Below are 71,148 nucleotides of genomic sequence, written 5' to 3'. Positions count from 1 at the left end.
AAAAATCCCTAATTTATATTATTATCTCTCTCGAGACTAACAACGTCTAACCCTAGGTTGATTAATTGAAATCTCTTTCTAATTAACTCCCTAGTGTTGCATTAACTCGATCTATGGATTCCCTTATTAGGTTTCACCCTAATTTGGCAAAATCTTGTCACCCTATCTCTAGGCGTGTAATCAACTCCGCTTAATTATGTTAGATCTACTCTTAGACAGGGATTTTTGCTCCTCTAAATAGGCACATCAATACTTGAATCAATATCCTGGAATATTAAAGCAAGAATTAAGAACTCATAATTAAGAACAAGTTAAATATTTATCATCCAATTCGGATAATAATAACAAGATCCGTCTTAGGTTTCATTCCCCTTAGGTATTTAGGGGTTTTATTTCATATTTATGAAAGAAAACATCTCAAAAGAATAATGATAACAAAACATAAAGAAAATTCAAGAACTCTTGAAGGGAATTGAAGGGAGATCTTCAGTCTTGAAGGTGAATCCGGCTTTTGAGATGGATCAATCAGCTTTCTTCGAGTATTTCCTTCCCTCTTACTCCGTGTGTTCATTTTTGGTACCTCCTAGGATGTTTACATAGGCTTTAGAATGCTTTTAAACCCTCAAGAGTGGCCTTTTCCGAATAGGACTAGACTTGGGCTCGACAGGGACATGCCCGTGTGATACGCCAGTGTGTGATTGCTTCAAACTGTGTTCGAGTCTGTTAAATAAACACGGGCGTGTGGTCTACCCGTGTAAGTCGTGCTTGATTCTACTAAAAAGACATGGCCATGTGGTTTGCCTGTGTACGAAAGTCCAGCCCGTGTTGATTTCACATGTTGGTCCATTTTCTCTGTTTTCAGCCCGTTTCTCGCTCTTTTTACTCTTCTATGCTCTCCAAAGTATAAAACATGAAATTAAATGATTAGGAGCATCGAATTCACCAATTCTAAGGATAATTTATCCAAAATTATGCTAGGCATGGGATAAAAATATGTATAAATTACGGTTTATCAAATACCCCCACACTTAAGCGTTTGCTTATCCTCAAGCAAAATCCTTAACTCACAATTAAAATAAATTATTCTCAACTTATAATTCTCATCAATAGTATTTCAAAATAATCCATAAGTACTCATACATTGAAAATTCAATTCGAAGAACATCAAAGTTTCAAACATTCCAAGTTGAGCATTTTAACACGAAAACCTAGGTGTCTCCCCTCATTTAAGTAATCACCTTTGATTCAAAATATCACAAAGTCTCACATTCTCACTAAAGATTCACTCAAATCACTCGAGGTGTTTAAAGATAAGAAATTTAGCACTCAACAATCAAAATGAAAAGTTATTACCATAGGCTTGCGTGGAAATCAAATCTTCACCACTATATATTGAGATGATACATCAATCAAAAGGTCTTTAGAGGGTTGTGACGTGGTTTTGGTTAGGGGGTGTGGTTACAAGTTGAAAAAGAAGGTTAGAATCGAGATTGAATTGAAAAATTACCTAACTATAAAAATACTACAACTTGATAAATTACATTTCTAATTAGAAAATCCTAGAATTAAACTTTTCTTCATGGGACAAGGAATTTAAATACTTAAGCTTAAAAACAAAGAATTACTACTAATATGTATGTATGTTGTTGTGTTTTTTTTAGAACAAGTCAAATAACATAGAACTTTGCTAATTATTACAATGAAAAATAAAACATAGCTAAGCAATTAATCCAAATCAAATCTCGACAAAAAATAGGGATCAAATTAGGGGATTTCAACAATAATGGGTTATGGGTTAATATTGAGGGTAAATCAATGAATGTCTTGTTAGGCTCAAAGGGGTTCACTAAGGGTTATGAGGGTAGGCTTTTATGGAGTAAGTGGGTTAAACCTAAATGCCTTTATCATTTCGACATATCAAATCAATGGTGTGGTCTTGACATGCATAATCAAGCAAGTTCTAGAATAACGATTCGATATTGACGCACTCAAAGCAACAATAAAAATGAGCATGAAAGAAATAATATATGCTCTAAGGGCTCAAGATCTCACAAAAATTATTGTTTTTTAATGTTTAACCTATGAATTTCAACTCAAGATAATACCTAAACTTGGGGAATCAACCTAAAAATTTTTAATTTTCAAGAATCAACTTTTCATGTTTGATTCCTTAATCCCTTTAAAGTTTAAACAGTCAATGCATAAATGCCTATGTTTTAATTCAAGACATATCAATAAAAATCATAAATTAATAAAGATTCATTCTAATAGTAATATGAGTGATTCACATGAGAATAAGACAACATTCAGGGATTTTTCTGATAATGATATAAATAACCCCCCACACTTAAGATGTACATTGTACTCAATGTACAAAGATATATAATAGTGATATAAAGATAGTACCAGAAGAGAGAAGGAGAGAAGTGAAACTTCCTGAATGTTGAATGGAATCCTTGAATGGGAGGTATAGAGAATAATCGGCCAAGACAATGATAAGATTGGAGGAGGATACTCCAGTGGTGATAGAGGTTGGGTTCCACAACCACAAATGTCCAGCGAAGAGGTTATCGTGGTGGTCGGGTAGGACATGGCAGTCATGGAGAACCTTTTCCAGTGGAGTTTCAAGTTCTTAAGTGATGATGAGCTTTGGAGCTTTTTATAACTGTGATAAAATTAAGAATTCTTTAGGAAATATAGAGAAGCATAATTACTCGTAATGAAATAGCTGAAACTATAAATTGTTCAATAAAAATTATAAAACCTAAAAATGAAATACTATTAAAGGAAAATAAAATAAAAAGTACTTAAAGAAGATAAATAAAGATAACATTGAAAATAAAAATAAAAAATAAAAAGTCTTTAAACATAGTCATCGCCGGATGGTTCGCGAGGTGGTGGTGGCGATGAGATGTGAAGGTGCTGACAAATCTGATGTAGAGTAGCATCAATGTGATCAAAGCACTGAAAGCACTACTGCTCAAATCGAGTAAGGCTTTCAGAGATGTCAGAGTATGAAGCCGCCGTATGAACTGGATGAAGGATGGGTGGTGGCTGAGATGGTAGGTCCTCATGACGTGGAAGGACATCATCAGTAATATCCTCTGGGTCCTCCTCCTCAGTGGACTGGACCAGGCAGTACTGGGGTGGATCAACTCTACGTCGACGCTCGATCATCCTCATATGTAGCATACTCGAGATGCCCTGTAGGGACATCTGACCAATGAGGGTGAGGGAAGATGCTTGCGCCGCCGTGTTGAGGAGGCCGAAATACCGTGCCAGGCGAGTCACACAAGGCCAAGTGGATATGACCCCCTTCCTATGCCACTCCGTCTGATGGTGAATGGCAAGGGTAATGAAATAAGCAAGGTCGAAGACGTGTCCATTCGCCATACTCCATAAAAGTAGGTGTCGTGAGTGTTGACGACACCGGTGCTCTCTCGTCGCCCTGTCAGAGTGTGGGCCAAGATGGCGTGTAAGTACCTCAGGGATGGGGTGAGGGCCGATGCCTTAGAGCGGCTAGGGTCATAGGTGGCCAAAGCAGGAACGAGGTCCCTCCAGCAGTTGGAGGGAGACAAGTGGATGTGGCGATGGAGGGTGTCAAAATCATCGTCGTCCATGAACTCCTTCGTATAGAGCCCCAAAGCGACGTCGAACTCAGGTAAGCTCAACTGGCGGACTAAACCACCGAGACATAACTGGACCATTTCGCAATCATCGAACTCTTTCATAACTACTTGAAGATGGAAGGTCGAGCAGAGTTCGAGTGTGAGCTCGAGGTACGTCGGCTTGATGATATCGAAAAAGAGCCCCCATGGGTCAGTCGTCAGAAGGGCTCAAATCGCATCAGCCAGTTGGATTTGTTCAAGTGCTGTCCAATCAATGCAGCGGCCCACACTTAAAGGTCAGGCCCATAATATCTGAAAAAGTTCCTCCTGTGGTCCCGGTAGAAATTGGAAGAATGGGTGTCTGATCTCGGTAGTGTGACTCGAGGAGAATGTTGCTCCTTTTCATTTCTTTGAGGCGAGGACGGCAGTCTCTTTGACTTTTGGGCTCGTCATTGTATCTGCAATGAACAGACAAAGTTATGAAAATAATCCCCAAGAATAGCATGAAAAAGGTATACAAGCACATTAGAACTAGATGGACATACTTCATAGGGGTTACTGACTAAATAGAAATATCAAATCATTATTATCATTAGGAATACTAGAATAGTGTCAACTAAATACCTAGTGAATGCATATGAGAATATGGAATATGGCATGAAATTTATGGAAACACAAGAAAGAATGAAGGTATCACAATGGATTGACTAAAATGGAAAAGAATAACAAGCATAAGCATGACTATAGTGAGAACTATGAATATTAATCAAAAATCAGCCAAATAAATAAAGAAATAGCATAAAATTAGTGAAAGAAATGAAGGTAATAGGGAGAAAAGAATAGACAAACACAATAGTTCTTGGTGGATGGAGGACTTAGTCGTCTAAGGAGAGCTGTCGGTCGACCACGGGCGTGGGAGTGAGGGCATGTGAAGAGGTTGCGGCAGCTAGGGTAGGGTTTTTGGGGAAGGGGATGATGAATAGTAAGGGGTTTATATAGAAATTGGGGCACACGGCCGTGGGACATGCCCGTGTACCCTAATTTTAGCCTGTGTATATCGTGATTTTCAAATTTGGGCGCATCTGAAATTCAGCCCACGCCTGTGTTCTTTGGACGTGTTGATGCACATAGCTGTGTCACACGGCCGTGTTCTACTTCGTTCGCTTCTCCCACTCCCGTGTATGGATGTCCACGCCTGTGTTATTTTGTCAGTCTTGACCACGGGTAGTGAGCACGAGCATGTCGCACGCCCGTGTTGTTTTCTCAGTTTCAACCATGGCTTCTAGACACGGGCGTGTCACACGCCTGTGTTGTTTTGACAGATTCGGCCACAGCCATGTCGCACGGCCGTGGCAATTTATCGACTCCCGTGTTAGGGAAAAATTTTGCCCTGTTTTCACACGGCCTAAGGCACGCTCGTGGGCCTGGCCGTGTGGTTCTGGAAAACCTGTGTTTAGTGTCTCAGTTAGTGAATTAAATGTTAAAAACTAAAATTTAAAGAAGTTAACATCGTTAGTGCTAGGGTTGCCTCCGAAGAAGCGCTTATTTATAGTCTAAGCTCGACTTACCTCTCTGTTACATGGTCATGGTGGTGCGAGGAGTTTACACTCCTCATCCCTGCTATTAATTTTATCAAAATAAGGTTTTAAACGAGTACTATTTACCTTGAACGTACCGAATTTGGGATGAATTACCTCGACTGTGCCGTATGGGAAATTGCTAAGTACCGTAAGAGGGATTTCTCCACTAGGTTCAGAGGTGGCAATCCGAGGGTCTGCTGCATCTAATAGTACTTTGTCTCCAACCTTAAGTTGATTTGGTGAAATTTTGAGCTCGTAATGGCATGGTTTCGGTTTATCGTGTGATCTCAGTTTCTGTGTCCACCACTCATCTAGTTCCTCAACTTGTAGCCTTCGTTCTTCATAGATGGGTTCTTTGTTGTTATTTGAACAAGACTCATGTATGCTTTTCGAAAGTATTTCTTGCAAGGAAGGTTGCACCACATGATCAGCATTAGTAGAATTTCGAGTTTTAAGAGTGATTGTTTCCTCACCCACACGAAGTGTGAGTTCACCTGTACCAACATCAATTATAGTTCTAATAGTTGCTAAAAAGGGCATTCCTAAAATTAAAGGCGCGTCACTATCCTTTTCTATGTCTAGAACAACAAAATCAACTAGGAATATAAATTTGTCAATTTTAACGAGTACATCTTCAATAATACCTATAGGAAATCTGATTGTTTTGCCTGCTAACTGAATGCTCATCCTAGTTTGTTTGGGTTTCCCAAGACCTAGTTGTTTAAAAATTTTATAAGGCATGACATTGATACTAGCCCCAAAATCAGCTAAAGCATTATTAACATCTAAACTACCAATTACACAAGGAATCGTAAAACTCCCTAGATCTTTTAATATGTTGGCCAGCTTATTCTGCAGTATGGCTGAGCAAACTGCATTTAACTCCACATGCGACGCCTCATCCAACTTTCTCTTATTTGTTAAAAGCTCCTTTAAGAATTTGGCTGCGTTTGGCATCTGCAAAAGAGCTTCAATAAACAGTAAGTTGATATGTAATTTTTTTAATAATTTAAGGAATTTACCGAATTGTTCATCTATGCTGTCTTTCCTCGTTGCATTAGGGTATGGCACACGAGGTTTGTACTCTTTACTTACCAGTGTTTGTTCACTATGGTCTACCTCACCTTTTCCTTTACTTACCACAAATCCTTGCCTCGGTTTTGGTTCAAGTTCGACTAACCTTTCCTCATCTTGAATGGTAATTGCATTGAGTTGTTCCCTTGGGTTAGATTCAATGTTACTCGGCAGGGTACCTTATGGTCGTTCAGAAATCAATTTGGCGAGTTGGCCTATCTGAGTTTCGAGCCCTTGGATCGATGCTTGTTGATTCTTAAGTGCTGTTTTGGTATTTTGAAAGCGAGTTTCTGACACCGAGATAAACTTTGCTAGTATCTCCTCAAGGTTTGGCTTCTTTTCCTGTTGGTAAGGTGGTTCTTAAAAACCCGGAGGATGTTGTGGCCTTTGATTCCCTTGACCTCCCCATGAGAAATTTGGGTGGTTTCTCCAACCTACATTATAAGAGTTACTATATGGGTTACTTTGAGGTTTAGAATTATTGTTACCCATATATTGGACTTGTTCCTCCTCGATGCTAGGGTTGAAGGGTTGATATTTTGTGTATGCTCCTCTTCCATTTGAATCATACCTCATCACTGGATGTACCTAACTAGAACCACCCAAATCATCAATCTTTTTATTTAAGAGTTCTACCTGGTTAGATAGCATAGTAACTGCATCGAGGTTGAAAACACCGCTGCTTTCGTCGGCTTGGTTCTCATGACTTTCCACTGATAGTTGTTCAATGAAATCTCCTCTATAAATTTATAAGCCTCCTCAGGTGTCTTATTATTGATAGTCCCACCAGCAGCTACGTCAACCATCAATCTAGTCGAAGGATTCAGGCCATTGTGAAATGTTTGAACCTGCAACCATAAGGGCAGCCCATGGTGAGGACACCTTCTCAAGAGGTCCTTGTATCTCTCCCATGCATCATAGAGTGTTTCTCGATCCATCTGTACAAAAGAAGAGATATCATTCCTTAATTTGGCCATTTTAGCCGGTAGAAAATATTTAAGAAAAAACTATTCGGTTATTTGTTCCCAAGTAGTGATTGACCCTCGTGGTAACGAGTTCAACCACTGTTTAGCTTTGTTTCTCAACAAAAAGGGAAACAACCGAAGGTGAATGGCATCATCAAAAATGCCATTGATCTTAAAAGTGTCGCAAAACTCTAAGAAATTCGCCAAATAAGCATTTGGGTCCTCGTCCTGCAAACCATCAAACTGAACAAACTGTTGGATCATTTGAATTGTGTTAGGTTTCAGTTCAAAATTATTTGCAGCAACAGCAGGCCTAACTATACGTGACTCAGTTCCTATTAAAGTAGGTTTAGCATAATCATACATAGTGTATGGAGCAGGATTCTGATTTATTGGATCAGCAGCAATCGTAGGAGGTAGCGGATTTCCCTGATTTTCAGCCATCTCCTCGGTTGTGGTGTGAATGTTGTCCTCTTGCTCTTCCTCTGTGTATCTTAGGCTTCGCCTTATTTCTTTTCGATTTCTACGTGCTGTGTGATCGATCTCACTATCAACAAGTAATGGTCCCAACGGGTTTCTTCTAGTCATGCACTATTACAACCTGCCAGAAGCGAATAAACGAAAAATTAGAAAAGAAAATAAAATTTATAAAAATAAAATGGCTAAAGTAATAAAAATCGAGTATTCCTAATATCTTAGTTCCCCGGGAACGGCGCCAAAAACTTGATCGTGTGATGTGATTCGTGCAATAAGTTTTATAATTTATGAATGTCCATTCTTGAAAACTAACTATTATCATGACAAAGGCAAACGCACCTTATCGAATAGTAGTATAGCTTATGACAAGACCGGGATGTCGAACCCAAAGGAACTAAAAGTACTAGTATTAAATTTCTTTTTATTATCTAGCCTGAAAATAAAGGGGATTGTTTTATCTAAACTAATTACTAAACTAAGAATGCATAGGAAGTAAATTGGGGAAATAACTTTTGGGAAAACTGAATGATTTGGACAATACCTAAGGGAAAAAATCCACTTAAACTTCACTTGTTATTGACTCTGAATCAGACGATTTATTCACTTGACTTGATCTGTAGAAATCCCTAATTTATATTATTATCTCTCTCGAGACTAACAACGTCTAACCCTAGGTTGATTAATTGAAATCTTTTTCTAATTAACTCCCTAGTGTTGCATTAACTTGATCTATGGATTCCCTTATTAGGTTTCACCCTAATCCGGCAAAATCTTGTCACCTTATCTCTAGGCGTGCAATCAAATCCGCTTAATTATGTTAGATCTACTCTTAGACAGGGACTTTTACTCCTCTGAATAAGCACATCAATACTTGAATCAATATCCTGGAATATTAAAGCAAGAATTAAGAACGCATAATTAAAAACAAGTTAAATATTTATCATACAATTCAGATAATAATAATAAGATTCATCTTAGGTTTCATTCCCCTTAGGTATTTAGGGGGTTTAGTTCATATTTATGAAAGAAAACATCTCAAAAGAATAATGATAACAAAACATAAATAAAACCCAAGAACACTTGAAGGGAATTGAAGGGAGATCTTCAGTTTTGAAGGTGAATCCAGCTTCTGAGATGGATCAATCAGCTTTCTTCGAGTAATTCCTTGCCTCCTACTCCATGTGTCCATTTTTGATACCTTCTGGGGTGTTTATATAGGCTTTAGAATGCTTCTAAACCTCCAAGACTGGCCTTTTTCGAATACGACTAGACTTGGTCTCGACAGGGACACGCTCGTGTGACACGCCCGTGTGCGATTGCTTTAAACCGTGTTTGACTTTGTTAAATAGACCCGGGCGTGTGGTCAACCCATGTAAATCGTGCTCGATTCTACTAAAAGGACACGGCCGTGTGGTCTGCCCGTGTACAAAAGTCTAGGCCGTGTTGATTTCACATGTTGGTCCATTTTCTTCGTTTTTGACCCGTTTCTCACTCTTTATACTCTCCTATGCTCTCCTAAGTATAAATCATGAAATTAAAGGATTAGAAGCATCGAATTCACCAATTCTAAGGATAATTCATCCAAAATTATGCTAGGCATAGGAGAAAAATATGTATAAATTACGGTTTATCAATGCCCCTAACTTAAAATATTCTATTTCACCTATTTCATGTCCATTTTTGTCCAAAAAATCAACCAATGGTCTAATTACCATTTAAGGATTTCCAATTTAAAATTTCATAACAATTGAACAACTCTAGCATATAGAACTCAAGTTTTGCACTTTTTACAATTTAGTTCTTTTGACTAAATTAAGTGTCCGAACGTAGAAATTTTCGAACGAAGTTTTCACAAAATCATTCCATGCAATTGTAGACCATAAAAATATAATAAAAATAATTTTTTTTCTCATCAGATTTGTGGTCATGGATTCACTATTTCGACTAGGCCCAAAATCGGGCTGTTAGAAAAACTAATGTGAGAAATGGTGAGTAATTGAATTGATGCCTTTGAATGATGAGGCCTCCTTTTATAGCCATTTGAACCTATGCCAAAAATAGCAAATTAAATCTCCCCTTAATGCCCATAATCATGTCATTCCTTACATGGTGGAGGAAGGAGTCTTCCTTGCTAAATTTAGCAAGAAAATTACATTGATTCCCTCTCCTGTGGTTGTCGTCCCTTGGTGTGAGGAAGAATGAGTCTTCCTTGTCATTTTTAGCAAGGAAGTTAGCTTTGTTCTCTCCTTGTGTGGCTAGACAACATGTGGTTAAATTGTACTGATTTTTTACTGCTATTTTTAATAGCTGATAGACGGTTGAATGTCTTTTCAAGGAAGATATTATGCTAATTTTCTTTTGGAAAATATTGGGTCAAATCTGCTATTTGTTAAAGTTTGAATGAATGGTTAAAGACTGCTAATTTTAGCAGTGAATTATGTCAACTTTTTTTTCTGGTAAATTTGAGTAAATGGATTTGGTTTTGGGCCTCCATAAAATTTATTCTAAATTATCATCAATTGAAGTCCATGCGGTTGCATTATAAATCTTTCAACTTGTAACTGTCTAAGACTCAAATACAAAAAAAAAAATCTTTCATCCTATCCCTTAGTCCAATTAATCTCAAAAAATAACAAAATAACATGCACTGAACATAAAATTCATAAACTTAGCACATTCTCATGGAAATAATAAAATATCATGAATTTGAGCGTAAAACCACAAAAAGTGTTAGAATTAGCATAATTTACAAATAAAAAGTGCTGAAATATATATTTTAAAGTTTACAAATGTATATAACTTGTAATGGAGTTAAAGGTAGTTTGAAATGGTATGAAATATTGCAAGTATATATATATGAACTTGGACAAATAAGTATGTAAATCTTTTATATGGCTTGCATTATATAAATAGCTTGTACGTGTTAGAGTATTGGCCTAATGTTAGAAAAGGCATTGGTTTGCATAATTTGATATTAATATGTTGCCAATATGAGATTATTATAATGGTTATATGTTTCGGAATTGGTTTGGAAAGTTGCAGGTTAAATAAAGAGAAATGGCCTAGGTTGGTTTGGAAAGTTGTGTTCAAGTTCGGGATTCACTGTTCAAGATTCATATTCTGAGTAAAAAAAATTACCAAAATTGTGTATCAATGAGATGGAAAAAATTATTGAAATGTCATAAAATAATTGGAAAGGGGCCATAGATGATGTGTTGGGAAGAGTTCATAAAACAATTTCTCATATATTTGAAATATGATATGGTTTGTAATATCCCGAAATAGGGCCTAGTTGGAACAGTGGTTTTGGGACCACAAATTCGACATCAAAATATTTATTTTATGATTATTATGAGGTTTAAAATGTGAGTATACATATGTGTTAAAGTTTCATGAAGAAGTTTTATGAATAAGTGTCCAATTGGAAATTTGGGACTAAATCGAATAAATTGCAAAACTTGGGTTCTAGAAGCAATTTGTATGAAATTACTTTAGATGATAATTTAGAAGGTCTTGAGGAGCAATTTGCCCAATTTCTAAGTTTTGGGACAAAAATGGGTTTGTATGGATGAAACTTTAAAGAAAGGGCTTAAGGGCATTTTCGTTATTTGGCATTTTAATGAAATAAAATGGGAAAAAAAGGTAAAAATCAGCCATTTTCTTCTCCATGACTGCTGAAAATTGAAGGGACACCATAGCTAGGGTTTTCAACATTTTCAAGCCCAATACTAAGTGTTCCCAAGCCCCGTTTTTAATGTTATTCGTATTTTTAAAATCTCTGTAGCTTATTCTCTCTATTTTTACCCATATTTCATGCTAGGATTCATGTTTAAAAATTTACCCATGCATGAGTTGTATTTTGATGGTTTATGGAGGAATATGAAAGTTGGGAGAGTGTTAAACATCTTTTTCTAGGTGTTTTTCATGAAAAAACCCTAAAAGGACCAATTTGCAAAAGGTGTAAAATATGTGGTAGAAATGAGAAATAATGGAAAATGTGGGCTGCCATAAGAGGGAAAAACATTCTGCTAGGCTTGGGTAAGGTAGCAATTGCATGTATTTCATTATACGAGCCTAGAGACTAAATCGTAACAATGTTAAAGGCTAGGGCCAAAATGGTCATTTGGACCGGGGGTGAAATTTAGACTTGAAAAGTATAATGTGAGGTGTTAATGATCTATTTTTATTGTTATAGACCTCGAGGAACAAATTTCGGAGGTCGATCGAGGAAAACAAAAGGTTTCAGAATAACCGGAACACGATACAGAACGAGTACCAGGTAAGTTCGAATAACTAAAAGTAAACTCATAATATACTTAATTGTATAAGTTATGAATGTATGAATATTATATTTGATGGTGGAACCAAAAGCCTATGAAATGTATTTTTGGTAATGACATGTGACAAATGTCCCAGTTGAGGTTCAAAAGGAAGTTCGATGGATGAATCATGTTTCATGTGATTTTGAGATCCTGTATTTGTTTCAAAAAGGATTTAGCCTGGACGAGTAATCCGTTGATCTCAATAATAGAAAGGATATTGCCCGGACGGGTGTTCCTTGAGTGATCGAGCCTCCTAAGAAATATATGTGTATAAAGGATTTAGCTCAGACGGGTAATCCGATTAGGGTCTGAATTTAGCCTGGACTGGTAATTCAGATCTGAGCTCATTAAGGATGTTTGTCACTATAAGAGATTTAGCCTGGACTGGTAATCCTAACATCACCTTATGAGTTTACGATACGGGGGATTTAGCCTGGACCGGTAATCTCGTCGTAAAATGTATGGTTCACGAAAGTGCATGTCTGAAACGATCATTCCTAAGAATTGACGGAAAAAGAATAGTCCATCGAGATTTCCTAGAGACTCAACAGGATTAATATGGAATATAAAGATGAAACGGTGAATGATGAGCTCATCTAATGATAAATTACATGAAGTATTATGATTGTGCCTAACTTGTGGATTGAATGCAAGTGCTAAGGAAACCATTTCATTCTAGTCAATTTTATTGCTTATTATGGTTGTATGTTAATTATCGGTAAGTTTACTTTCTAGTTATCCGAGCTTACTAAGCATGAAAATACTTACACCTCTCTTTTCCCTATCTTTCAGAGCTCGAGAACTCGTAAAGGTTGGAAGACGATTGGAGAGTCAACACACTATCAACTAGTCCAGCTTTGGTACATAGATACTTTATTTTGTTTAATGGCATGTATAGGTATTTTTGGGTCATTTTTTCATATGTGTCATTTGACTAGTAATGTAAAGGCTTGAATGTTATGTCTATTCATTTTTTGTATGGCCTTGATATATAGCCTATATTGGTGTAGGTTGTTATCCTACTAATCATGCAATTTTTACTTGTTGAAATGATTACATGGTGTATTATGAAAGGATACGATAAATGTGACCAATTAATTTGAAATTGGGAAGATCACAGTTGGCAATGAGTTAAAAGACGAGCCAAATCCGATATTGTGATTAATGAGACTATAATCCTTAATACAAAAAGGGTAACCTAGCATGTGTAAAACCAATGATATGAGGTTTACATGCAATTGACAATTATGATAGAACTTGAGTGCGATTAGGGCATGTTAGATATCAGTAGAAGCTATAGATGAAAGTGGGCAATTGAGGGTGACCAAAGGCTTGAAAAGTAGCCTAATAAGGTCCACACGGGCGTGTGTGACACACGGATCGCCCTTGGGCGTTTGGTAAAACCGTGTGTCCCCTGCACCTAAAATTTTAAGTTAGTGTCGAACACGGGCTAGACACACGGGCGTGTGTCTTGGCCGTGTGAATCTAACAGAATACTCAAGTTTTGGACACGAGGTGACCACAAGGGCTTGTCCCAATGCACACGGGCATGTTTATGATCTCAACACGGGCATGCAAGGTATTAACCTATAAGTTTTCCGCAGATCTTTAGTTTGGTCCTGAACCTTTCTCAATGTTTGTTTAGGGCCTCGTAGGCCCAAAATTGGGACACTACAATGTTAGTGGGTTTGTTTTGAGTTGAAACAAAATTTTATAACACATATTTTCTATTTATGCTCGTATATATGTCCAGTAAAGCCTCATACTTGTCTCCGGTCTTGGGTACGGGTAAGATTTAGTTGTATCAGAGCTACGATTTAGTCAGTTCTAGGACTACCGTAGAGAGTATTAGATTTCACTACACATTCCATTATTTGAACATTGATAGTGTGACACCTCCTAACCATTTAAATTGTTTGAGTATAGTAAATGTCTTCCAATCAAACACAAGATGAGTTCGAGGGAGTCGAGCGCCATGCTCCAGCTTTCGTACATCAAACTGTTTCTAGTAGTAGTAGAAGGTTTATGTCTGAAGGCTGGGAAGAGGCCAAGGCCGCCTTCTTCGAAATGATGGACGAGTGTTTTAGGGATTACTTGAGGCATCGCCCCAACATACCACGACCTCCCCTGCCCCCAAACCCACCGAATGAGAAAGTACCACGAGGTATGGTACCTATGAGAGTTGGCAAAACCCCTGTAGACAAGCTTAAAAAGTATGGGGCTGAAGAATTTAGAGCTAAGGTTGATGATGATGCCGAAAGAGCCGAGTTCTGGCTTGAGAATACTACATGAGTATTAGATGAATTGTCGTGCACATCTGAGGAGTGCTTAAAGTGTGTCGTGTCCCTCCTGAAGGATACTGCATACCACTGGTGGAAGACTGTATCTTCCGTGGCGCCGAAGGAAAATATTACTTGGGAATTTTTCCAAGTAGAGTTTAAAAAGAAATACATCAGTCAGATGTCCTTAGACTCAAAGTGAAAAGAGTTCTTGGAACTCAAATAAGGAAATAAAATTGTAGCAGAATACGAAAAGGAGTTCGTAAGGCTAAGTTAATATGCAACTAAATGGGTCTAAACCGAGCCAGAAATGTGTCAACGCTTCAAGGAAGGTCTGAATGAGGAAATCAAGTTGTTGATCGGGATTCTTGAGATACGAGAGTTTCCTGCATTAGCTGATCGGGCCAAGAAAGTCGAGGAGCTTAATAACGAAAGAAAGCAAGCTAAGAGAGAAGCTCGAGTTTCGAGTAAGAGGTCCAGTGGTAAGACGCTCTCATTTCCTACAAAGAAATCAAGGAGCCAGCATGAGCGCTCCACTTTATTGGTAGGATATACGGGTAAAGCGAGAGGCTCCAAACGACGAAATCAGAGGTCTTCCTCCCCGATGGTGACTAGTGTGGGGAGTGTAGATAACCAAAAGCTGAAGTGTAAAAGTTGTAACAAATTTTACTCTGGAGAGTGCCGAATGAAGAGCGGTGCATGTTTCAAATGTGGTTCTCTTGATAACTTTCTCAGAGACTGCCCAGAACAAAATGAAAAAGAAGTGGAAGTGACTCCAAAGTCAAGTACTCCTATTACTCGAGGTAGACCTCCAAGGTACCCTAGAAGTGCTACTGGCAGTCGAGTCACGGCTAAAGACGATGTAAAATCAGAGGCTCGAGCCCCAGCGAGAACATACACAATGCGCGCTTGAGAGGAAGCCTCTGCTCCCGATGTCATCACGGGTACTTTTTTCTCTTTTTAATGCATGTGTTATTGCCTTAATTGATCCGGGGTCAACACATTCATACATTTGCATGAGATTGGTGTCCAGTAAGAATATATCTATTGAACCTACAGAATTTATCATCAGAGTGTCGAATCCATTAGGTAAGTCAGTTCTTGTGGATAAAGTCTGCAAGAATTGTCCTTTGACGATTCAGGGTCATTGTTTTTCGGTTGACCTTATGTTGTTACCTTTTGATGAGTTTGACGTAATACTTGGTATGGATTGGTTAGCCCTGCATGATGTGATTGTAAATTGTGGTAGTAAGTATATCGTATTGAAGTGCCCAAATGATGAGACCTTAAAAGTTGATTCTAGAGAATTAGATACGTCACTGGTTGTAATTACCTCGATGGTTACTCAAAGATATATGAGAAAAGGGTGCGAAGCCTATCTTTCTTTTGTACTAAACACTAAAGAAACGAAATTGAAAATTGAGTTTGTGCCGGTAGTGTGTGAATATTTAGATATGTTTCCAGAGGAATTACCTGGACTACCCCTTGGAAGAGAAGTAGAGTTTGGCATTGAATTGATACTAGGGACAGCTCCTATTTCAATTGCTCCATATAGGATGGCACCAACTGAGCTAAGAGAGTTGAAAGCACAGTTGCAAGAGCTGACAGATAAAGGTTTTGCAAGGCCGAGCTTTTCACCTTGGGATGCTCCTGTATTATTTGTAAAGAATAAAGATGGTTCAATGAGGCTATGTATAGACTATCGGCAATTGAACAAGGTAACTATCAAGAATAAGTATCCCTTGCCAAAGATCGATGATCTGTTCTACCAATTAAGGGGAGCCACTGTATTTTCTAAGATAGACCTGAGGTCCAACTATTACCAGTCGTATTCATGGATCTAATGAATAGAATCTTTCGGCCATACTTGGATAAATTTATTGTTGTGTTCATTGACGACATTTTGATTTATTCCAAGGATGAAAAGGAACATGCGAAGCATCTGAGAAAAGTGTTGCAAACATTACGGGAGAAACAATTATATGCTAAGTTTAGCAAGAGTGAATTTTGGCTCCGAGAGGTAGGATTTTTGGGTCACATTGTTTCTGGTGAAGGCATCCAAGTTTATCCAAGCAAGATCTCTGCTATTGTCAATTGGAAATCGCCTAAAAATGTAACCAAGGTTAGAAGCTTTTTGGGCTTAACTGGATACTACCGAAGATTTGTGAAAGGATTCTCCATGATAGAAACTCCAATGACAAGGTTGCTACAGAAAGATATTAAGTTCGAATGGACAAATAAGTGTCAGCAAAGTTTCAAGAAGTTGAAAAAATTGTTGACTGAAGCTCCAGTCTTAGTATTACCTGAGCCGGGAAAAGAGTTTGTGGTCTACAGTGATGCATCCTTGAATGGACTGGGTTGTGTACTCATGCAATATGGCAAGGTGATAGCCTATGCTTCGCGGCAGTTAAAGCCACACGAGAAGAATTATCTGACACACGACTTAGAACTTGCCTCTATTATTTTTGCCTTGAAAATATAGAGGCATTATTTATACGGTGAGACTTGTCGTATATTTACGGACCATTAGAATTTGAAGTATTTGATGACTCAAAAAGAATTAAATTTGAGTCAGCAGAGATGGTTAGAATTGATTAAGGATTATGAGTTGATCATCAATTATCACCCAAGAAAGGCGAATGTGGTCGCTGACGCATTAAGCAAAAAGTCCTTGTTTGCATTGAGAACCATGGATGCTCGATTAGCATTGCTCGATGATGGTTCAGTTTTGGCTGAGCTTGAGGCCAGACCAACATTTCTTCAAGAAATTTGTGATGCCCAGACTAATGATAGTGACTTGCAAGCTAAAAGAGATCAGAGTGAGTCAGGTATCGAGTCAGATTTTTGGGTTGGTTCCGATAGATGTTTAATGTTCAGAGATAGGGTTTGCGTGCCCAAATATGATGAGCTTATTCGGAAAATTTTGCGAGAAGCACATGATAGCCGTTTATCTATCCATCCGGGAAGTACCAAGATGTACAATGATTTGAAGAAAATGTACTGGTGGAAAGGTATGAAAAGAGACATCTCCGAATTTGTATCGAAGTACCTGATATGTCAACAAGTCAAAGCCAAACATTAAGTACCTTCAGGATTGCTACAACCCGTAATGGTTCCCAAATGAAAATGGGACATAGTTACTATGGATTTCGTGACAGGATTACCATTGACCCCGAAAAAGAAAGATACTGTATGGGTTGTGTTTGGATAAATTGACAAAATCGGCTTATTTTATTTTGGTAATGACAGATTTCTCACTTGATAAGTTGGCAGACTTGTATGTATCTGAGATTGTGAGATTACACAGTGTACTACTATCGATAATTTCAGATAGAGACCCGAGATTCACTTCGAGATTCTAAAAAAAAAGTTACAAGAAACTTTGGATACAAAACTGAATTTTAGTACAGGTTTTCACCCACAGACTGACGGTCAGTCTGAGTGGATGATACAAGTCCTTGAGGATATGTTGCAATGTTGCATCCTCAAATTTCAAGGTAGCTGGGAAAAGTACTTGCCATTGGTAGAGTTTGCCTATAATAATAGCTTTCAAATGAGTTTGAAGATGGCACCGTATGAAGCCTTGTATGGCAGGAAGTGCCGAACTCCATTGTATTGGACTGAACTCAAAGAGAGTCAGATTCATAGAATTGACCTGATCAAGGAAACTGAAGAAAAGGTTAAAGTGATTCGTGACTATTTAAAAGCGGCATCACATAGGCAAGAGTCATATGTTGATTTAAAAAGAAAAGAAATTGAATTTCAAGTCGGAGATAAAGTATTCTTGAAAGTATCCCCATGGAAAAAGGTATTGAGATTTGGCCGGAAAGGCAAGCTGAGTCCGCGGTTTATTGGACCATACGAGATCATTGAAAGAGTTGGACCATTAGCTTATCGATTGGCATTGCCACCTGACTGGAAAAGATTCAAGACGTGTTTCATGTATCCATGTTAAGGTGATATCGATCAGACCCCTCTCATGTAATTTCACCGACTGAGATTGAAATTAGACGAACATGACTTATGGTGAGGAATCGGTCAAGATTTTGGCTCGTGATGTTAAACGGCTGAGAAATAAAGACGTGGCTTTGGTAAAAGTCTTATAGCATCGACATGGTATGGAAGAGGCTACATGGGAGCTAGAAGAAACCATGAGAAGCCAATATCTGAATTTGTTTACTAGTAAGACTTTCGAGGATGAAAGTCCCTAAGGGGGGAGAAATGTAACATCCCGAAATAGGGCCTAGTCGGAACATTGGTTTCTGGACCACAAATCTGACATCAAAATATTTATTTTATGATTATTACAAGGTCTAAAATATGAGTATAGGTATGTGTTAAAGTTTCATGAAGAAGTTTTATGAATAAGTGCCCAATTGGAAATTTGGGACTAAATTGAATAAATTGTAAAACTTGGATTCTAGAAGAATTTGTATGAAATTGCTTTAGATTATAAATTAGAAGGTCTTAAGGAGCAATTTTCCCAATTTCTAAGTTTTTGGACAAAAATGGGTTTGTATGGATGAAATTTTAAAGAAAGGGCTTAAGGGTATTTTGGTCATTTGGCATTTTAATGAAATAAAATGGGAAAAAGAAAGAAAAAATCAGCCATTTTCTTCCCCATACCTACAGAAAATTGAAGGGACACCATAGCTAGGGTTTTCAATATTTTCAAGCCCAATAGTAAGTGCTCCCAAGCCTCGTTTTTAATGTTCTTCGTATTTTTGAAATCTCAGTAGCTTATTCTCTCTATTTTTACCCATATTTCATGCTAGGATTCATGTTTAAAAATTTACCCATGCATGATTTACTTGTATTTTGATGGTTTATAGAGGAATATGAAAGTTGAGTGAGTGTTAAACATCTTTTTCTAGGTGGTTTTCATAAAAAACCCCTAAAAGGACCTTTTTGCAAAAGGTGTAAAATATGTCGTAGAAATGAGAAATAATGGAAAATGTGGGCTTCCATAAGAGGGAAAAACATTTGGGTAGGCTTGGATAAGGTAGATATTGTATGTATTTCATTATACGAGCCTAGGGACTAAATCGTAACAATGTTAAAGACTAGGGGCAAAATGGTCATTTGGACCGAGGGTGAAATTTAGACTTGAAAAGTATAATGTGAGATGTTAATGATCTATTTTTATTGTTATTGACCCCGAGGAACAAATTTTGGAGGTCGATCGAGGAAAACGAAAGGTTTCAGAATAATCAGAACACGATACAAAATAAGTACCAGGTAAGTTCGAATAACTAAAAGTAAACTCATAATATACTTAATTGTATAATTTAAGAATGTATCAATATTATATTTGATGGAGGAATGAAAAACCTATGAAATGTATTTTTGGTAATGACATGTGACAAATGTCCCGGTTGAGGTTGAAAAGGAAGTTCGATGGATGAACCATGTTTCATGTGATTTTGAGATCCTGCATGTGTTGCAGAAAGGATTTAGCCCGGACGGGTAATCCTTTGATCTTAATGATAGAAAGGATATTGCCCGGACGGGTGTTCCTTGAGTGATCGAGCCTCCTGAGGAATATATGTGTATAAAGGATTTAGCCCGGACGGGTAATCCGATTAGGGTCTGAATTTAGCCTGGACTGGTAATTCAGATCCGAGCTCATTAAAGATGTTTGTCACTATAAGGGATTTAGCCTGGACGGGTAATCTCGCCGTAGAATGTATGGTTCACGGGAGTGCATGTCTGAAACGATCATTCCTAAGAATTGACGGAAAAAGGATAGTCCATCAAGATTTCCTAGAAACTCAACGGGATTAATATGGAATATAAAGATGAAACTGTGAATGATGAGCTCATCTAATGATAAATTACATGATGTATTATGATTGTGACTAACTTGTGGATTGAATGCAAGTGCTAAGGAAACCATTTCATTCTAGTCGGTTTTATTGCTTATTATGGTTGTATGTTAATTATCGGTAAGTTTACTTTCTAGTTATCCGAGCTTACTAAGCATGAAAATGCTTACCCCTCACTTTTTCCTGTCTTTCAAAGCTCGAGGACTCGTAAAGGTTAGAAGACGGTTGGAGAGTCAACACACTATCAACTAGTACAGCTTTGGTACATAGATACTTTAGTTTGTTTAATGGCATGTATAGGTATTTTTGGGTCATTTTGTCATATGTGTCATTTGGCTAGCAATGTAAAAGTTTGAATGTTATGTCTATTCATTTTGTGTATGGCCTTGATATATGGTCTGTATTGGTGTAGATTGCTATCTTACTAATCATGCAATTTTTACTTGTTGAAATGATTACATGGTGTATTATGAATGGATACGATAAATGTGACCAATTCATTTGAAATTGGGAGGATCACAGTTGGAAATAGTTAAAAGACGAGCCAAATTCGATATTTTGATTAATGAGACTATAATCCTTAATACAAAAAGGGTAACCTAGCATGTGCAAAACCAATTATATGAGGTTTACATGCAATTGACAATTATGATAGAACTTAAGTGCGATTAGGACATGTTAGACATCAGTAGAAGCTATAGATGAGAGTGGGCAATTGAGGGTGACCAAAGGCTTGAAAAGTAGCCTAATAAGGTCCACACGGGTAGACACACGGGCATGTGTCCCAATGCACACGGGCGTGTCTATGATCTCAACATGCGCATGCGGGGTATTAACCTATAAGTTTTCCTCAGATCTTTAGTTTAGTCCCGAACCTTTCTCAATGTTTGTTTAGGGCCTCGTAGGCCCAAAATTGGGACACTACAATGTTAGTGGGTTTGTTTTAAGTTGAAACGAAATTTTATAACCCGTATTTTCTGTTTATGCTCGTATATATGTCCAGTAACACCTCGTACTTGTCCCGGTCTCGGGTACGGGTAAGGGGTGTTACATGGTTAAATTGTTCTTGAGTCCCTAGTATAAATACCACTTGAAGACTTGTTAAATTCTTGATCAAATTCTTCCATTTTGATTCCTCCACGAGTTAGTCCCTGTAATACAAATATAACTTATCTAATTTAATCAATTAACAAGTTGACCTTATGCTTTATATACGACACATGAACTTCTTAAATAAAATTCTCGAGTTAACTTAACTTAGAAAATTTCTATTTTGACATTGATTTTTTCAACATCAATGAAAATTCGATCTTTACATTCTCCCCAATACATATGCTTGGTGTCCCCTCTAGTCCAACATCATTTGATCAAGTGCCAAGTTGTGATCACATAACATATAGTGGTTCACCATATTTGGATATGTTCGACGCACCATCCACTACAACGGTGCTGGGGGAGAAGAAGGTCACAATTAAAGATTGTGTTCCTCCTAATAGGCATGCATATCATGATCGATCGCAAAGACTGCCCAACGGTACATAACTCAAATAACTCCATCAAACCATATATTTTTATTTTTAAAAATTGGTTTTTAAACTATAACAATTTTTTTATTTAGTTGTTTAATTTTTTTGTCAAAAGTATTACTTAAACTATTACAAAATTTGTCTTGAACTACACTCTCATTTTTTAAATTCTCTTAACCCAATATGCTATGGCAGGTGGCATTTTAATTAAAAAATTTACATTTAATATTAAATTAAATTAAATTAAATTAAAGAAAAAGTAATTTTTTTTACGTTCTTTCTTTCATCTTCATCTCCTCTTTCACTTAAACAAAAACCATAAATTGTAATGCCAACCAAGAAGGCACAACATATATTACTAAGGCTAAAAATAAACAGGGTGGTTAAAGATAAAGAACCTAGAAAAATCTTAGAGATGAATATAAATTTAGGGAGGGGATCTTTGGATTTTTGCCACGTGTACTGAAACCCAGCATCTCAGCATATGGTGGTAGCCGCACATTGAGAAACTCAGCTCCCAGATTTGATCTTTGATGGAATCATAGGTAAAACTGCAAAGCAAATAGCTTTTGAAGGAATTGCAATTATCCAAGGGAGAAACGAGGAATACGCTATCTCAAGTGCAGCTCACACCTTTGTTGTTGTATAAAGCATGGCGAATGCAATGAATACTGGCAGGAAAAAGAGAGTCACAACTAGGATTTGGAATATGAAAGAAAACCCATTGACGGCAGAGGAAATTCAGAAGATTGAAGAAATGGTTGTTGAAGCCCTGAAACTACAAGCATAAATGGCAAGAGAAGAACCGCCTTTTGATGTTTCAACTCTCAATGGAAAGGCTATAACATAATTTACCTTTATTCACTTTTATAATCTGTAAGGTCTACGAGAATGGGTGTATAAACGAAAATAATTTTGAAATTTTGTATTCACTAAATGTATAAATTTGTATTTAGCTTTTAGAAGAAAACCTGCTTTTTGTTTTTTTTTTTTTTCATTTTCATTATTTTAATAGGCTTATTGGGTCCTTAAGGTTATGGTACTCAATTTCAATTCTTTGTGTAGATGATGATAAAGGCAAATTATTGTTTTTGCATAATCTGATGTTAGGTTTCCTTAACAATATCATCAAAATTCATAACATTAAGATGAACTTTATGAGATTAGACATTTTTAAATATATTTAATGTAGATATGATGAATATAAAAATTCTTGAAAATATATCACTTTATAGAAAATTGAAATATATAAACTTTGATATATAAACAACAATATATGTCATCTATGAGAAATCAAAATTCTTACCTTGATATGATGAAAAGAAACTTGCATGATTTCACTACATCATTACAGTCTTATCATGTCGATGTAAATAAAAGAAAAAAAAATAGAGAAAGATTAAAACAAAAATGCTCTTAGTGATTCTAGCTTTTTCAAAAACTATTATTATTATTATTTGTCATAAATACATAAAAGTTGGTACATTTTAGAACTTTACGTACCAAAACATTTACATGAATTACGTAAATACGGAGAGATAAGAGTAAACTTAGAAATTTTTCAAAGGAGGGTTAAGATTAAGTTATATATTTTTATAAGAGTTAAAGATACAATTTTATTATGGTATTGACTTATATATATATAAGATTTTTAAAAGAACTAAATCAAAATTCTAACAATTTTTTAAAGGTAAAACTGGATTAAAATAATAATTTTTCAGCCCAAGGTAATAGTTTGCCCCCTCCCCCTAGGAGAGGATTCATTTCCTAATACCATATACCATTTGAGTACATGTATCTCACAAACCATACTAATAGTCCTTTTTATGTATTTAGTTATATTTTTTTTAAAAAAATAAAGATTTGGATTCTATGCTAACCGAATGCTTCGGAGCTGGATCTCAAAACAACCTCAAATAAGATTGGGAATTTTTGGGAAAAAGAATTAGGCCCAAATCAGGGAACAAGATAGAGTCCACCTCAATAGGTCTTTGTAGGCATTTAGTCCAAAAAAGTTAATGCGGGCTGAGTTCGGCTCCTGATCTGTTGTGTTGGGTCAACTGTTAAGTTTAATATATCCCCTTCTCTTAAAAAAGCAAAGAGTGCTCAGCTGTTTCAGTGAGGGAGATATGACAAAGCAGTTGTATCAAAGAAGAAGGATGAAACACATTCTTTCATTGATATTGGTTTTCCATTTTTACCATCACCCAAATACACATTTTATGCTCTTTATCCTCCAAACACTTTCGATTTTAAAGAAACTAGTAATATAAAATCCCACCATCATATTTCTAAGCTACTATGAAGCTGAAAAAAAAAACTTAGCAACAGGTGACAGTAGGCAGAAACACCTGCTTGGATCTCTGCAAAAGGGATTCTACAAGTATGGCAGAAGAAATGAGAAAAAAATACACACCCCCCACGATTTAGAAAAGTGCCAGCAAGCCGCTAGCCTCCCTTTTTTTGCTGGATTACAGGTATTGTTCATGTATCCTGGCTCGGTTTTCTTCCCACCACAGTCTAGCATGCATCTCACCAAATCTTTCTCGGCTGCATGATATAAGGCATAATGTGAGTAATCCAGTCAATGTTTAAGATCAAGTGATGGGAAATTGAAAGACAATGACATTTCTTCAGTAAAACTTCATGTCGGTTTTGCCTCGGCATGGGAGTAAAACTAGTTGGTGAAAGCAGAATAAGTGAATCAGTAATGATGCTGTCAAATATATATATATATTTACAGCTAATAATTCGGTTTTTTATGGTTGGTAATTCAAATCATGATTGTTTCTAAGATGGACCTCAATTACAGCATCGACTTGTGTTGGACCCATCAACCTAATGATGAAATCAAATCCACGGAAAAAATGGCTTTTTGGAGCATTTTCAATGAGTCTTCAATGCTTAAATGTTTAACTTTTAGCCAATTGCCTTTTCTTTGGGGATAAAAAAGAGAAAATATAATGCAGCTCGTGCCTGGATCATATTTAATCGAACAAAAGGACTTAGACAATGATGACAGTAAACGAAATAGATGCTAGAATTGGCGTCAATTGATGGCTGATTTACTGCTAGATTATTTTATATAAATATATAACAATCTCAAAGCAGGGTAAATGAATTTAGAAAGTATATTCTAGCCACTGAAAAAGGAAGTGCAAGTTATATCACATTCTAACTTATTATAGTCTGTAACATGTTAGAAAAGGTCATCAAATAAAACGTAATCGCATGTCAACTAGCAATGGAAGTAGTGCAATTGCTATTAGACTCACAGATTTTTAAGGAAAGCAAAGATTAGCCACATGAACTAAGCTAAAATCAGTTTAGATGGTTGTAGCTTTGGATTAAAGTACAGCCTACTATATTTACCACTTTGAGATGTTGAAAGTTTATAAAATGTCAAGTGCCACGGCCAAGAATAGCTTAATATGTAGGGCTGATCAATTCATACATGTTCATTCTCTCTCAGTTATGATGGTCCTGTTCAATTTTAGTTTGTTTCTATTAAAACTAACTATAGCTCAAGTTAAAGAATATTATAGAACCATACCTGAATCTTACTCGCCTAAGTTCCCTTTTGCCCCCTGGCAAGGCTCTGATAGCAATGTAAACCCCCGGTTCATCTTGTTCAACCCACTCAGTCTCAAGATCACTGGCATTGCTGATGGATAGCTCTCCAGAGCGATCAGCCTCTCTTGATGAGCTACTCCTCATAGAGGCATCCATGGATGATATCTCTGTCTTGGCACCACTAATACTGGAAAGTTTTGGGGTTGAGATAAGACCAGAGTCACAATAATGGCGAGCCTGCATTGCATGCTGATCAAATGAATCTGACGACGAGTAGCCGATGCCCATCCCAGTTGGACGATGAAAATTACGAGGTAAGCGTTCTTTAGTCAATGGTGGTGTTACAGGACTTTCTTCTGCTGATTCCATTTTAAAGCTCTGTAAGACACCAAAAGAATGATGTTATTAACATTCATGCAATAATCCAAGTTCAGTTCAACACAGCGATAGTGCAGGGCATTGCATGGGAGCAGTCCATTCACACTATGTTAAGCAGGCAACAGCCTAAGAACTTGCCTCATCTTCAGATCTAGGGGGTGTTGGTAGTGGGAATGCCTGGCGGTTAAACCTCTGGACATTGTAAAGTTCCATGACCCTATCATAATTCTCTGCCCACCATCTTTGAGCTTGCCATTTGTTAAACATTTCCCGACTAGTCAAAGAAAATAAACTATGGTTCAGAACTCCTAATGTTCATGAGATTAGCATACCAGAAATCAGAAATTAGAGAGGTCCATGATATGCATGTGCTTTAATGGAGCAACTAAAAAACATTAAATGACTGGTTTAGGAAACATAGTAACATACACCAGGGAAATCCAGCACAAATTTTGGTTAAAATAAGGAAATAAAAGAAAAACACATAGATAACACTATACCATGTCATTACCCTTATTCACAAGTCAATAACTTGAAACCAACCATGACCATTATAGTTGCACCTACACTCTTTAATGTGAATGGGAAATTTTAATTATATATTGGGCCACTATGTTGGTTTATAAACATCTTTTGACTATTAGTTTATATATATATATAAAAGAAGCTTTCAACCACCCTTAGGTAAGTACAATATTAAATATTCCGAAGTGGCATCCGTGTGTTTGATGTAGTGGGATGCGTAATATTTCCAAAAAGAAAAAAAGGCGTAGGGAGTCAAAAACCAAGGAGGGAACTTTATCAAAGCATTAAATCAGATACAATGACATGAAAATGAAAGTGGTGATGGAAAAAACAGTCAATTAAGAGACCAATTGAAATAAAATATCTAGAAAGGGAAAAAGGAACACAAGTCAAACGAGGCCAAGGTCATAAATGAGAGGCAACAGCAATGTTCCCTTGGTAAAACGACTAATCCCTCCTGTCACCATCCATTGAAAACATGGAAAGGTGAAGGTTGAAGTCGGATCTCTGTTTTGTAGGCAAAAAACGTAAGCTCAAAAAAGGGGTCCAAAATTTTTGTCTTGCACGTAGTTTTGTAGTGGCAAATGATGTGGGCAATCAATCCCCCTTAGTTTAATTGCAGACAGAATGACAAGAAATGGGTCATTAGAAGAAGAAGAGTAGAAGACAATGGGACGGAGAATATGGCGTGAACTGGAATTTTTTTTTGGGGTGGGGGCTTTGAAGAGGCTTGTTCGACAAGACGACAAGGGTGAGTGAAAAAGCTTGCCAACACAATCAATCGTGTCCCACCCACCATTGATGAGGCACAATGAGTTCTCCTTTTGGACTTTTATGGGATTGCTTTTCATTAGGCGTGAAGCCTACTGTTTCACCGTAGGTCCCTCACCTAAATATCCTTGCTTTTCCTGCCGAGGTTGCTAAGGCAGTGTTTGGATGCAGCCATGACAAATCCATCACCATTTATAAGTACAAATTTTACAATTTTAATACTTATCTGTGTTTGAAACGTAAAATAATTATAAGAAAATGAGATTATACTTATTTTTTTTTTAAATCAAGAAATTTAATTACATAGGAAATAAAAAATATAAAAAAATTTGAAAGTTTTAATAACTTAGCTGGTACACTCAATTCAGCAACACATAAATTGACAATCCAAACACAGCTTTAAAAAAAAAAAAAAAGAATGCATGTTAAAGAGTTTAACTAAATATGACAGAGCAAGTCCCAACCCAACAACAAATATTATTGTCTAAAATAATAGATAGGAATTTAAACCAAAACCATTATAACTTTGTATTATTTAACATTTTGTTCGTTTATTGATGTTAACAATAAACTAGGCAGGCATTGGAGCAGTGACGTGACTAGTCCATTTCCCAGCGAATTTCGAAAGTGGAATAAAAATTTCTTAATATGATGGAAAGCGAAAATCCAGAAAAAATAAGTGCGCGGCGCACCTGAATCGTATCCTCTTGAGATCGTTGCCGCCGCGAGGAAGTGAAACAAAGGTAATAAGCACGCCAGGCTCCACCTGAGCCACCCACTCTTTAGGCTCACTTTCTTCGACGAACACGACCGTGTCCACTCGGCGTCCGCTCAACGATTTCGGCGTCCCTTCTCCGCTCGAACTCGACATCCCTTTCAACCTTGCTTCCATCTCCTTCCCCCACGTCCTCGGCGTCGCTGAGCTCGAACTCCCCGTCCGACGATAAGACCATCTGAACCTGTCCGAGTCCGCGTCAGACTCGCCCATGTTCCTCAACCGACTCTGCGCCGTGCAGGGGTTACAGTGCCTGTACGCCCCCGACGCCTTTAGCGCCATGTCCTTCAACTAAACCACACAGTCATTAAAGCCAAACAAAGAACGAAGAACCGGAAAACCTTGACGTCGTAAATCTGAAAGCTAATTACCTGCGAAGTGAGGGATTTGATGGCTTGGTTGTGCTTAGTGTTAGGAGTAGTGGAAGAGTCCATTTCCTCTTGTTGACTCACCGAGTCATCACCAGGTTGCTTGGAACGAGCTATGCACGTCAGCATTGTTGTTTCGAAATTCTCTGAAAGCTGAGAAATCTTCTGTTTAAATAAAAAGCAATACATTGAAAACTACATTTATGATTTGTCAGAATTTGAGAACTAGATTATACAATAAACAAGTTTTCGAGTTTACCGTACAGAGAAGCAAAATTTAATGCAAACCCAGAAATCTGAGGATCAGTGGTGGGTAAGAGAGAACTAAGGGTTTTTTTTCTTTCTTTTTTCCTCTGAAGTTTCAGGGACCTGGAGCCCGATATTCGAGACTCAGGTAGCTCTTTAATGATGCCACGTTTAATTAAAAAGGATCAAAGATTCTCTGCGCCAACCCAAAATAAAAACAAAATTAAACAACAAAAAGGGTTTTAATAAAAGAAAAGAAAAAAGATGGAAGAGATAAAACCAAATTATAATCTCCTCAATCTCATCGAAGGAGCTATGGGTCTAATGGGATAAATGCACTCATTGCACTGCAGTTGTTGCTGTATATTGGTAGTAGAAGAGTGTGGTTGGTGTAGGCCGTTGCTGGGCTCAGATGATGTTTCCTTTACCTTTTTAATACACTGTGTGATCCGATGATGAAATGATTGGTGCGTGATGCTGATTGCTGAGCTTCTGCTTTTGTTTTTTTCTCAGTTTTCAAAAAGCCCACTGGAGAGACTCGATGGGCTTAGTTTCATCATTGGAAGGCCGAAGAACTCGTTTAACTTGGGCTATGTTATCAACTCGTGAGTGCCATTAATAATGATAGTGAGAGATTTGGCATTTGTGCATGTTGATCATTTACCATCTACCTGAAGTGGTGTGGTGTATCAGATCTTCCAACCCATTTCCAAAACAAATTTCCTTTTATTACTAATATTGATGTAAAACTTTTGACAGAGGGTTGTCTGTTTTAGAACTAGTTTAATCATTCTCAACAACCTAGTGTTGCGGGTTTGTGTTTTTAGGGCAATTGGTCAATATAAATTGAGGCAAATTGGAGCTGAAAAATCATTGATTTAATTGCAGGAACGTGTACATCGTTGAGCGATTCGGGTCTATCTACACATATCCGCTCCCACTCACGTGGCTTCCATTCCCAAGCGTATATGTCAGAAAGCATCTTTAGTTTTTGGCACATAACAAACATTATTAATTACTCCGAAATATTAGACTCAAAACACCTCTCCAACCTCCAATCACCGTTGAAATCCACCCATTTCTAATTTCCATCACCACCGCCGTCTGATGCTTTGACCACCGTAGTTTCTATCGTCAATCCGGCGGCTCCCAACAGATTATACCGCAGGCTCAGGCTTTAAAAAAAGTCCAAAAAGGAGACGCTAGCCTCCTTAGCCATCCCCGACCCACAGTGGGACCCTCGCCAGAGGAATCTGGAATATCAAAATAAAGGAGTCTGTTTGAAGCTTAAATAAGACCCAATCTCATACTTCCACCTCTAACTCCGGTGGTGGCTGTCATTATCTTTTATTGTCACCGGCTCAAGTGAGAAGAAAAAAGCCCCCCGCCCCTTTTTTTCTTTCACAATTAATGAGAGTCTTAGTATCAGATTCTCATTAGTCTCCGTTAATGAAACAAACCTGTATTATATTTTGGCATTAAATAACGATGTCGTTTTTGCGGCGGAGGAAGGGGACGGATTCCTCGAAGTCCCAGAACTTACGGTGCAACATCGTAAAGGAAGATGAGAAGAATAACCTATACGAGAGCCCCAGGAAAGAAAGCTATAATTCCAAGAAATGGTCATGTTGGGACAGTTGTTGTTGGTTCATTGGTTTTGTATGTTCGGTGTGGTGGTTCTTGTTATTACTTTACAATACAATGCCTGCTTCGATTCCGCAATATGTAACGGAGGCGATAACAGGGCCGTTGACGGACCCACCCGGGGTCAAGTTGCGGAAAGAGGGCTTGACGGTGAATCACCCAGTTGTGTTCGTCCCTGGGATCGTCACCGGTGGGCTCGAGCTTTGGGAAGGCCACCAGTGTGCTGAAGGGTTGTTTAGGAAACGCCTTTGGGGTGGCTCCTTTGGGGAACTGTATAAAAGGTATTAGCTTTTGCCTTTTACTTTTTCCCCCTTTTTTGGGACTTTTGAGGTTTAGCTATTTAGTGTACGTTTTTCCATTCTGGGTTTTACATTTTTGAGGAATTTTGGCATGTTTGCAAGGTTGTGAATGTTAAAGTTCTTCTCTGATGTTTGCTTAGATTGGAAGTTATTAGAGAAGCTTCCATAAAGCTTACTGATTTCTACATGAAATTGATGTTTGGCTTTGCTTTGCTAAAACTAAAACCTTTTCATTGTTGCAAATGTTTTCTTCTTCTGTTTTTGATTTGATTATGGGACATTAGAAATGCAGCTCTTGTTTTGTGGATTAGAATTTGTAGTGGTGCTCGGATGGGATCATATGTTGTACATTTATCTACTAATTGAGCTTTGGAAAAGAAGTGAGAACATGGATTTAGGTTGTTGCAAGAGTGCGAGTTTCAATATTTTTTTATTTTTCTAGAACCCCAAAAGCTAGGATTTAGGTTGTTTAGTGGAAACTGACATATTTTGGCCTCAATTGCTAAAACTGTTATCTCTCTGCATTCACTTTTCCTATTTTTTCCTTTTCTTTCTTTGTCAATCTTAGTTGTTACAATGTTAGTCACATGGACTGATGTAGAGTAGACTGAAGTTAAAACTATCTGCTAAAAAGAATCTTTGAATTTGATGTGTGTTCATGCTATAGTATCTCGATGAATAACTACTCGATGAATAACTATCATACAACATATTTGTTGCTATGAAGAATCTTAAACTCTTGCCAAGTAAAATACACTACTAAAACACTCAATGGGTCCTTTATGCTCTGCCAACTAAGAGGTTTCCTTGTTTTTCAATGTCATTACACTTTATAATAGTTGGGTTACTTCAAGACTTGAAGACCAACCTGTCTTTCCAACACGATGTGTATACTTTGTAGCAATTTGATGCTTGAAGTAATACTGCCTTCTCTTTACAGGCAAGAAAGATTATAGGTTTTGCTTCTTGAAGTTTTCTAATCATTTCTTAATCCGTTGAATAGGGTTGCTATGCAGACTTTTAACTTTTAGATTGTTTTTTTGTTATAATGAAAATGTCATTAGAAGATACGAAATTCTCTAACTTAGACCTGCTATTTCTTTCTGCCCTAATCTTTTAACTATTTGCCGAAGTTATTTTGGCCATGGAGTTTACTAAAGTTTATTCCCCTGCTGTTCTCCCAATTGCATTGCAGACCACTATGTTGGGCTCAGCACATGTCACTCGATAATGAAACTGGACTAGACCCTCCAGGTATAAGGGTCAGGCCTGTATCTGGACTTGTGGCAGCTGATTATTTTGCAGCAGGATATTTTGTTTGGGCTGTATTGATAGCTAATTTGGCTCAAATTGGGTATGAGGAAAAAACAATGTATATGGCTGCTTATGATTGGAGGTTATCTTTCCAAAATACTGAGGTATGCACTTGCTTTAAACTGTCATATTCTTTTCAAAGTTATTCTGCCAAATAGTTTTTCTGTAATATGTGTGTATATAGTTAAGATGTTTATCTTTTAATATTTCTTTTGTGTTTATGATTTGAAATTAGCATTATGTTATAGCTCCCTGAAATTATCTTATCACTTCAAGCCTATTTGAATAAATCAGGTCAGGGACCAAACTTTGAGCAGAATAAAAAGTAACATAGAACTCATGGTAGCAACAAATGGTGGAAAAAAGGTAGTAGTCATCCCACATTCAATGGGAGTCCTGTACTTTCTGCACTTCATGAAATGGGTTGAAGCACCACCTCCCATGGGTGGTGGGGGTGGATCAGAATGGTGCGCTAAGCACATAAAGGCAGTGATGAATATTGGTGGACCCTTTTTAGGTGTTCCAAAATCAGTCTCAGGACTATTTTCTGTTGAAGCCAGGGATATAGCCATTGCCAGGTACTTCCTTGAATTAAAATTTCATGAACAAAGGCTTGTTTCTTGTCTTGGTTTGCTTTGAATTGTCATAGTTCGACATTTCAAGCCAATAAATTGGCCTAAATTTATGATGCTATTGATGATACAATTGTTTCCCGGAATTTCCCGTTAAAGTTTTTAGTTTCGCATGTCACCCCAGATCATGTGCATGCAAAATTGTTCCTGATAGAGAGCTACCTTTTCTAATGCTTTGCTTTTATGGTGTGAGATTTACTGAGATAATGGTGTTTCAGTTCTTAAATCAGGAATGAATCTGGCTTTTCTAATGGCTTCTATTCTGATAGTATTGATGTTATTATTTCTTGAGCTAACAAAGTAAAAGGTTAGATGAATCTTTAGGAATCACTAAAATATGCATCATTATTCATTATATTCTACACCTGAAATCGTTGTGGCCTCCTATTGTCATATTCTGAAGAACAGTCATTTCATGCTAGCTTTTACTGTAGTCAGTTTTGGTTCTATATCCTGTAATCCTTGGAATTAGTTTCTTCTCAAAGCTAAGGTAGTTTTTCAAATATGATGAATGCGCATGTTTACTTTGTTTTGGGAGCTTGATGGAATGCAAATTGTTAAACAGGACTTTCGCCCCAGGTTTTCTGGACAAAGATGTATTTGGCCTGCAAACTTTTCAGCATTTAATGCGGATGACCCGGACATGGGATTCCACCATGTCAATGATACCAAAAGGTGGGGAAACCATCTGGGGTGGGCTTGATTGGTCACCTGAAGGATCAAGCTTTAACTGTGGTGCAAAAACGTTGAGAAACAACAGCATCAATAACACGGACCAAATTCCAAACATCAATTTGGCTAACATGAAAAATGTTAACTATGGGAGAATTATTTCATTTGGGAAAGATGTGGCTGAGGCACATTCCTCCAAGATTGAAAGGGTGGATTTGCTGGTACTGTCCAAGCTATCATTAAGTTAGTTTGCATAAGTATATGGATCATCTCTCTCTAACGATGATCATTTTCACCACTTGACACTAATCCAGGACTTCAAAATCATTTGACTAAAATTTGTGGAATGTTTGTAACCAGACGGAAATTTTTCTGTTGAACTTTCTAGTTCAACACCCTCTTTCTATGTCAAATGCAAGCATGCCCAACTGGAAGATCTTTTTCATTAAAATGCAATTACGAGAGGATGACTATTATACATTGTGCTTTCTGGTTTTGCATGCTAGTTGGTTTGCTAGTTTTTAGCATGGGGTTTATATATTATTGTTGATCAGCAGGATTCTATGAAGGCCGATATGCTAGCCAACTTAACCAACTGTGATATATGGATCGAGTATCATGACATAGGTGATCATCGTATTAAAGCAGCTGCTGATTACAAGGTTTACACAGCTGGATCAATTTTGGACCTGCTTCATTTTGTTTCCCCCAAGTTGATGGCACGAGGAGGCGCTCATTTTTCATATGGGATAGCTGATAATTTGGATGACCCGAAATATCAACACTACAAATATTGGTCAAATCCTCTAGAAACGAAGTGAGGCTTTTCTTCGTTTCTCAGTTCTAATTTGTTTTGATTTGTGAGGTGTCTTCGTTAGTGAAGTGTCCATTCTTGATCCAGATTGTTATCCTTTCAAGTTTTCTCATTAAAAACTGTTGAAACTTTAAACAGTGCTAGGCACCCCTACTATGGCCCCTCTCTTTCTGTATGTTTTCTTGACAAGTGCCATATGATCTTTTCAGGTTACCAGATGCTCCAGACATGGAGATATACTCAATGTACGGAGTTGGAATCCCCACTGAAAGAGCTTATGTTTACAAAGTAACTACTGCCACTGATTGCTCTATTCCGTTTCAGATAGACACCTCGGTTGAGGGTGGTAGTGAAGATTCATGTCTAAAAGGTGGTGTTTTCTCTGCTGATGGAGATGAAACAGTTCCTGTTTTAAGCGCTGGTCTTATGGCTGCAAAGGGTTGGAGGGGTAAAACCCGATTCAATCCTTCAGGCATTCCTACTTACATAAGGGAGTACAGTCATGCCCCTCCAGCTAATCTTCTTGAAGGTCGAGGCACCCAAAGTGGGGCTCATGTTGATATAATGGGGAATTTTGCATTGATTGAGGATATTATACGAGTAGCAGCAGGGGCTACCGGCAAAGAACTGGGTGGAGATCATGTATATTCCGATATCTTTAAATGGGCTGAAAGGATCAACTTACAGCTCTAGATTCAACCAGCACTCAGGAAGGTGAGCACCTGAAGGTCAAAACTAAATGCATAGGCAGGTCGAAATATCATATCTAACTCGAAATTTAGAGACTACGCTTCACAATCAAGCTTGGGTTAATAGGTGAAGTGAATTAAGACGATGAAAAATAGAACCTGAGAAGACTGGATATGGCCATTGACATGAATTTTGTTTCTTTGCTTGAATATCTGTGTTAGTATCCTGTTAGCTTTCTCTTAAAAGTTGTTTCAATCATTCTTATAGTGACAATAGAGACGGTGCTCACCCGAGGGGATACCCACTGTTGGCAGCAGCAAGCCCCAGCCGGTCATCTTGCTTTCACATTGTTCTGTTTTTACTTGAAACGAAGTCTTCATTTGCTTATGCAAAGCACCAAATTGTGTAGTGTATGATTATAGCATTGGCATTATGACAGGCTTGGAGCAGTTGCAAAGTAGTTAGCTGCATTAAATCTTCAGATATGTTCCATTAATCTGTTTGTTATATACTTCATGATTTATTGTATGCTTTCCCCCTTTTGTAAATCTCTCTCACTATGCCTAATCAACCCTTTGTTTGTATTACTTTTTTGTAATCTTTAATAGATTAAATAATCCTTTGAATCTAATCTTGTACAACTAGACAATACAGGGAAAAGGACAACTCGACCTTTATATTAGGAAAAAGTGGTTGGCTGGCTTCATGTGTGAACTAACCATTTTCAGTTTATCAATTTTGTTCTAAGTAGCTTTATTAATATTTTAATGATTCAACCGTTAAATTTATCGATATAATTATATTTTTCATGTTTATAAATTTTCAAACCGAATTTCTATCATATTGATTTAAAATATTATATATATTATTTTTTATTGAACAGTTGAAGTTTACATCAAATTTAATATACATGATTTATTTGAATGAAATATGAATATATCGGTTTGATAGTTAAAATACTAATCATATAATAATATATAAAAAATGTAAAATTATTTTAATTTTTTAGATATAATAAGATCTTTCTGATTTTTTATAAAAAGAATAATTTATTTTGAATATAATTTTTTTAATAAAACTAATTTAACTTGATGTTTTTAACATTTAAGTTATTTAAGTCCATTTATATATTTTATTCTACTTTTTTATGAAAATTTTATATTAAATTAAGGGATACTCTTGAAGATGATCGTAATGGAACACCATTTTAGTGAGCTGTTTATGTTTATGTAGTGGATGTTGATTTCCTTCTCATTCGGGAAAAAGAAAAAGTAAAAATCTTCATTTAAAATGAAAATTTCTGTAATTTATTAAACACATCATAAACTTATCAAATATTATGAAGTGAAGATTAAAACAAAAACAAAAAAAAGAACCCCTAATTTTGCTTTAGTCCTTATCAAGAAACAAGTGGGTTTAAATGTGAGATTAAATACTAAACATTATCACTATACCCAACTTGCGCACTAAGCTAATTAAAGTATCATCTTCGTTGACTATTTAAATATGGGTTTAAAAGTGCTTATAGGTGGAGTCAGATTCGGGTTGGACCATGTAAGATATTTAAATTAATTTTTTAAGTTTAAGCTTGGTCCTACGTGAAACTAAGTTTGTTTTTTTCAAGCTCGATCCAATTTAAGAAAACTGAACTTGGACCCGATTTGGCCCACTCATATTTGATTTTTTATATTACTTTTTATTTAAAAAATATAATACACAAAATGCACTAAAAATACTAAAATAAAAATATATATTAAAAAACACTATCATAAATATAATAAATATTTTATTTATTAAATATAATTTTTAAAATTTTATAGTTTGGGTTAGGTTATTTAATTGGGTAAACAAATTTAGCTTTTAGATAATGAGTGTAATTGTTATTGGGTTAGTGATTTAATATAAATATAAATATATATAAATATTATTTTAATATATATAATTAATATAATACTTTTTATAACATAATATATTCGAATCGGGCTAGACTCAAGGTCAAAAAATCTTATCCAAAGCTCAATCCATATAGAAAATGAGTCTTAAATTTTACCCAAATCTATTTTTAAGCCTCGTGTTTTATCCAACCTCTCTCATTTTTTAAGAGGGCCTTCGGATCTAAATAGGTAGCCTGGCCCACGAGGAGGTCTAACACCACACAACAACTTACTAAAAACGAGATGCAGATCGTCACTACTTAAATAATTTGCTTTTATGTGCAAATTATATTAAATTATTATATGGTTGTTTTTGTTTCAAAAGTTTATATATAATTAATACAAGGCTAAAATATATCATAGGTCTCTAAATTATTCACAAATTTAAAAGTTAGTTTCTATATTTTTATTTTTAGGAATTTAATTTCTTTACTTTTCATATTTCAAAATTCCAATTTAATTGTTAATATTTTTTTTTGTTAAATGCGTTAGTGTGACATTTTGAAATTTAAAAAAAAATTCAGTTGATAGCGATAAAACTAAAAAAATAGCATTATAATGAACTTAAATTTAATCAAATAATTTTAACAGTTGGATATGGATTTTCAAATATGAAAAGTAGAGCGATTAAATTTCTAAAAATAAAAGTATATAGACTAAATTTCAAATTTATGAAGAGTACAAAAACTTATGACATATTTTAACCTTAATACAATGATATTTTAATGTAAACTTTATTTGTTTTCTATTTTACAATTATAAAAATTTATTATAAAATAGGATTTTATTACCCATAAAATTTGACAAAACTTTTAAATAAATTTATATAGAAATAATTAAATTAAATTTAAAATATGTTGTTAGGCCTTGTATTTATATAAAATTTAAAATTTAGCCTTTATACTTAAAAAGTTAAAAATTAAATTCTCTTATTTTCTAATTTAAAATTTTCAATTCAATCATTAACATTATTAGTATTTTTCATCAAAATTTACCAACTTGGCATGTTAATTAGACTACCATCGTATGATGCCACATATGATTGACAAAAATAAGCATGCTAAGTTGAAAATTTTTTTTATGGAAATTACAAACATCAATAGCAATTGGGCTAGAACTTTTAAATTGAAAAAGTAGGAAGATTGAATTTTTAAATTTTAAATTACATGAACTAATCTCAAATTTTATATAAATACAATGACTAATAACATATTTTAACCTCAATTTATTTAACGAGTTAACTTTTTTCAATTCAATCTGAAATGTTAAATGTTTGACATGAATCTCTTTTACTCAAACTTAACTGAAGTTCCTAATAATATTTGGTGGTTTGATTTCGAGGTTATTACTCATAAATCCAACATGGTGCAGGGATTCCTTTCGTTCCAAACTACAAATCCAACTAAAGATCTCCCATATATGGGGGACCGAATGAAGGCTCCGATTAAAGGTATAAGGACTTATAGTTTGGTCTTGGATATTGGTTTTCACTTAGATCTATTCAAACAATCTTATATCTATATTAAAATTTGTTTTTTTTGGGTTTAATGTTAAGTTTAGACATTGTTGTTTTAATTTATTTAAGAATAATATTGTTTTAGGTTCAGGAAACCTTATTAATGGTTTATATAAATTGAAATTTGATAATGTTTTCGTAGAATCCTTACTTTTTGATTATATCAATGTTGGAATTAAGCATAGTATGCAAAATGAAAATTTTGCTTACTTGTGGCATAAACGTTTGGGTCATGTATCCAAAGAAAGGTTAGAAAGATTAGAAAAGAATGAGATTCTACCGAATCTAGATTTTACTAATCTTGGTGTATGTATGGATTGTGTTAAGGGAAAACAAACCAAATATACTAAGAAAGGTGCAACAAAAGCACCCAACTTCTTCAGATAATAGACATTGATATATGTAGACCTTTTAATGTTCCATATTTTAATAGAGAAAAGTATTTTATCACATTTATTGATTGTTTTTTACGGTGTTGTTATATATAACCCTTGAGATATACAATAATGAGGTTGAAAAATAATTAGATAGAAAAGTAGAAATAATAAGATCTAATAGAGGTGGTGAATTTATGGAAAATTTACTGAATTAGGACAATGTCCAAATTCATTTGCAAAATTCCTTGAAAGTTGTGGCATATGTGCACAGTATATTATGTTAGACACACCTCAACAAAATGCTGTAATCAGACCTTATTGGATATTGTTAGGAGTATGATGAGTAACTCCTCATTTTCTATATCATTGTGGATGCATGCACTCGAAATCAATGTATACTTATTAAATAGGGTTCCTAGTAAGGTAGTTTCAAAAACTTCTTTCGAGTAGTGGACTGGAAGGAAACTTAGCCCAAAGCACCTATATGTTTAGGGTTAGCAAGCAAAAGCAAGAATATATAATCCACATGAAAGAAACTTAGATTCTCGTATGATAAGCGGATACTTTATTGGTTATCTAGAAAATCTAAAAGATATAGGTTTTACGTACCAAATCATAGTTCGAGAATTATAAAAACTAGTAATACTGGATTCCTTGAGAATGGTGAAGTTTTCAAAACAAGTCGTGGATATAAAAGAAATTAGAGTAGAATTTTTTGTACCTATAAATGTTTATTTATTCACAACTACCACAAATGTTGTTCTAGAAATTAATGAATGCCCTAATAATGTTGAACAATATTTAAATGATAAAACACCCATAAAAGAAACTAACTCACAAATGTTTGATGAAATTAACCACAAATAAATAATGATATTAAAAAGATCTCAAAGAGAGAGAAAATTGATTATTCCTAATGATTATGTGGTTTATTTGCAAGAGTTTGATTTTGATTTTGAAATCAATAAAAATCCAATTTCGTTTTCACAAGCCATAAATAGTTACGAGTCTGATAAATAGCTTAGTATCATGAAAGACGAGATGAAATCTATAGAACAAAACAAAGTAAAAGACATTTTCGAATTGCTAAGAGGTTCAAAATGAGTTGGATGTAAATGAGTTTTTAAACCAAAATTGTAACAGCCCGCTTGGTGAAGCCTTTATATATGGTTACTGTTTGGTGTGTTATTAGTTAAATAATAGCTAAAATATGTTTTATATCTTTAACTCTATAAGATTTATTCAAAGTTTCAGCCGAAATGTTTTAAGTTTAATTTGATATTAAGTAGTGACACATCATACTCGGATCCTATTATAAGGTCAGGTTTGGCATGTTACACGTTTGATATCAAAGCCAAGGTTGAGTTGATTCTTGGAAAATCAAAGATTATGTCACGTCCTATCATGCATGATATGCCTCTAGCTTAGTCTTTATTATTTGAACTAATTTGAATTTTCATGTAGTGATATAAAAATATGTCAAACGGATCAAAGAAAGCCAATGGAGAGGAAATAGAAAGTTATATGCCTTGATAATACTCTAGAACGACATATTTTATGTGCTAATTGCATGATTATTTTGAGTATGATCCTATTAATTTGGATTATTTTGTGGTCTTTTATCTTTTAGGGACTAAATTGGAGGCAAGAGGAAATTTAAAGGAAAAATGTGCAAATTTGAAGATATAATGGGCCAACACGCAAAGAAAGAGAGAAGTGGTGCCAAAAATGTAAACATGGAAGACCCAAGGACTAAAATGCAAATGAAGAGATTTTATAGCACAAGACTCTATTTTAATTTCAATTATATTAGGATAATTATTAAGGATTTTTATTTAGATTTAATTTTAGGATTTAATTTCATTTATCTTTATTTATCTTTAATTATCTTCATTTATTTATTATTTATCTTTTAGAATTTTATTAGGAATAGACTAGGTTTTCTAGTACTATAAATAGGAGAAGGAGTGGTTCATATTTGACATTTTTTTTCCTGTAAACACTCCTTCTCCCAAAAACTCTGTCTTTTATTCTCTCTATATTTTCTGCAATAAAAATCTCATTCCTATTATATTTATTTCTTTCCCAAAAATCATGAGCCACTAAACCAATTTAGCCGAAGGTTGTCAAAAATTCCCCAAAAAGGTTCATGAGGTTTAAAACTTGTGCTTAGCCTTCTCCACAGAGTATTCATCGCTTCCCCGCATTACGGGATTGACGCTTCCATCCATGTCCCTTAATAGGTGATCTTTTCAACTTGTGTAAGGAACGGTCGCTTTGTACGTTTTGGGAAGGTTGCACAATCAGTTTGTTGGCTTTCTGCGTCAGAGGTTGGTGAATCCAAGAGACAAAACGGCGTGGTATTCGCCGTTGGGAAGTAGTGATCTAGCAAAAGATATTCCACAAAAGCGATTATTGGCTAGAGTCAGGCTCCGCCAATTCTTAAGTCTTAATCCTTAGAGCTGGTGGTCGTAGACATCCTCTTCTACTATAACTGGTTTATCCTGCTCGAGAAGGGTTACTTACCAAGGATTGAACCCAAGGCGGATCGAGACAACCGGAGGCTGGAATCTTGCCACATAAGAAACTTTCTTTTTTCCCAAACTTTGTTTATTTTTATATTCTTCATTTCAATTTTCGCTATTTATTTAATTTCACAATTTCAATTTACTTTAAATTCGATTTTTATTTTTCCAAACCGAAATTCTTAATTCTGTTTTTTATTTTTATTTTCAGGAACACAAGTTTTATTGGCCAAGAAATTGTCCAGGATTTCAAGAAACGAGCATTCGTACAATTCGGTCACTGAGGATTCGACCCTACTTCCCCTTTACTATTATTTTTATTATTTTACAAGGAATAGGAAATATTTAGTGCTCTCAACGACGCATCATGCCTCTTGCTGCTCAAGAGTAAGCCCCTGCAAATAGTATGGGCGTTGTTGGAAATGCTTTCAGAAATGTTTTCTTCACAATTATGGTATAGATGTTTGGTCAATTTATAGGGAATACTCAAACGCCCCAGCCACAACTGCCACAACAACAATAGCCTGAAGTGGTTCACCCAGCACAACCTGCACGACTCCATCTAGAGTTGACACTGTGAAAGAAATTCATAAAAGAAGTGCTAAAGAGTTTCTTAGGATAAAAATGATGATCCCACTGTAGCTGAGAAATGGTTGTCTCGTATATGCAGAGTGATAAAAGAACTGAAGTGTACACTAGAAGACAATCTCTTTTGTACTATATCTTTGCTAGAAGGAGAAGCTTACTAGTGGTGGGAAACATTGATTAGTGTGACTCCTAAATAGATAATTAATTGAGACTTCTTTTTAGAAAATTTCAAAGAAAGGTACATAAACTAGATGTATATTGAGCAAATGAAGAAAGAATTTCTATATCTGAGATAAGGAAAATGTCTATAATGGAATATGAGCAAGAATTTTTCAGACTTAGTCGTTATGCTAAAAACATGTTCCAAACAGAAAAAAAATGTATGATAAGTTTGAACGGGGGTTAAGAGATTAAATTCGTGTGTTAGTAGCAGCCATGACAGCCAAGGCTCATAAGATAGAAACTATTATTAGAGATAGAAACAAAACTTTTAAAAAATAAAAGATGAAGAGAGGAATGACTAATTCTCCACCTCCAACAAGTTTTAAGAAGTACATATATCAAACCTTTTCAACTTCAAAAAGAGATTCATAGCCTACAAGTTTCAAGCGTGAAGGATTTAATAGACTAGTAGTATCAATGGCAAGTTTTAGTGGGCCTAGAGTGATAAGAAATGTTGAATATGAACATTGTGGTAGAAACCATGGTGGAGAATGCTTGAGACTTTTAGGGGCATATTTTGGATGTGGATCCAGGAATCATATGGTCAAAGATTGTCCCTCCAAGATAGAAGCAAGTACAGAGCAGTTTATCCAAAGACCTTAGAAGTTTCAGCAATAAACCAAATCTGGAATAACAACAAAGTCTAGTTCAATACAATGAGCACCAAGGGAAAATTTTAGTAAACCAAGTTTTAGAGTGTTAGCCTGAGCATATGTAATGAAAGTAAATGAGGATGCTGATCTACCAAAAGTTATAACAGGTAAATTTTCTTTTCTTGGAAACAATATTTATACTTTGATAGATTCAGGATCCACTAATTCATATATCTGTACTAAGGTTGTAGAAGGTCTAAGTCTTGATGTGAAACAAATGTGTTAGTAACTAATCCACTAGGTTAAAGTACTGTAGTGAATAAGATAATAAAGAATTGCCCGTTGGTGTTTGAAGGGCACACGTTTTTGGCAAACTTGTTATTACTAAGTTTTCATGAATTTGATGTTATTTTGGGATTGGACTGGCTAACTAAACATAATGCTATGGTAGATTGTTGTGCCAGATGTGTACGTCTAATAATTGTTGAAAGTAAAGAAGTATTAATGTCTGGCATATAGATTGGTTTGGCGAATAGGATAATTTTTGTTGTATTTACTAGAAAGTTGATTATTAAGGGCGCAAACACTTATTTGACATATATAGTGGATTCATCTTAATCAAAGAATGAAGTTAGTTAAGTTACAGTAGTAAGGGAATTTCCAGATGTGTTTTTAGGAAAACTTCCAAGGATGCCACCTAAAAGAGATGTAAGTTTTCAATTGAGTTGGAACTTAGTACAGCACCTATCTCCTATACTCCTTACATAATGACACAATTAGGACTAAAAGAGTAGAAAGCACAGTTACAAGATATGTTAAATAAGGGTTTCATAAGACCAAATGTGTTACCATGAGGTGCACCAATTTTGTTTGTGAAGAAGAAAGATCAAACAATGCACCTATGTATATACTACAATCAGTTGAACAATGTATCAATAAAGAATAAGTATCATTTACCTAGAATTGAAGATTTGTTTGATCAATTATGTGGGGCTACAGTTTTCTTTAAAATTGATCTAAGGTCTGGATATTACCAAATGAAGATTAAAGGTGATGATGTGTTTAAGACTGCTTTTCGATCAAGGTATGGTCACTATGAATTTTTAGTGATGTCCTTTGGTTTAACTAATGCGCCTGTAGTATTTATAGACTTGATGAACAGAGTATTTCAGCCATATTTCGATCAGTTTGTAGTAGTTTTTATTGATGATTTTCTGGTTTACTCTAAAAATGAAGTTGATTATGAAAAACATTTGAGAATTGTGTTGAGAACATTGCGTAACAATTAGTTATATGCTAAGTTCAATAAATGTGAATTTTGGCTGAGAGAAGTACATTATATGGGTTATGTGATATTTGTTGAAGGTATTAAAGTATCCTAATAAGATAAAAGCAGTACTTGAGTGGAATCCGCCCAAAAATGCATCTAAAGCATATAACTTTTTGGGGCTAGCAGGCTATTACTGAAGATCTGTGAAAGGTTTTTCAATGATAACAACACCTCTTACTCGACTGTTAAAAAAAAGTTCGAGTGGATTGTTGAGTGCCAATAAAGTTTTGAGAAGTTAAAAGCAGTTTTGACTGAAGCTCTAGTTTTGGCATAGCTAAAGTCTAGCATAGAGTATACAATTATACTGATGCATCTTTGAATAGGTTTAGATGTCTGTTTATGTAGAAAGGTAAGATTATAGCTTATTCATCACACTAGCTTAAATTTCATGAGAAGAACTATCCAACTCATGATTTGGAATTGGCAGTTGTGGTATTAGTATTGAAGATATGGAGAAATTATTTGTATGGACAAATGTGTTTTATGTTCTCTGATCATAAGCGCTAAAAATATTTGATGAAATAGAAAGATTTGAATCTACATCAAAGGCGTTGGATGAAATTGTTGAAAGACTATGAGTCAGCCATTGAGTATCATCTTGGTAAAGCAAATGTTGTCATTAATGCTTTGAGTAGAAAAACAGTGGCAGCATTAACATCACTGCGAGCAAGAGTGAGTATGGTTAATGATGGATCACTGTTGGCAGAATTAACTGTTAAGCTAACTTTTCTTTCTCAAATTCTGGATGAGCAGATAAAATATTCACAATGTGATTTGTATAAACAATGAATAATGTTTGAAAAAGCAACAAATTTTAGTCTGGGTAAAAATGGTGAAATGAAATTCATGGAAAAAATGTTTGTACTAGCTAGGAATAGTTTAAGGAAAGAACTGCTAAGAGAAGCTCATCAGGGACCCTTTTTACTCTATCCAGGGGTATCAAGATGTATAGAGATCTGAAAAGCTTAAATTGGTGGCTTGGGATGAAAAGAGAAATCACAGAGTATGTTTCAACTTGTTTAACCTATCAAAGAGTTAAAGTAGAACATCAAGTTCCCTCAGGTAAGTTGTATCATTTGGAGAAACCAGAATGGAAGTAAGATAGAATCACAATGGATTTAGTGTCAAGCTACCCTTTAGTCATTTAAAGAAAAATTCAATTTGGGTGATAGTAGATCGGCTTACTAAGTTAGCTCTTTTTTTACTAGTGAACATTAATTATTCTCTAGAGAAGTTAGCTGAGCTTTATATATTTGAGATTTTATGTCTGCATGGAATCTTATCTTCCGTAGTTTCAAATAGAGATCCAAGGTTTACTTTAAGATTCTAGAAGCAATTACAGGGATCATTAGGAACTAAGTTGCAATTTAGTACTGCATTTCATTCTTAAACAAATTGTTAGTCTAAAAGAGTTATTCAAGTTTTAAAGGATATTTTAAGAAGCTGTGTAATTGATTTTGGGCTGAACTATGAAAGGTATATTCTTTTGGTTGAATTTACGTATAACAACGGTTATCATGCTAGTTTGAAAATATTTCCATTTGAAGATCTATATGGTAGAAGTGCAGAACAACCACATGTTAGATGAAGCTTAGTGAAAGAAAATTAGTAGGTCCTGAGTTAGTGGGTGAAATAAAAGAGAAAGTCTCTGTTATTTGTAGTAATTTGAAAGTTGCATAGGATCGTCAAAAAGCCTATGCTGATCTGAAGAGGAAAGAGATTTCTTTTGAAGTTAGTGGTAAAGTATTCTTAAAGGTCTTTCCTTGGAAGAAGATAATCGGGTTTGGTCATAAAGGAAAATTGAGTCCATGATTTGTAGGGTCATATGAAGTCTTAGAGCAAGTTGAACTAGTAGCTTATAGATTAGCTTTGCCTCCAACTTTATCAAATATTCACAATGTATTTCATGTGTCTATGTTGAGAAGATATAGATCCAATCGAGACCATATTGTACAGATTGAAGAATTTGAGGTGGAACTAAATCTATTTTATGAAAAAAGCCTATTCTTATTTTGGTAAGAGAGGTAAAAGAGCTAAGGAATAAGAGGATCCCATTAGTGAAAGTATTATGGAAAAATCATAATACAGAAGTAGCTACTTGGGAAAAAGAAAGTGTAATGAAAGATAAGTATCCACAATTATTCACAGGTATGAATTTCGGGGATGGAATTTTCTAATTAAGGGAGAATTGTAATAACCCGCCCGGCGAAGTCTTTGTATCTGGTTACTGTTTAGTGTGTTATTAGTAAAATAATAGCTAAAATATGATTTATAACTCTGTAAGATTTATTCAAAGTTTCTGCTAAAATGTTTTAAGGTTAGTTTGATTTTAACACCATACTTAGATCTTATTACAGGGTCAGGTTTGGCGTGCTACAAGTTTAAACTAGAATCAGGAAGTTTTCTTCCTCACACACTATTCTGACACTTATGCATGAAAAATGAAGAACATGTAAATGACTTAAAGAATAACCTAAGGTTCATCAGTAATTACCAGTAAGTTGGTACTAACGTATGAGTTAGCTGAACACTGCAAACCTTACTTCAAAGAGGTTTTCGGAACTTAAGTTTTCAAAGAGTTTTTAGAGAAAATATAGAACGAAGAAGAAATCGTAAAGGTGTTCAGAAAGACCATCGCTAACCTTATATAATTAAGCTCGGAGACAAGGGTTAGTGGAAAAATTCATATAATTCCATTAATTTTATTGATTATTGTGATTAAGTGCTCTTAACTTAATTTAACTCATATTATCTACAGTAATTTGGTTCCGTTCTAACTAAGTCTCAACTTAACTAACCAAATTACCATACTTAAATAATAAACAAATCTAAACAACTGCGAATTTATTGAGTTTGCCCAAAACATCTGAGTTGGGCAGATACTTACAGAAGAGCCCACCAAACCACAGTACACGCCAAAACAAAGAGTTCGCCAAATGGCTCATCATACAGAATTCTATACTTAGTTAAGACAAACACTTTACTTACTCATATCTATCCTTATTTTACCAATAACACACCAAACAGTAACCAAATGAAGAGACTTCTTCGAGGGGGCTATTACAAAAAGTGACTCAAATAGCAATATCGAACAATATAAAGTTAGACCTGTTGCCAAAGGATACACTTAGAAAGATGGTATTGATTATAAAGTGATTCTTAAGAAAGACTCCTTAAGAATTATTATGGCATTGGTGGCTCATTATGATTTAGAGTTGTACCAAAAAAATGTGAAAACAACCTTTTTAAATGGAGATATTAAGGAAGAAGTTTATATGGACAAACCTAAAGGTTTTACAATTGAAGGAAAATGGTTTTACAATTAAATGAAAATGTCATATGGAGTGTAAACTTAAGAAGTCAATATTTGGACTTAAACAAGCTTCACGATAATGGTACATCACGTTTAATGATACCAAAAGATTAGTGAGAGTAAGTTTATTTTCTTAATTCTACATGTTGACAATATTTTACTTGCTACAAATGATTTTGGTATATTACATGTGACAAAATTTTTTTTCTCGAATAACTTTGAAATGAAGGATATGAGAGAGGCATCCTATGTAAATTGAAATGTTCGGTGATAGATTACAAAGATTGTTTTTTTGACAAGATTACAAAGATTGTTAGGATTGTCTTAGAAAAACTATATTGAAAGCGTTCTAAAGAGATTTAATATACATAATTATTTAGCGAAAATTGGTCCTAAATAAAATTTAGTCTCATACAATGTCTAAAGAATGATGTGGAATGAAAAGGAATGAAATCAATTATTTACGCTTTAATTGTGGGTAGTTTGATGTATATCCAAACCTGCATAAGACCTAACATTAGTTTTGTAGTTGGGATGCTTTGTAGATATCAAAGTAATCCTATAATTGATCATTGGAGGTTGCAAAGAAAGTTTTACGTACCTACAAGGAGCAAAAAACTACATGTTCACGTATAGAAGATATGATCAGTTGGAAGTGATTGGATATTCGGATTCAAATTTTGCTAGATATCTTGACAATAAGTCCACTTTTGGTTGCATATCATATACATAGAATGGGTCTTAGATGTATTGATGAATAGAATTTTATAATATTCTGACACTCTTAGCTTAATTATTATGTTTCTGAAATAAAATGGGCATATGTCCTGTTTATTATGATTGTGCACACATAAATTTTGAAATTATTTAAAATAAGTTAATCTTTATAGTAACTTAAAGATCTATTATATTGAGTTGTAATTTTGTAGCATATAGAAGGATGTATGTGACTTAAGTTATATACAACTGCATAACTTATATTTGCAATTCATTATAATATGATAGTAATGCTAAGTGCTACTTTTTTGTGCACTCAACATTTTTTCTATTAAAGTTTATATTTTACGTCATTGAGCCAAGTGGGAGAATGTAAGAATTTTTCCCAATTATTGTGGACCCAATTAAGTTTAAAATCATTTGGCCCAATTTAAAGGGAATAAAAGTTTTTCTTTTAATAGAAGTTAAATCTCATCCATTCATTTAGTTACTTGATAGACGTACCAGATTAAAAGTTGACTATTATAAATTGATCCTCCCTCTATTTATTAGGGTTACATACACAAAAACACATTAAAATTTATAGCCTCCATTGCTTAGGGATGTGTGATTAAAGGGAAAAAGATCAAGAATGAGAAATCAATTTAATGAGAATTCTTCGTCAAGTCTAATGGCCAACTCAAATTCCACATCAGGTATTTCTTAAACTTGTGAAAATCATATTATTCTAACGATTCTAAAATTATTGTATATGCAATAATAGGGGCTTGATTTGTATAATATTTAGATTTAATAGATTTTACATCCAAATCTAGAGTGATAAGCTCTTCCTTAAGATCAATGGTCCATTTATCGTACAAACTACTATTAATGTCGTTATCCAAAGTTATAACTTATAAGGAAGAAGATAAAGAGGTGCGAAGAATAAAGAAGACTTGAGAATGGATAATGAAAACAAAAGAAACTTTAAAAAAGCTTAACAAAAGAAAACACATATGAAACAATGATATCTAGAGAAATAAATAACTGATGAGATAAATGAATAAACATAAATACAACTTAGAGGAAATAATTGACTTAGTTTTAAGGATAAATGTATTTTAAAATTTAGAATTTTAAACTTTAAAAGTGCAAAGGAGTCTTTCTAAGAGAGGGGGAGAATTCCTTTTATTGGATTTTATTATTGAGGCATTAGTATTTTGAGATATTTATATTACAATATAGGTAGCGAGGTTAGGTTAAATATATTGAGTTTTGTAGTTGGAAAGGTGCGAAAATATATGAAAATTTTAGTTAGACTAACCTTGTCATTCATGAATGGCGAGGCCAATTATGTTAATCATGGATTTATAGGATTTAACCTAGTCACGCACGAATGAGATCACTTAATATTAAAATATATATTTTTAAAATTAGAGGTGTTAATGGATTGGACAACTCATTTAGCCTGCTTTGGGCTTGATTAAGTTTAATTCTTTTAACTTATGCTTAACTTAACTAAACTCTTTTTATTGTTTAAAAATAAAAAGTACAAAAATAATTTTATATTAATATTTATATATTTTTATAATTCAATTTAAATAATACATTTTATTTTTTAAACAATAAAACAAGTCATTTGGGCGAACTAAATTGAGCCCAAGTTTGATTTTATTTTTTAAAATAACGCCTCCAATAATATTAAGTGGATAACTATTTTATCAATAAAATATACTGTCTATTTAAATTTCAATACAAAAACCTATAATATTAATATACTTCAAATATATTTTCGGATTGACCAATTAAAAAAAAACATAACAAACATTATATTTAATATATTATTAGGATTTTATGTTTGCTAAAAAAGACAAATTGATTGGGGGCAATTGGGCAAAAACAATCCATAAAATTCCAGTAATGTCTTCAACTTTCACGTGGAAACAGGGGGTGTAAAATACACGAACGAATTAGAAACAAGACCTCAGCATATGGACAGTGAAGGGCGGCTGGCCGTAATAAGAGAAAGCCACAAAAGGAAGCAAGAGGAGTTTGGTTTGGTCCCCACAAAACCAAACAAATAAATAAAATAAAATAAATCCAAATATATAACCGATGGCTGAGAAGGAAAGGCGTTGGTCAAAGGTGGATGATATTAATGGCGGTAGTGGATGCAAATGCAATAATACTACATTTTTTAACCCAAAAAACAATAATTATTATTTTTGGGTTCAATAGAAAATCCTTAAAAAGAAAAAAGGGGATTGGATAAATATGAAGAGATAGAGAGAGGACAGTAGTTGGAGAGTTTCAAGCGAGGGGACATGCCTAAGTTGTTCCCAACACAAACATTACTATGCTGTTTCTTCATATTCAAGCCTCACAAGATCCCATAGGTCTTTCTGTTTTCTCTTTTCTTTCTTTCAACTATCTTTTCTTTATTTGATTCAAGCTTATCTTATCTTAACCCTGTACTACTATTACTACTTGTGTGTTTTTTTTAAAAATAAACTCTTTTGATACTTTGTTGTTTGCCTTATGAGTGGGGTTCTTGTTTTATCTTCTGTTTTCCTTTTGTCCCCCTTCAAATGCATGTTTGCGATGATGATGAAGTTGTTGTTCTTGTAGAAGTGGGGGAAAGTTGTTGTTTTTCTCGGTAAAGTAGTTGCTACTGTTGTTTATGCTCTTGTCCCATTTGATTTGTTTTCCTGTTTTGGGTTTGGGTGCTTTTTTTTTTTTTTTTGCTTTATGCATTAGTTTTTAGTTGTTGTAGGAGTGGTTCATAATGATGACCTTTAAGCATTTTCCTTCTCCGTACAGAATAGATATTATAACCTGGCCATTTTCTCTCTTGTTCTTAGAATGGGATAATTCTTGGTCGGCTCTTTTCTTTTTCTTCTTCTAAGGCTGCTTAATCAACACAACTGAAGGTCCTGGATGAACTTGGATTTTTTCTTCAGCTAAGATTTGCTAGTTCTTAAATTGTAGGGATCTTTTTCATGGTTCTAAAGTGTTACTGATATGAAAAACTATTCTTTTTTTGGTTTCTGATCTAAGTTTACTCTTTATGTTGTTGATTGTTATTTTCCCCTCACATGTTGTATTAATTTCTGCTGCATGTTACTAAGAAGTCCCTTAGTTATACTCCATGAAATGCAGCTTTACTTTCTTTGAAACATGTTTTTTAGCTAGGGTTTTATTTTTAACTCGTTGGAATTTGTAAATGACTTGCTTTTTTTATATAAAGTCTGGTTCTTTGCTGAATTTGCAGTCTAGGTTATAGTTGTGATCTGTCAATCTTTTTAGGCGCAGTGATCAAACTGTTTTGCATATTATCTGGTATTCCAGATCTTTTCTAGTTGCATGCAGAGAGAAAATGCTATTGATTTTACTGGGTTGACTTTTCTGAGCATGCCTGTTAACTTGACAAACTGGTTCATTTGCTTGTCGGGAAAATTGACATTTAATGGTGGTGATGTCTAGATCTAGAACAAGTTTCTGGATCTGGGTTTTGAATGTCATTCTTCATGGGATTTGTGTAAGGAGCTGTTTTTGCAGCTGCTGTTCAGAAAGTGCTTTTGAAAAGCCTTTTTTATTCCTCTTTTGTGTTTCTTTCTACTTTTGGACAATATGTTCATCTTCTGTTCTGTTTGTTTTCCTTGTCTACCATTTAAGATTTTGCTAATACATGCTTTTCTTTGTTTTGAATGGTACTCTTGGTCACATTCATTAAATGCATTTCTTTTGAATCCCTTCTGAACTTTATGCATCCAAGGTTTGATGATAATGAGTTCTTGATAATTGAAATATGCATCTAAACTATTGTTCTAGTTCTTCACTATTTTGCTCGTTACCATTATATATGTGTTATATTTTTGCATCAAAATTTTGATGGTTTTGGAAAATATGACTGCATCAAAGGATCACCGCATTATCCCTCTTTTGCATGGTTGTGGTTTCAGTTCATGTGCTAAGCTTGTGTTTCTAGTGTTCCATCTACTTTATTTCTTCCGCAATGGCTTGTTTGGTTTTATTATTTCGCATTTTGTTGTTTACATTCATATTTTGAGTATATTTTAGACATCCACAGCTCATTATATATACTTTGACCTTTTTTAGTAGTTGATATCGGAGTACGACAAAGAGTGTCTATTTGTTGATAAGGATCTTCTTGGTTTTGCATCAAAATTCAAGACAATTGATGAGTTATATGGCTGTTCGGATTCAAAGCTTGTCAAAGAAAAACTTTGATGAAAGGTTTTCCATTTTTTCGCTACCCCATATATCTGTTGGTTTCCAACCATGGTGGAACTCAAATGAACAGAAAATTGCACATTCTTTACCCCAAAATATAAGCTTGAAAGTGGAAACTCCCTCCAAACTCCATCATAATGCAAAGCATTTAGATCATCAACTACCAGACCGGGAATCGACCTCAGCTCAAGCGATTGGTCAATCACGTCTTGAAATGGGTGTCACAAGAGGGTCTAATCCTTCATTCTATTCATCTGATTTTGGTATTTGATGCTTCTGAAATGTTGTTTATTAAGAATTTTCTGTTCTCTATTATTTTCCTTCTCTCAGTTCACCACCGTTCTAGTTAGGTCGCCGCGGCCAATGAACCATGAACCATTGTAATAAAGTTATTTGAGTACTCTGTGGACTGTGAACCATTCTAATGTACGATAAATATATCTATTTGCTTCAGTTTTGACTCTTTGATTGAACTGCTAGGTAGTAGCTTATGAAGATGTGAACTTCTGGTAGCAATTGTTTATCTATTAGCGATGTCCTAGTTCTTATAGTTGGTTCTTGCGAGTTTAGGGAACAGGAGTCTTGTTGTTGGTGCTTAACATTATTTCATCTATCGTTGTTGATGCATTAATGTGTGTTGCGTTAGATTTTGAATGGAGCTTAAAAGGGTCCTCTCAACAGTTTACGGAAGAGGGAAGCTTGTTGTGGAGTTTAACAGGTTTGATGGCATTTGTCTCATATAATAGTTGCTTTCTCATGCATCAGGTGAGGATGAAAGTTGTGGGAAGGACATTGAAGGTCAAATGAAGCCGATTAACAATCCCAACACTGTGTTCAGCCCTTCCAATCCAAACTATAACCTTTCAATGGTACCATAGACATGTTTAGCGGTCATTATTAAGTTCATTTTGTTGGCTTTGCATTAATTTAATAATCCACATCCTATTTCAGGCTTCTGCTCAATATCCTTATGCGGACATATGCATTGGTGGCCTATTTACTCCATACGGGCAACCAGCTATTGTAAGATCTCTTAGAGTTATTGTGCCTTGCTATTGATCTGCATTAGTTGTTAGTGTGATTATTGTCTTGTCTACGAAACATTGGCATCTTAATTGCTTTATAGGATGTTTCTGCGGTATGCTGTTTAACAACCAAATATTTCTGATCTCTTGGTCGGATAGCTTAAATAAACTCAAATTCTTTCCTTCTACCACCATCCCTGCTCCTCTAGTAGTGGTCTAAGGTTTATTTACCATAGAATCTTGTGTGTTGCCATTTCTCTTATTTAATGCATCTCTGATTTGAACTTGACTAGATTCAGGCCCAGATGGCAAGAGGAAGTGCACCAGCACGACTTCCATTACCACTTGATCTTGCAGAAGATGGCCCTGTTTATGTCAATGCAAAACAATATCATGGGATTCTTAGGAGAAGGCGTTATCGTGCAAAGCTTGAAGCACAAAACAAACTTGTCAAATCTCGAAAGGTATATACTTAGAGTTCATTTTGGAATTTGTTTGAACTTATAACAATCTCTAGTCGCATGGAGTATATAATTTCTAAACCAAGAACCAAAGGATGTCAGTGCGCCACTGACTAATTTTGTCATGTATGAATTTGTTTAGTAATTGGCCATACCAACTCAGTATTTATTTGATATCCAACTCCACTGGCAACTATGTCCGGGCCCAGTAACTGCATGAGCAACGCTAACAGCCTAAATCCACTGATCTGCTTTGGTTTGGAATTAAATGCAGCCCTACCTTCATGAATCTCGACATCTTCATGCACTGAATAGAGTTAGGGGATCTGGTGGACGTTTTCTTAGCAAAAAGAAGCTCCAACAGCCTCATCATCCAACTTCTAACCCGAGTTCCCGTTCCATCTCTGATGCCAGCTGCTTAGACCGAAAGAATAGTGGATCAGAACTCGGGAGCCATTTGCATGTGGGAGGCTGCAGCAGTTCAAGTACAAGCTGCTCGGACATCTCAAGTGCGTCCAACAACAATGGCAGTTTCCAGCTACGGAAACAAGGATTCATTGACATCTCTCCTGGTGTGAGGAGCATGTGCAATGGAATACAAAACTGTGCTTCAGTTGGCCTGTAAGAAGGCGGGGCAACGAAGTCGGCAACTCATCCTTGGCTTTTTGCATGTTCTAAAAACATTCTCTTCTTAACAAGGTTCTGCCTTATGTTGGAAAGTGTTTGGCTTGGCTTGGATTTTTATATTTCGATTGATCCTTGACTGGCTTCTTATTTGTTCTGAGTGTTGTTTATGTCAACTATGTAATGGAGATGATGTTGAAGCAAATAAGTGAATTCCATCCTTTTTCGTTTTTTTAACACATGTGATTCTAAGCGTTTAATTATTAATTAATTTTTTAAATCTTGTATTGTTAATTAATGCAAAATATACTTTTATTCAAATTGTTAAATATGAGAAAAGAATATTAACTTGTTTAAAATCTAAATATAATAATAAATTTAGAATAATAATTAAAGCAACATACAATTTAATTTTACATTATTCAAAATAATATATATATTAATTATGTCATGTACTAAGTATTTAACTTTTATATGTAATTCAACACTATCAGGAACAATTCTTATGATAAAAATATATAATAGCTCTCACAACGGACCATCTAATAATTGGGTTTTCATCAAAATCATTTTCAGCCATATCTCCATTATATTAATGGCATATTTTAAAATATATAATTAATATTATAAAAATTAAAAGTAAAAAATAAAAAAAAGTTAGAAAATGGTATAAAATTAAAATTGAAATATCTAAAATGTATAAAGTAAAAATATTAATTACCTATCATTTAACAATGATAATTTCTCTTTTTATCCATCTGCTTTTTTTAGATGCAATTTGATTCAACATATTCCTCTTGCCCTCGCATCTTAGCAGGGTATCTTATCCGCAGCTTGCCAGCACTCCCATATGCACCATAACCGTTATGACACACTTTTTGTCATGAGAGGCATATAGTGGTTTCCACATATATATATGCCCTGATGGGCTTCCCTGTGCATTGTCTTGACGAACTTCATTCGCTATAAGGGCGAACTTGTCCTCCACTGGATCATGCCATGGGTAGTCATGAACTTTCGACTTCGATGAGGCAATAGACCATTTTTCATGGTGTTGCTCCGTAGAGCCAATAGATCATTTCCATGATGTCGCTTCATTGAGTCAGCAAACCATTTATCCAACCAAACCTTTTCAAATTCTCTTGTTAATTCGAACACCTACTTGTTCACTCGCAAGGCCGAACCATTATCATATTTCAGTGACTCAAATTCTCAATCAATCCACCCATTCCTCGATTACGTCAATTTTCTTATCTTCAACTAACTCGTCAAATACTTCCTCTGTACCCCAATTTTTATAATCATGCATATAACGCACATCATTATAACCAACACTATTTATTCATACTATATCATAGAGTACTCCACATACTAATTCATTGATACACAACCCTATCATGAAATCAAAGAACATACTTACAAACATTCATGCAATTGCACAAATTTATGCATGCATAAGTTTCCCAGTCAACCACAATCATATACAACCATAGATTCAAACCAAACTCAATATAGAGCATGCAACCAAGCTTTTATTTAATCAAATTCAATATAAATTATTATCTTTTAACAAAGCCCACATATCTAAAAATCGTTGAACTGAATCGCAAATATCAATTCCAATTATTTCGGTGTTTATTTAATATGATTTTAGTTTCAAAAGTTAAAAATCGAATGGAGCGATTCAATTTAATTTTTGTCCAAAAAAAAATGAACCAAATACACCTTTAATAATGACCACTAAAAATAATCATCCATTGCCAATAAATGTTGAGTATAATAGTTAGCCACATTATATTCCTAAAAAGAAAACTCAGATTTGAACTTTGAAGCCAATATTGTTGGGAGGTACATCCTTGACTATTGAAAGGATTAGTCTTTATGGACGGTAAAAAATACCCATCCACTTAAAAGAATACTTTTTTTTTTATTTTTATTTTAAATATAATGGGCTAAAGTGCAAATTTGCCGTCATATTATAGGTAAATATTGTAATTTGTCACTATACTACTTTGTTTTAATTGATATTTTTCATTATATTTTGAAAATATGAGTAAATTTGCCATTCAAATTTTATGTAATTTAATTTTACAATTAGACTTCAAATGTTATTAAAAAATTCAATCAAATTTGATCTTTTAATTAAAATTTACCACTCAATATTAATTTTGATGATATGAAACATAATTTAATAAGAAAAATTCTTTTATATTATTTTAATAGTTAATAATAATTTAACTTATAAATATTAAGATTAATAAATTAAATTAGAATTTATATTTAATGAAATAAAAATTGAAAAAAAGTTTATTTTTTTATAAAATAACCATTTTATCTAATTTTAATATAATATTAATTAACTTATTAATTTTAAATATTAAATTTCAATGTAAAATTTTTTTTATTAAAATTTATCTTCAAATTATTTTAAGTTAAAAGTGAATAGCAAAATTCAATTCAAAATTTAAATTTAGTGGCAAAATGCAATCAAATAAAAGTAAAGCAACAAAATTCAAAATAGAGCTAAAATATAGTGGTAAATATTTCTAGAGCGTAAAGGACAATGGAAAATATTAAATAAAGTGATGTATAGTGACAAATTTCAATTTTCACATAAACTATAGTGGCAAATTTGCATATTAACCCAAATATAGTTATTTGAGTTAATTGCACTATATATCTCCAAGTTATGAACCTCATTCTAAATTAGTCCCCAAACTTCAAAACATTTTAATTATATCCCCCAAACTATCGAGGTTGTATCAATTAGGTCTTTTTGTTACTAAATTCATTATTTTTTTGATACAATGCTTAGAACTACACATAATACCATCTTAACTCCTAAATAGGAGGATAAACATGCTTAAGCACACTCAAATCCTTGTCTTCTTGCATTGGCAACAATTTTGATGCCAATAAAGCTAAAACTCAATTGGCTCCTAAAATAGTTAATTTAATAGTTAAATAACATATAATATCTCATGCAACATGATTTAAAATAATTTTTTTAAACAAAATGAATGTTGTAAAAATATTAGGTTCAAGGTTCTTTTACAAAAGTTTTATCGTTCAATTTCTTATTCTTTCTTTTTTAGTTTTTAGTTATTACTTTTAAAATTTATGTGACAACATTTTACTCTTTTTAATTTTTTTTTCATTTTAAATGATATCACATAAAATTTTATGTGTCATTTAACAATTAATTTAATGACTTTAATAACATAAATGCTTTATTGATATAATCTCAATAGTTTGAAGATGTAATTAAAATATTTTTAAAGTTTGAAACCAATTTAGAGGAAGGTTACAGTTTGGAGATGTAATGTACAATTAATTCTAATTGTTTATAACAGATTTATTATTTTAAAATAAATTAATATATTATATGGTACTTGAATTTGATTTTAATATTTACTTTTGTATATGAATTTTTCAATTTAATACTTAAGGTTTTTTTTTTGGCTCAATTTAGTACTTGGGTTTTTCATGTTCAATTTGATATTTAAATTTTTTTTATCTTAATTAAGTATTTATATTTTTTTTGATAAATAAAATAGAAGATTACACAGAGTTATTCATAAATGAGAAATCAAGAGTATTTTCTTCTTTCAAGATCTCTTTAATCTCTAGCGGGGGTTCCTCAAACATGTGCAATAATTCATCATTTAAAAGATCTCTTTATATTTGGTGGATCCTCTTTATTAGAGTATTCTTTGGTCTCGTAGTCTTCTTGTCGCTAATAGACATAACATTCTCAAAATTGTCTAACTGAATAATGACCTCATTATAGCCTTGTTTCTGAAGAAGGATTAAGCCCTCTAATATGCCCCAAAGCTCAGCAACCGCAATTGAGCATTTCCCCAAGAACCGCTTATAGCCCAAAATCCAAGTCCCTTTTTGATCACGAATTACTCCTTCTACAGCAGAAAAACCAGAGACGGAGTGAACACATTAGTATTAAGATTAACACCCATACCTGACTTTGGATGAGTAGAACTCTGATGCGCATTAATCTCCAAATCTTCGTTATGAATAGAAGTGAAATGTTTCGCCCAGCAATACGAAACTCTGATGACTTCCTCCGGACTCATAGCTTTTCCTTGAAAGATGAACAAGTTGTAGTTTTTCCAAATGCGCCACAAAATTATCCCCAAAAAACAGGCCCAATCTGAATCACTCAAGTTATTGACCATACGGAGCTGCAAATTTGACATCAGCCACTCCAAAAATATTACCAACAAAGAAACGCCTAATATGACAGGGGGAATGACTTGATGCCAAATTTCTTTCGCATAGGAGCAATCCTTAAAGACATGTAAAATATTTTCAATAATATGACCACGAAGTTGGTATAACTCATCCTAGGTAATACCCCTCCAAACTCTTTTAGAATTTGTTAAGAGTCTTTGTTTAAGGGTTAACCAAATGAACTTCCTAACTTATTGAGGGCCCAACGTTTTCCAAAATGTATTCCAGATATCGTCCTTTGGATTCCAATTACCATCCTTAAGCAACCAATAAGCACTTCTAACGAGAAAACACCGCTTGTAGTCCTAGACCAAGAGAGAGTGTCTGGGTCTGCTTCCTCTAAGGGTGGAGGGACACTAATGATGCCTTGGACTACTTCTTCTAGCAACCAAACCCGAAAAAGTTCAAATTCCTAGCGTTATTCCCCAAAACAATCTTATAAACTTTGCACCCAGCAGAAATATTTATATGGCCCGGAATATACTTAACAATAGGTCCCATATCAAGAACCCAATTATCTTCCCAACATCGAATAGAATGCCCATCCCCAATAGACCATATCATATTATTACGCAATAAAGGCCAAATCTTCGCAACAGCCTTCCATATAATAGAACATCTACTCCTCAGGATGCAATCTGACATACTCTCCTGAATACCATACTTAGCTCTAAGAACTTTAATCTATAAGGCTTCAGTCTTAGTGACAAGGCTATATCCAATTTTCATCATAAAGGCTTTGTTTTGGTCTTCCAAAATCCTAATCCCGAGACCTCCGTGTGATATCAACTGACAAATATTATCCCATCCAACTAAGGTCATTTTCCGCTTACCATCAAAAGCATCTCAGATGAATTGTCTTGCCATCTCTTCGATTGAGTCACAAACCCCCATAGGCACCAAAATCAATTGCATAAGGTAACTCGGAATAGACAGCAGAACAGTCCATGCTAAAGTAACTCTCCCTGCAAAGCAAAGTTTTTTAGCATCCCTACTAGAAAGGTGATTTTGAACTCTCTCCACGAAGAAATAGATGGTGCTTTTTGTAACTCTCTTATGGACATGTAGAACCCCCAAGTAGTGCCTTAAATATTTAACTTGAAATCCGAGCAAGCTATTGATTTCCTTCCTTAAATTTTCCTTAACACTAAGGGAAAAAAACACATTCGTTTTCCTGACATTAACCTTATGACCAGAAATCTCACAGAAATTCCCCAACATGTTCTTGAGAAGACTACTATGCTTCATATCTACTTTGCTGGAGATAGCTAAATCATCTACAAAGAAAAGATGCAAAATATTAGGTCCAGAATGCAAGAGACGAATAGGACACCATTCCCTTGTCGATGCAGCCGAATGAAAATGATGACCCAGTCATTCCATTCAAAGGACGAAAAGATACGGGGATAGAGGACACCCTTGTCGAATTTCCCTAACAGGCTTGAATTTTTGAGTTGGACTCTCATTCTGTAAAACCTGTATAGTAGATGTCGAAATAGCATTCATAATTATCTTAATTAAGTTAGAGGGGATGCCTGCTGCTTTGAGAGAAGCTTTTACAAAGTCCCATTTAACTCTGTCATAAGCTTTTTCCAAATCAATTTTGACTGCCATCCAGTGAAGATTCTTCTTAGATATCATGGAATGCAAAACTTCCTGCGCAATAATGACATTATCAACAATACTCTTTCCTGCTATAAATCTAACTTGTTCTTGGCCTATGATCTTTGGAAAAATGGTCCTAAACCTATTCGCAATGACCTTCATAACCAACTTATGCAACACAGAGCATAGATTAATGGGTTTGAATTGTGAAATTTTCAGGATTTGAAACTTTAGAGATTAAGACGATAAGAGTGTAAGTTCCGAGTTAATAATCTTCTTGACCTATTCACAAATGGCTCCTCCTATATTATCCCACTGGTTTTGAAAATACCCGCGTGGAAACCATTACTACCTGAAGCCTTCCAAGACGCCATATCAAATAGGGCAATTTTGATTTTTTCATTTGAGACAAATCTTTTGAGAGAAGTAACATCTTCTAAATCAAGTCTCAGAAAAGCATTTGAGGGCAAACACCCCAACGGACTTGGTACCTCTCCATAAGGCTTTTGAAAAAAGTGACTACTTCAGCTTTAAGATCTTTAGGATAAAAAATCCATTCCCCCTTAAAGTTACACAAAGCAGTAATCTTATTAGACTTCCTTTTCTACATCGTTCACCTATGAAAATACTTTGTGTTGCGATCCCCCATCTTTAACCACTCATGCCTTAATTTTTGCCTCCAGAGCAACTCCTCATAATGTAAAACATTCTCAAGCTCCTCTCAAACTTTTAACTCACACTGTAGTAGAGAAGTAGTCCCAGAAAAATCCATTGCTTGTTGAACTTTAGAGAGCTTATGCAATAGCTGTCACTTCCGCCGATCTATATGACCGTAAACACACTTGTTCTAATTTTTGAGCTCATTGGTAAACTTGGCAATCCCCTTAATCATATCAACATCAAAGCTACAATTATCTTTAACAAAGTCCATAAAACTCGGGTGTTGCAACCATCCAGCTAAGAATAAAAAAGGACTATCATTCGAGGAATTAAAACCAAAATAAGAATTCATAAGCAACGGTCTATGATCTGACTTAATTTTTGAGAGATGAGTCATCGAGTAACTAGGAAAATTCTCCATCTATGTTTCGTTACCCACGGTTCTGTCAAGTCTCTCAAAAAGAATGCCACAATGCGATGTGAAAGGGGCCCTTGAAAACCTAAATCAAAAAGTTGAGTCCTATTTATGAATTCTCCAAAAAGTTAACATCTGTGACCTTTAACATGACCACTCTTTTTGTTTTCCGAGGAGAGAATTGCATTAAAATCTCTAATGGCAATCTAGGGATGATGCTTAGCAGGAATAGAAATACTTAAATCTCTCTAAAGGGCTTTCCTTTTCTATCTGTCAAGACTTCCATAAACAAAAGCAATAAAAATCTGTTGGGGAAGTAGATTAGAATGAATACGAGCCATAATAAACTGAGGGTGATTTCCCACCACCTCTAAATTGACCGAATTATTCCAACCTAACCAGATATCACTAGAAAACCCAACAATTTCCGCTTGATGAAAATTATTCCAACCTAATTTAGCAATGATAGCGTCAACTTTAGCCCCATTGACCTTAGGTTTAAGAAGACTAATAATATTCGGTTTATGCTAGAAGGTTCACAAAAATTTGTCATTACCACACCCCTACACATTCTAGGATAACACAGAAAAATTCATAATGATAAATTTTAAAAAAGAAATAGAAAAGAGAAAACTTATCTATTTGTGCTCAGTTGAAGGAGTCTCCTTTCATTCTCTTCCCTTCATTGATAAATCTTTAACAGATTTTCCATTAAATTCTGACCCTATAAGATCCGTGGCCCTCTTCATAGACTCAACGTAAGGAACTCGAGAATTTTTAGTATTCTTGAAACGATTCCTCGATCCTTTTAAAGTTTTGTTTAATTTTCACCCGCCTTTTACAGCAAATGCTTTAGCTACATGACCTTTATTAGCATCTTTAGAAGAAAAAAATTTAGTCGATAAAATACTGCCTCCGGCCTCTTTGCCATCGAGTTTAGGAGAAGAGTTCTTTTTGGAAACCACTGCTGAATGGTTTTTGGCATTTAAGAGATTTTCCTTCACTCCTACTTCAGTAACAGGATTGTTCTCGAAAGTGGGGTTGAAATGTACCACATACTCTGCTTGGTTTGAATTTAAACTAGGAACAACTTTACCTGCACTTGAATCATTCGGTGAATTTAAAAAGGAAGTAGAAGGAGGAATGAAATTACCTGACTTTGAGTTTTGGACACTTTCATCAATATTAGGCTGTGGGCTGCAGAGGTCTTCAAAGGGCCTTGGATCGTTAGCAGTAGAAACTGCCAAAAGCAATGGATCCTGGTTCGAGCCCACACCATGCCTGCTAGTAACTTACTCATTTTCAGCCAAAATAACAGTCCACTTAAGTGTAATGTTGGGACCACTTATATTTCGGCCTTTTGGATGGAAATTTGGGTTCTGTTTGTGGGTCTAACCTTTGGGTTGAACTCCTACCAGCTAGGCCAATGAATCTTTCCTAAAATCTGCAATTAATACATTTTTTTCCTTTAAAGGTTTACTTTGAGTGCCACCAAAGCAGCTTTCCCAGTCCGTTTCACTATCTGTTGAGTTTCCTTATTCTTTCCCCCTCCAATGAATTCGCCATTAATTTTTGAGGGTCAACCAAAATATCTTTCCTAGCCTGTTCCACAATCTACTAAGTTTCCATGTTCGTTCTTTCCTTCAATGAAGCCTCCGTTGATCCTGTAAGAGAATGAAATCGGGATCCCATTAATTTCTCCCTAGAAAAATTATTACTTTTTTTATTCCTTTCCAGATTGGTACGTCTATTCTGCCACTCTACCAGCATCCATGGGCCATAGTTTCTGTCACCGATCGCCATGGATTTTGACATAACTACCTTCGACTCTGTCTCCTTCACTGGTTCAGTGGTATGGACAACATTCGGGCAATTTTCCTTATTGTGCCCATATCTTCCACATGAAAAGAAAATCACAGGTATATTTTCGTATTCAATTTTTTGGAGATAGCCATTGATAAGAATCTTAGAGGTTAAAGGCTTCTCTAAATTGACATATAAAGCCATGCGAGCATGTTGACCCCTCGCTTGACTATTGCCGATCATTCCCCCAATCTCCCATAAGATCTGTATCTTATTCAGGTGACTGGGGAGACCTGGAAATCTAATCCAGTTAAGAACCATATTCGGATAAGGTAGCCCAGAGTTAAAATCGATTTTCCATGGTTGGACGGTTAGATATTGGCCAAAAATTACCTACGGTCCCTGAGATAACATTTTGAAATTTGGCTAAAAAGTATCCATTAATTGCAAAGGCTGAGAAGGCCTCCCAAATCCATATAATCTGTTCTGCAGGGCCGTAAATCCAATATTCCATCCTAGCATGTTGATCACCATGGAGTTAGCCATTTCCTATTCCAGAAATTGATATTTTCTTACCGAGAAGTCAATGGAAGGAATACCATTAATGATTGATTTATTAACATCCTAATCAGAGAGGGTAACCCTATCTTCAACATGTTGAGTATTGCTTTCCCTATTTTGTTGAATATCTGTTTTCATCACAAGCATATCTTTCCAAGACAAAGATGGCAACTGTGATGGCTCTATAACCATCACATCTTCTGGTGGAACATCCGATTCTTTGAGTCAGACTTTCTTTGTGCTGGGATCTTCAGAAGGATCTCATTCTTCGTTCTTGTCGCATGAAGAAATCAGAAGAGACGAGAGCATTTTTTTCACTTCTCTTTTGTGGTTAAAACTCCTAAATTTAATCACTAATAGATATAATTTTGCACCAAGTATTTATTTTTTTAATAAAGAACAAGTGTCGAATAGTTATTAAGGGCCAGTTCTGTATTGCTTTTCAAAAGCACTTCTAGAAAAAAATGTTGTACAGAATAAGCTGTTTTTGGTTGAAATTTTTAACTTTTAGAAATGCTTTTGAAAAACACTTATGAGAAGGAGAAGCTAAATTTTTAGCTTTTCCTCTCCCAAGAGTACTTTTAGTACTTAATTACTTTTTCACCCCTCCAATAACATTAATATATTTTTTTTCTTGGTACTTAATTACAAATGTGTTAAAATCATTAATTAAAAATAAAAAATATTTTTTAAAATACTAATACAAATATTTAATAGTTATATTTAAATATTTAAAATATTGTTTATATATTCTAATTAAATTTTATAAATAATTAATATTTATTGCTTAAAAATATTTAAAATTTATATTTTATTTATTAAAATATTAACAAGAAGATATAATAATTTTTTTATATTCTTACTAAAATATAATAATATTAACTAATTTAAATATTATTTAAATGCATATTTGTTACTTTATAATAACATGTCTAAAATAGAAATTTTATTTCTCAAAAGCACTTTTTAACAACAATGCTAAACACTCAAATTTTAAATCAAATTTTTCAAAAACACTTCTCAAAAGTATTTTTTCACAGCACTTTTCAAAAACACTGTCAAACTAGCCCTAAGACACATGATACCGTTTGATTTGGGTATTAAATTAAAAGTAGGAACTTTTTTTTCACTAAAAATACGGGATGTATGGGAAAGCTAGCTAATTATACCCCACTCTATCGTCTCACGTCTCACTTTTTTAAACCAAAAAGGATGATACGTAGAGCATACATAGATCTTCGAAATCACACCATAGCCGGCTAGCCTACTGTCTAGCAGCATTATTATTTCACACTATATATGTCCGGTTCCATGCCTTTCTCCTTTCTTCTTTCCCTTTTCCTTTCCTATGTTAATATACTTGTTTTCTCTTTTCTGCCCCTCCAGTAAATGGAGGAAACTACTCAATATTAGAACTGTAGAGGATGTCTTTAGCGACTTTAAAAGTTGTTGTGCAGCATTGATCAAAGCCTTAACCACCGGTCTCTCTTCTTTATTTTCTTTTATTTTCTTTATAGTGTTTTCTTTTCGCATTCTAGGGTTCGTTTGTTTGCAGGAAAACATTTTCCGGAAAATGTTTTCCTGCTTTTCCAGTGTTTGTTTGACTGAAAACATTTTCTATTTGGAAAAAGTTTTTCAAGACACGGGTAAAATCTCTTACATTTTAGGGAAAATGTATTATGGATTTCATTTCTGTAAGACATTTTCCGGTTCCTCCTTCATCCAGGTAAGTCTTTCTCCTTCTTCCATTCTTCATTCCTTTTCCTTCTTCCTTTTTTCATCTTCTAGCTTGTCGCATATCTTCTCATCTCAGGCTGCTGTTTTGTTTCCTCTCTTTCTCTCTTTCTCTCTTTCTCAGGCAAATCTCATTCCTCATCGCTGGGTTTTGGCTTAAGGTATGGCAAAAAGCCTTTTTTTTCTTCTTCTTGTTCTTTACTTGTCCATATTTTAATCGATTTTAAGCCTAAAAATTTTATGCCTTTTTTTGTTTCTTTAGCTAGGCAAGAAACTTGAATGATTTTGGGATTCTCAAGCTCAAATTTTTAGAAAAGAGAAATACCAGAAACAAGCTTGAAATTGAAACTGATTGGTTTCAAAAATCTCCAATTTTTGTTCTTTTCGTTGTTGATCTATCTTCAGATTCATCTTCTTGTTGCGGTTCCTCAAGATTCCGTTATTGTTTCAAGTAATTTTTCTATTTTCGAATCAAATTTATGTTAGATTTTTCTGCTATTGATTCGGTGAATTTTTAGTCAAAATGGAGTTGAAATTGATTGAAACTATTTCTAATAGATGATAACAAAAAAAAAAGACTTCTCTTTTTGGCTGATTGAACCTGTTACTTTCGGTTCATTGCATGGATGATGGATGTATGTCTTCTTGTATGTATATAAACCAAAGCTCTAGTTTGATCGAGGGATAAAAGCAAGATTTTAATTACTGGATATTTTTGTGGATGAAGTTAATCATGTGCTTGTTTTCTATTTTTATGTGGGATAAAAACAAGATTTTAATTCCTGTTTCTATGGGATTTGAACATATTTTTTTATGAATGCCTGTGATCTGTTTTGTAATTGCCTTCGTATATCAAACATAAAATATTTAATTCCTGTTTCTATGGGATTTGAACATATTTTTTATGAATGCCTGTGATCTGTTTTGTAATTGCCTTCGTATATCAAACATAAAATATTTTGCTCACAGTAATGTAGACTAAATCATAGAGAAGATTCAATATTTTGCTCACAAATCTAATAAACTAGCAGCTAGAATTAGAGTTTCTTCCATGTTGGATTACCTTTTTCGAAACTATTAATTACCCTATAATCACATTGACATTCTAAAACAAAATTTATTCCATCTATTGTAATAAATAAGACATGATAATCTCCTAATCCAAGTTTAAACGAAAAAAACAAAATTTGTTCCATCTATTGGGAATGCTAGAATCCTCTTTCTGTTCATTACTCTTTTGTTGTTTTCTCTTCTGAGTAGCCACGGCAGCTTGTAGAATCTCTTCATTACTTACTCATTCACTTTCTATTTCTTCTTCATCTGTTTCTACTTCTATGTTTTCATCTTTAGGTGCCCAACCATCCCTTTTCTCTTGGTTTTTGATTTAACATAGTAGTTTTCTGTTTGGTTGCTAAGAAACTGAAAGAAAATAAAGGAAACTATTGGTTTTTGTTCTTTTCGGAAGGTTCAAGCTTTCTGCTTTGAAGCTTTTGTTTGACTGTTTTCATATTTTTTTTATTTCTGATCAGTTTTCTTACCATCTAAAGTTTAGTTTTTTGCCATGAAAATGTAATCTGGTGCCACGTTTTGTTTGTAAATGTGCTTGATTCTTGTGCTTGTTGTTTTTGTAAATGATGCACCTTTTCAGTTTCCCCCAGAACATGAGCTGCAAATATCAAAAACCATGACCTTTATCGCTTCGAATAGTCTTTCACTTGTCTCGTAATTTTTGTCTTTGTAGTCTAACAAAAGGGACTGGCTTATCCTGTACTTGGAATTAGCAGCCAGTACCTTGATAGGCCACTTTGAAGAGCTTGTTTTTGAAACAGTAGCATACATTAGTCAGATAGATTTTAGTTATAACATCATCTCAAGCTTAGTATGAGAACTATTTTGGGGGGTTTTGAGCTTGTATTCATTTATCTTTCCTTGATATAATTTGAATATGTAAGCTATTCTATGGAACTTTAATAGAAATGAATACTGAATTGAATGAATATTGAAATTGTATGTATGCCAAATAAAACAAAAATTATTAATAGTAAGTATGTATGCCAAATATAAATATACCATGTTAATTTTTAGGAGTTTTCATTTATTTAAAACTTATTAAATTATCAAAAAGAAGAAGCTATACTTCATTCTTATTACATGAAAATTCAAAGCAAAAATTGTTAATTATTATTAAATGATGTTTAAAAGATACTTCTAGAAACACTTGTTCTTTTGGTAGGATTACAAATATTGCTTTTATTAGTTGGAGGGTCATGATTATGCTGATAATCAACTCCTTGAAAGAATATATAAAGAATGTTGAAGGGTTTATTTTAATTGCATGTTCAAGTATAATAAGATCCAAAAGATTATGATTATTTGTTCAATCATAAACAAGTGATGGTATATGATTTCTTTTTTTTTTTAAAGAAAAGAACAGATGATGCATGAACATCTCCCTCTATGATTAAAGCTTTGGCAGCCAAAAGGAAATGCTCAATTTGTATATATATAAAAAATAATTAAAAATATAGAGTGACAAAAATGAATATTAATAAAAAAAGTCTACTAAAAGCAATGTATTATATAAAATATTATTGCATTAATTGAACATAAAGATGATTACTTTAAGTAATAGTAAATGGTTTTCGTAGCAAATTGCACATACCACACTCTTTTAAGGTTAGTTAATTTATCGTTATGATACTAATAAATTATACTTGATACAATAGTTGACCACTATATTAATAATATGATTGTTTATGTTTCCATAGGGTGTTTATTAAAAAATCCACTGTATTTTACTTACTATTAAACAATGCCTTATAATATATATTTCAATCCAAATCATTAATCCTTACATTAAATATAATATCACTGCTATAAATGAATCAATTAATCTTGAAAAAAGACAAAAAAATAATAATAATAAAAGGAAACAAAAGGGGAAGTGCATGGAAAACATGTTGAACTTTCCCGGTCAATGCATATACTTATATCGTTGTTTTATTAAAAATTATAAATGAATATCAGATATCTTCATGAGCTACTAGTGCATCAGATATCAGTTTTCATATATGTATGTATACACTTTAGTCATGGTAACTTTATTCATATATGTGGCATTGTTTTGTGTAGATAGATTGTAGTCAAGATCAAAATGTAATTTTCAGAGTCGTGGCTTCAGTTTTAACTTTTGGGGCTCTTTGGATTAAAAAATTAAAAACTAGAAAGAAAATTGCTTCTCACCCTCGTGTGAATTGAGATTATGAAAGAGAAAATTACATTAATAGTATTTTATATAGTGGTGACCAACATTGTATTGATGTGATAAGGATGAGACCGATTGCCTTTTTTAATTTGTGTGATATTCTTAGTAGGAATAATTTGTTACAATCAACTAAATCTATGAATATTAGGGAGCAAGTAGTTATATTTTTACATATAATTGGTCATAATGTGAGGTTTCGAGTGATTGGATCTAGATATTATAGATCAACTGGGACAATTCACCGTTACTTTAGGTTTGTATTGAGAACTACTTTGAAATTATATAAGCTAGTTATTTGATTACCTGATGAGTCAACTTCTAGTGAAATCAGAAACAATCTAAGGTTTTATCCTTATTTTAAATATTGTATTGGAGTATTAGATGGAATTCATGTTCATGCATCCGTTCCACTTAGCATTCAAAGAAGATTTCGTAGCTGTAAAGGGGGACGACACAAAATGTATTGGCTGCCATTACATTTAATTTGAAATTTTCTTATGTTTTAGCTAGTTGGAAAGGTAGTGCACATGATTCTTGTATTTTAAGTGGTGCACTTTCACGCCCAAGAGGATTAAGAATTCCAAAAGGTAATAATTATCATTAAATACCAAATAGTTCTAGTAAGCTCATAATTTATTAGTATTAATTATGTTTTGTAAAATTGTAGGTAAATATTATCTTGTTGATGCTGGATATGGCATCCGAAATAGATATATGACTCTATATCGTGGTGTCCGATATCATTTAAAAAAGTTTAGTGTTCAGGGCCCTGAAAATGCAAAGGAACTCTTTAATCTTCGACATTCATCATTACGAATCACTATTGAACGTGTTTTGGGGATTTTGAAGAAATGGTTTCGTGTATTAGATGCTGAACCATTTTGGAATTTTCAAACTCAAGTAGATTTAGTTTTGGCTTGTTGTATCATTCATAATCATATAATGGGAGTTGATACTAGTGATTTACTTAATCAAGGATTATACAAGGAGCCTGAGTCTGATTTGATAATACCAACTCTTACGGAGTGAGAAGAAAAAGAAGAAGCAAGAGAATGATCTGTTAAGAGAGAGGAAATTGTACAAACTATGTGGGCTGATTATATGGCTAGAAATATTAAGTAGGTTTAGGGCTTAGGCTTAGGGTTATTGTTTTTATGTTATGCATGTTTTAATATTAATTTTTTTTTATTTTTTTGTTAATGTTGGTTGGATAATGATATTGAAATTTTAGTTTGTTAGATTTTGAAATTATTATGTCTTGAATTTGTTAGATATTAAATTTATTATGTTTTAAGCTTGTGGGATATTGAAATGATTGACAATGGCAATTATTAAATGTAGAATGGGTAAGGGCAACAAAGAAGGGACCTCTAAGCAATTCAGGTGGACAAAACCGATGGAACATATTTTTCTTGAAATTCTAGCAGAGGAGGCCAAAAAAGGAAATAAGCCTTCTAACACTTTCAAAGCAGTTTCTATTAATCGAATTGCCGAAGCTATTGCTGAAAGATTTCAAGTCCAATACGATGCGAAGCATGTGGAAAATCATTTGAGAACTGTAAAAAACCAGTGGCAGATTATATGCACAATTCGGGGTGAAAGTGGTTTTGGATGGGATGATAACATGAAAATGATCACATGTGTTAAGCGACATATGATGCAGTAGTGATGGTAATATATTTATATATTTTTTAAGTATATTTCAATTGTTTTTTACTTGTTCTTCTAATTATGTATAATATCCAACAGGTACACGAAGTATGAACCATTTTTGAATAAAAGCATTGATCATTATGATGAAATGGCTTTGGTTATTGGCAAAGATATCGCACAGGAAGTTTTGCCAGAACATTTGCTGACATAGATTTGGATGATGGTAACCAAGATTCAATGCCTATAGACTACGAAAATAAAAAGACTGAAGAGGTAAGAACAAAATTATGTTCATCTGGCACATCCAAACGTAAAAAAAAAATGCTCAAGAAAGTGTCGTTGATGAACAAATTAAATTTGTGGGTGAACAACTTGGCAAAATTGCTAATGCTTTGGAACAATTTACTACGGATAAGACATCACATCTTTACGAAGAAGTGATGTCGATGGAGGTAGAAGGATTTGATGATGACTTTCTGTGTTCTGTGTTTGATTATCTAATGAGTCATGAATCCGAGGCCAAAGCTTTTTTAGTTAAAAGTAAGAAGCATAGAAAAATTTGGCTTCAAATATTTTCTCAAGTTTGAAGATATTGATACTTTTAATGTGGAGTAATATTATAGTTATGTACTTGGACAATGTTGTTGTTATCATGTAGTGTACTACTAATTATGCATTTGGATAATATTATTAACTTCTAGTATTAATTGTGGTTTGGTAGCTAATTTATAATTATTCAATTATTTTTTTTATTTTTTATAACACTATTTCAAATAATTTATTTGACTTTGTTTGTTTTCAATTTATGACTGTTAATATTCTAGTTTAATAATTGAGTATTATTATGTATTTAATTTGATTTATTTATTTATAAATAAATCATTGCAATATATGTAAATGCAATTTAAAATATAAATTTATTAATATATATAATAATAAATTCAATTAAACAATAAAAATATAATAAATTCTTAAATATATATTTGTTTAATTTAAACAGCTTTTTCAAAAAATAATTTCAAGAAATCTGCCAAACAATAGAAAATATTTTACACAGATTTATCCAAACAGCAGAGTAAATCATTTCTAGAAAAATAAATCATTTTCTAAAATTTATTTTTCAGAAAATATTTTACTGGCAAACAAACTAACCCTTATTTTTTTTTTTTTTGGGGCTCAGATACTGAAGAATTGTATGAGCGGTGCGATCCTAGTTAGGTTTTCTCTTTGTTTTATATTCTTGGAAGAATCGCAGCATTCAATATTTTACTCATTGCGTTATTATTCTTGGACGTAATTATTAATTACTAGTAGCTCAAATCAATTTTCTATATAGCTTAGAATAATTCCAGAATATGAAGTTATCTGCCGTTGCTTTCTTTACAAGGC

The 71,148-nt window shown here is 34.3% G+C and overlaps 5 protein-coding genes and 1 non-coding gene across 22 annotated transcripts in view; 5 read left to right on the top strand and 1 right to left on the bottom strand.

Moving 5' to 3' along the window:
* Positions 1-7,126: 7,126 nt before the first annotated feature.
* Positions 7,127-7,233, top strand: LOC121231315 (small nucleolar RNA R71). Its single transcript, XR_005929376.1, has one exon. It is a non-coding gene; the product is annotated as a small nucleolar RNA R71 (small nucleolar RNA).
* A 16,567-nt stretch (positions 7,234-23,800) lies between these two features.
* Positions 23,801-28,758, bottom strand: LOC107897705 (protein Brevis radix-like 4). 5 transcript variants are annotated; one of them, XM_016823242.2, is made up of 6 exons: positions 28,306-28,758; positions 28,050-28,211; positions 27,596-27,969; positions 25,746-25,881; positions 25,210-25,607; positions 23,801-24,206 (listed from the first exon to the last, which is right to left on the bottom strand). In XM_016823242.2, exons 2-6 carry the CDS (start codon positions 28,173-28,175, stop codon positions 24,128-24,130), a joined length of 1,113 nt encoding a protein of 370 aa, XP_016678731.2. In that variant the 5' UTR covers positions 28,176-28,211; positions 28,306-28,758; the 3' UTR covers positions 23,801-24,127. The 5 variants fall into 5 exon arrangements, with proteins under 5 accessions (XP_016678731.2, XP_040971229.1, XP_016678732.2 ...); XM_041115295.1 differs by having other exon boundaries at positions 28,050-28,208; XM_016823243.2 differs by having other exon boundaries at positions 28,050-28,199.
* A 244-nt stretch (positions 28,759-29,002) lies between these two features.
* Positions 29,003-35,071, top strand: LOC107897707 (phospholipid:diacylglycerol acyltransferase 1). 3 transcript variants are annotated; one of them, XM_041115292.1, is made up of 7 exons: positions 29,003-30,217; positions 31,431-31,653; positions 31,844-32,127; positions 32,747-33,074; positions 33,411-33,670; positions 33,877-34,381; positions 34,625-35,071. In XM_041115292.1, the coding sequence occupies exons 1-6, from the start codon at positions 29,781-29,783 to the stop codon at positions 34,358-34,360; spliced, it is 2,016 nt and encodes a 671-aa protein (XP_040971226.1). In that variant the 5' UTR covers positions 29,003-29,780; the 3' UTR covers positions 34,361-34,381; positions 34,625-35,071. The 3 variants fall into 3 exon arrangements, with proteins under 3 accessions (XP_040971226.1, XP_016678736.2, XP_040971227.1); XM_016823247.2 differs by having other exon boundaries at positions 29,191-30,217; positions 33,408-33,670; XM_041115293.1 differs by adding an exon at positions 31,075-31,175 and having other exon boundaries at positions 30,079-30,217; positions 33,408-33,670; positions 33,877-35,071.
* Positions 35,072-49,597: 14,526 nt separating this feature from the next.
* Positions 49,598-54,052, top strand: LOC107897708 (nuclear transcription factor Y subunit A-7). Of its 9 annotated transcripts, none has more exons than XM_016823252.2 (6): positions 49,706-49,847; positions 51,574-51,968; positions 52,471-52,574; positions 52,657-52,728; positions 53,024-53,194; positions 53,466-54,052. In XM_016823252.2, the coding sequence occupies exons 2-6, from the start codon at positions 51,653-51,655 to the stop codon at positions 53,814-53,816; spliced, it is 1,014 nt and encodes a 337-aa protein (XP_016678741.2). In that variant the 5' UTR covers positions 49,706-49,847; positions 51,574-51,652; the 3' UTR covers positions 53,817-54,052. The 9 variants fall into 9 exon arrangements, with proteins under 9 accessions (XP_016678744.2, XP_016678741.2, XP_016678738.2 ...); XM_016823253.2 differs by having other exon boundaries at positions 49,846-50,107; positions 51,571-51,968; XM_016823251.2 differs by lacking the exon at positions 49,706-49,847 and adding an exon at positions 49,855-50,435 and having other exon boundaries at positions 51,571-51,968.
* An 8,188-nt stretch (positions 54,053-62,240) lies between these two features.
* LOC107897710 (uncharacterized) lies at positions 62,241-70,462 on the top strand. 3 transcript variants are annotated; one of them, XM_016823256.2, is made up of 5 exons: positions 64,091-64,833; positions 64,966-65,002; positions 65,108-65,292; positions 69,448-69,777; positions 69,856-70,462. In XM_016823256.2, exons 1-4 carry the CDS (start codon positions 64,787-64,789, stop codon positions 69,770-69,772), a joined length of 594 nt encoding a protein of 197 aa, XP_016678745.1. In that variant the 5' UTR covers positions 64,091-64,786; the 3' UTR covers positions 69,773-69,777; positions 69,856-70,462. The 3 variants fall into 3 exon arrangements, 2 of the variants coding, with proteins under 2 accessions (XP_040971220.1, XP_016678745.1); XM_041115286.1 differs by lacking the exons at positions 64,091-64,833; positions 65,108-65,292 and adding an exon at positions 62,241-62,662; XR_001684258.2 differs by lacking the exon at positions 65,108-65,292 and having other exon boundaries at positions 64,101-64,833.
* A 293-nt stretch (positions 70,463-70,755) lies between these two features.
* The window catches only part of LOC107895806 (PHD finger protein ALFIN-LIKE 4), a 2,621-nt gene continuing 2,228 nt past the window's right edge, over positions 70,756-71,148 (top strand). Inside the window, exon 1 of the mRNA XM_041115287.1 lies at positions 70,756-71,148. This exon is cut by the window's right edge and continues 377 nt beyond it. The gene's annotated coding sequence lies outside the window, so the exon portion shown is untranslated.

The sequence above is a fragment of the Gossypium hirsutum genome, chromosome A06 (assembly GCF_007990345.1).
Source record: "Gossypium hirsutum isolate 1008001.06 chromosome A06, Gossypium_hirsutum_v2.1, whole genome shotgun sequence".
Classification (NCBI taxonomy): Eukaryota; Viridiplantae; Streptophyta; class Magnoliopsida; order Malvales; family Malvaceae; genus Gossypium; species Gossypium hirsutum.
This window is presented reverse-complemented; position numbering and strand designations above follow the sequence as displayed.

Excerpts from the sequence above, each read along its gene's own strand:
- LOC107897710 (XM_016823256.2), top strand. The coding sequence starts at position 64,787 with ATGGATTTCATTTCTGTAAGACATTTTCCGGTTCCTCCTTCATCCAG. Across the intron at positions 64,834-64,965 it reads CCGGTTCCTCCTTCATCCAG|GCAAATCTCATTCCTCATCG; the intron begins GTAAGTCTTTCT and ends TCTCTTTCTCAG. Across the intron at positions 65,293-69,447 it reads AGATTCCGTTATTGTTTCAA|AATGGGTAAGGGCAACAAAG; the intron begins GTAATTTTTCTA and ends TATTAAATGTAG.
- LOC107897707 (XM_016823247.2), top strand. The coding sequence starts at position 29,781 with ATGTCGTTTTTGCGGCGGAGGAAGGGGACGGATTCCTCGAAGTCCCAG. Across the intron at positions 31,654-31,843 it reads TATCTTTCCAAAATACTGAG|GTCAGGGACCAAACTTTGAG; the intron begins GTATGCACTTGC and ends TGAATAAATCAG. Across the intron at positions 33,671-33,876 it reads TCAAATCCTCTAGAAACGAA|GTTACCAGATGCTCCAGACA; the intron begins GTGAGGCTTTTC and ends TGATCTTTTCAG.
- LOC107897708 (XM_016823252.2), top strand. The coding sequence starts at position 51,653 with ATGAGTTATATGGCTGTTCGGATTCAAAGCTTGTCAAAGAAAAACTTT. Across the intron at positions 52,729-53,023 it reads CATACGGGCAACCAGCTATT|ATTCAGGCCCAGATGGCAAG; the intron begins GTAAGATCTCTT and ends GAACTTGACTAG. Across the intron at positions 53,195-53,465 it reads AACTTGTCAAATCTCGAAAG|CCCTACCTTCATGAATCTCG; the intron begins GTATATACTTAG and ends AATTAAATGCAG.
- LOC107897705 (XM_016823242.2), bottom strand. The coding sequence starts at position 28,175 with ATGCTGACGTGCATAGCTCGTTCCAAGCAACCTGGTGATGACTCGGTG. Across the intron at positions 25,608-25,745 it reads CCCCTAGATCTGAAGATGAG|AGCTTTAAAATGGAATCAGC; the intron begins GCAAGTTCTTAG and ends GGTGTCTTACAG. Across the intron at positions 24,207-25,209 it reads CTTAGGCGAGTAAGATTCAG|CCGAGAAAGATTTGGTGAGA; the intron begins GTATGGTTCTAT and ends TATATCATGCAG.